Source organism: Camponotus vicinus, unplaced genomic scaffold (genome assembly GCF_025532165.1).
Source record: "Camponotus vicinus isolate PSW18456_S1 unplaced genomic scaffold, iyCamVici1.0 SCAF_4, whole genome shotgun sequence".
Lineage (NCBI taxonomy): Eukaryota > Metazoa > Arthropoda > Insecta > Hymenoptera > Formicidae > Camponotus > Camponotus vicinus.
Window position 1 is genome coordinate 2039436 of NW_028141976.1, and position 72089 is coordinate 2111524.

Here is a 72089-nt window from a genome sequence, read left to right on the forward strand (position 1 = left end):
ACATTGTTCATACGACGAATCTTTATCGGCGTACCATTCGCGTCGTAGCGCCGATTGTATAGCATGGTTCGCCGCAGACCTCAAAAATTTAGCGTTACGTGTAAAAAATATTTTAAAAACAAATGTCCCCATGGTAAATTTGACGTCCGAGGAGTGGGAGAAATTCCATAGCGCCACTCAATGTCATATATGCGAAAAACCGTTCGTGCAAGACGATACACGCGTTCGCGATCATTGCCATCTGACCGGGCGGTACAGAGGTCCAGCACACTCAAATTGCAATTTAAATTATAAAGAATCTTTTTGTATTCCCATAGTTTTTCACAATTTATCCGGTTATGATTCACATTTCATTATCGAGGAAATAGCCACATCGTTCGAAGGGAAAATCGAGTTACTTCCGATAACAAAAGAGAAATATATTTCGTTTACAAAAGATGTTTGTATGGATGAAGAATCAAAAAATCATGTAAAATTACGTTTCATCGATTCATTCAAATTTCTCGCATCGAGTCTCGACAAATTGGCATCGTTTTTGGACAAAGATAAACTCAAAATTTTAAAATCAGAATTTCAAAATTTATCAACAGAAAATTTCAATTTGTTAACGCGAAAAGGTGTATTTCCGTACGAATACATCGACTCTGTAGAGAGGTTGCAAGATACGTGTTTACCACCGCGCGAATCGTTTTCCTTGACCGGTGACACTGTATCCGAGAGCGATTACGCGCACGCCGAGAACATCTGGACGCGATTTTCCATTCGAACGCTAGGCGAATATAGCGATTTATATCTTAAAATTGATGTCTTGTTATTAGCCGATATTTTCGAAAACTTTCGAGATAAATGTATCGAAAGTTACGGACTCGACCCCGCGTATTACTATACTCTCCCCGGATACACGTGGGACGCCATGTTGAAACATACCAAGATCACGTTCGAGCTGCTTACTGACATCGACATGGTTATGTTCATCGAACGTGGTATACGCGGTGGTCTGAGTCAATGTTCGGGTAGATACGCTCGCGCTAATAACAAGTACATGGAGTCGTACGATCCATCGAAACCATCATCGTACTTGATGTACTTTGATGTAAATAATTTGTACGGATGGGCAATGTGTCAACCGTTGCCTTACGCCAATTTTCAATGGGTCGACGATGTGACCAATTTTGATGTATCATCCATCACGCTAGATTCACCTACAGGCTATGTCCTCGAAGTGGACCTCGAGTACCCGCAACATCTTCACGATGCGCACACTGACCTGCCGTTTTGCTCGACACGCGACAAACCACCTGGCAAGCGGGAATTCAAACTGCTTGCAACGCTATACGATAAGAAGCGTTACGTGATACACTATCGCAACCTGCAGCAGTGTACGCGTCACGGTCTTCGCGTAACAAAAATACATCGAATTTTACAGTTTTCACAATCTCCGTGGCTTCGAAATTACATAGAATTAAATACACATTTTAGAACATTGGCTAAAAATGATTTCGAAAAAAATTTATATAAATTAATGAACAATGCAGTGTTTGGTAAAACGATGGAAAATGTGCGCAATCGTGTCGATTAAATTATTAACAAAGTGGGATGGTCGGTATGGCGCAGAGGCAATGATCGCGAAACCAAATTTCCACAGCAGAAGCGTTTTTTCAGAAAACTTAATCGCTGTGGAATTGCGCAAACTCGAAGTGAAATTCTACAAACCGATTTACGTGGGTATGTGCATACTCGACATATCCAAGACATGTTTGTACGAGTTTCATCACGAGTATATGACGCCAATGTATCGCGACAAATGCCAGGTAATGTACACCGATAGTCTCATATATCACAATGAGTGCGCGGATGTGTATGAGAATATGAAGCGCGATATCATCAGATTCGACACGAGCGATTATGCAGTGGATAATGCGTACGGTATACCGCTTGTAAATAAAAAGGTACCGGGCCTGATGAAGGACGAAAACAACGGTACCATAATGACTGAATTCGTCGGGCTCAGAGCAAAGATGTACGCGTTACGAGTGAATGGAAAAAAGGACACGAAGAAAGTTAAAGGTGTCAAGAGTAACGTTGTTGCGAGAACGATAACGTTTGACGACTACACGCGGTGTTTGAAAGAAGAAATTGAAATGACGCGTCAGCAGTCGTGTATACGATCTAAACTGCACCAAGTATACACGATCTGCGAGACGAAAATTGCTCTGAGTCCGTACGACGATAAGCGGTATATCGTACCCGAAACCACCGATACGTTACCATGGGGACATTATAGAATACCATTGTAAATAAATGTATATTTTATTTATTATTAATTGTATATTTTGTACATAACCATGTATATATTTTTATATTTAATACATTTTATATATTTTTATATTATTAAATATTTATATATTAAATTATTTATATAGTTTATATGTATATTATTTTAATAAATATTTATAATACACTATTTTTATGTATCCAAGAGTTGTATGATTTATCCATTCCCAACCATTTCACGTATACGTCATCACCCTTATCCCGCAAAATTTTTTCCACGAGATATACGTCGGGATTAGCGACGCGTTGTAATTCGTATTCGTAGAATCCTCCAGCGACGGGATCTCCACGCGAATCTTCGAGTATGAATGTCGCGGGATTAGTTTTCTGCACCTCGACAATCTTAAAAACTTCGGTCGTCCAATTAGGTGTGAAACCTTTTTCAAAGATGGTCTTGTATTTGCTTACGCGTACCGAATCGCCTACTTTAAATTTTGTCGGAGTCGCAATTTTTACGTTGCTATACACCGTATTTAAAAGTTTTTCGGCGATCGCTGGAGTGACGTCGGCAGGTCTCATACCGATGGTGCGATGTTTTCGCGTATTGTACTCTGCAACGAGTCGAGATAGCTCGTCGATCCATTTGTAATTTCCGTTGAGCGTAAACATTTTCCACATATTGTTTTTCAAAGTACGGTTGAATCGTTCCACGACCGAGGCTTTCATAATGGAATACGTCGAGTAATGATTAATGTTGTGTTTCTTCATGAGTTTCTGCACACTCGCGTTGTAAAATTCTTTTCCTCTGTCGGTTTGAAAATTTTTCGGACACCTTTTATCGTCTCCAATAATCTTTGCAATCGTTTCGGACATTTCGTTTCCGCTCTTACTCTTGAGCGGTACGGCCCACGCATACTTGCTCAACACATCGATAACTGTGAGTATGTATTTATGACCCTTGTTGAGTCGAGAATACGAACGCATGTCGACCACGTCCGCCTGCCACAGATCGTCGTATCCGCGTACAATGACGCGTCTTCGTGGAAAATTTCTTCTCGCCGGAGCATGTAGTTCCTCGACAAGTTGTCGCTTTTCGGAGGTGTTTATCTTCTTTCGCACGTTTGATCGAGGCATAATTAATATTGCGATATTAGTATCTCTCGTTTACTGTGTCGAGTCAGATGTTGCATATCTCAGCACATTCTTTATCTCGTCCATCATTATTCGTAGCGCCTGCACGTGTGTTTCAAGCGTGATAATTTTTTGCTCAATTTCTCCTTGTCGATCTCTCAAAAGTTTATTCACGTATCGTTTGTTGGCGGCGTCAGTATCAGTTTCCGGTTGCGCTACACGTTGAATCTTGCGCGACCTTGCGTCAAAGCCGGTAGTAGTCTGGCAGAGAGCGTTATCGCGAACGTAATTTCTCAATAATCCATTCCATTGATAGTACAAATTATTCGACGTTCCAAGCGATAATCCAAATTTATTAATCGACATTTCGGTACCGAGAACTTTGACCGAATGACATGTATCGTTGACGCATAGTTTAATTTATAATAATGCCAGCCTCGCGAAGTTCTTCGATAATAATTGACAAGATTTCATTGTCGTGAGCACTGTTGCCGGCTCGACGCGAGGCGTCCAGCAATCGCAAACGATCTACCAATTCGTTGGGATCGTTCCAATGCACGTAATCGATCATGTTGTCGCTTAGCGTCATGGTGTGCGGCGCGTCTATACCTCTTCCCACCTTTCTATCGGGGAATAATGGTGCAATTATATATTTGTACTTGTATCCTTTGTTACTTTTAATAGGATTATTAACTTTGTTGTCACGTTTATGCGCATTTGTTGCTTTTAATATACTTTGATATTTATACAAATCGTCTTGAGTGTATTTTTTATGATTGGGAAATTTTCTAAAAATCAAATCGTAGATACCTTCGGATCCCGTATATTTTATTCCATCGATAATTATATTATCTTCCATGTCCACATCGAAACGTTTATCACCGAGCATCATTCCTTCGCTGGTAAATTTAACACCGTAGACGTAATCCATACTCTTATTTTTATCAACACTCATGATAGCTCCTATATATTTTTGCGCTAGTGGACCAAAATGATCTCTGAACGTTTTCTGACCTTCGGACGTTTCTAATTCATGTCGGACCGATGTTACAAACGAATCGGGCGTGGTCTCATAAATTTCTTCGACGGACGGGGATGGTATTGTTTGACGCGGTTGTACTTTTATCGGAGTAGAAACAGTAGCCATATTAGAAAATTGTTTCCTTCGTTTCGATCGATTCGGTGTCGAATATATCGGCGAATCGTTTATCGGCATATTTATCCGTGCTCGCTTTATTCCTTGCTTCGACTCTTTTATTTTTTCCTCGTGCTTCTCTCCAAACGTTAAACTCAATGGTTCAATTTTTGGCGCATCAGATTCCACAGTATTTTCGATAAGCTGTTTTAAAGGTTCGGTAATTGGCTTAAATTGTCTTTCCAATGCAACGTCTTCCTCCATTTTACCAGTTTTCAAAGCGCGATATTTTTTGCGAATTGATTCGCTCATTTTTGCAATCTCTATCGCAATCTTTTCACGATCGCCGTTCATGATGCTTGATCGATGTGTCGATGACGACTGATCGCTTTACGGTATCGCGAAATCATTAAATCCTCTTCTATATCGTCCATTGATCAACGTGCTGTCTTTATCAATGACTACGAAGCCATATTTGCGTTGCCAACATTTCTGACACAATGCGCGGAAATCGTCGTAAGACATGTCGGTATTTACATGATCGTTGTACACATGTTTCAAGTTTGTGCCGTCTTGTTTAAATAAAATCAAAAGATTCGCATTGTCGCGTATAAGATGCTTAGGTATCTTGGCATACGTTTGACAAAGATAGAAACAGTCGACGCTCGAGTGTCGACCCATTGCAAAGTATTCTCTTATCGTATCTTGCTTGTCACATGCCACGTCATCAAAGATAAAGATGGAATTCGGAAGCGCCTCGCTCGGGGGAATGACATCGCTGTTATTAGAGAATGTGAAATAACCAATTTTGTCTATAGGTGCTAATAAATTTTCCAAGTATCTATATTTCGGTTGTTGAAGCGATTTCGAGTATACGTACGCGTTCTCGAAACGTACACCGTACGGACTTTCTATCAAACTAATCAACACGTTTGTCTTACCGCAGTTTGAAGGGCCGCAAACGATACCGCGTATAGTAGTCGGTAGCATGTTTCCATGCTTGCGTACTTTTTTCTCCGATATTAGTCTATCGTCGAAATTTGATACTTCGATTATCCGCGCTTGTCGCACGAACCGCATGTTTTCTCTTTCGAATCAATTTTGCGAATGATCACGAGGGGGGAGACCTATTTATAGAGGTGTCTCAACTCGAAACCGTTCAGTATCAAAATGTTTCTCCTTCTGTCGGATGAAAGAGACATTTTCCGGCTTACCGCCGAACAACTGCAGTATATCCCAAAGATTGTTTTACTACAAAATTTTGGTGGTTACGTGGAACGATTGTGGGACAAGCTTCCAGAATATATAAAGGCTGATTCGGAGGTTCGACAATATCGTTCGTGCATGCGACATTACAATCAGCCGTGGCAGCGAACGCACATCGACGGTCCGCCACCGTTAATAAAAGATTGCTACGAATGTCAGCGAGAATCGTAAGAGGTAGCGGTCTCTTAAATCGTGCGATAAACGCGCTTCCCATCGAATTACATATTCCCGGTTATCAGTTTTGCGGCCCGGGAACTCGATTAGAGAAACGATTGGCTAGAGGCGATCGAGGCATCAATCCATTGGACGCCGCTTGTCGCGAGCACGACATTGCTTACTCGCGAAGCAACGACCTTGGTCAACGACACGTCGCGGATCGCATACTAGCTGCAAGAGCGCGAGAACGCATTACCGCGAGGGATTCGACTCTTGGCGAAAGAGCAGCCGCTACGACTGTTTGGGCGGCAATGAAGGCATAGACAAAACTCGGCATGGGGATGAAAAAGCCATCCTCGACAAAGAGAAGGAAAAAACGAATACTTCCAGTAGCGAAACGCGGTGGTATTTTACCACTTTTACCGTTGTTGGGAGTTGTCGGTTCTTTGGCCGGCGGTGCGGCGGGAATCGCAAAGGCGGTAAACGATAGCAAGGCGGCGCAACGTCAGCTGGAAGAGTTGCAGCGTCACAATCGCGCTATGGAAGGTCGCGGACTTTATCTCGCTCCGTACAAGCGTGGACAGGGATTCTCAACAAAGTCTAAGAGAAAAAAAAAACGTCGAAAAAACATTAAAAATGCCTACGGGTGCGACAACTAACGTGCAATTGGAACAATTGGCGAAACGTATGCACATACCGTTCTTTAGAGGTGTTTTCATGCGCAATAATTTACCAATAAGCGGTGTACGACGAAACGAGAGCGGTATCGTCAATTTGGATGACGTTGATGGTCCCGGTACTCATTGGGTAGCGTACGCAAAGAGGGGAGATCGTGTCGTATATTTCGACAGTTTTGGAAACCTTCGACCACCCAAGGAACTTGTGCGATATTTCGGACGAGTGAAAATTGAATACAATTATGCATCTTATCAAAGTTACAATCAGAGCATCTGTGGACAGTTGTGTTTAAAATTTCTTCAAACAGTCGACGATCAATTTAAAGCCTGACAATCCATCGTCACGACTCAGTATTCGTTCGACATGTCACTGACACTTACGTTGACTGGCAGAAGCAGCGTTCTCGCTGTAAGCTATTTTCCCGCTATAGATTTGACTGATGCCGATTACGAGCTTGGATTAACGGATTTTGAAACTTATACGATTCCAAACGTAAATTTTTCGAATAATAAATTTTACTTTGGCAACGACGACAAGGAAATTACGATTCCCGAAGGATCGTACGAATTGCACGCTATAAATGACTATCTCAAACGTGCAATTTTGCAAGATGAACACCTTTCCAGAGATGTTGAAAACGATTATGATGAGGAATATCCAATAGCGTTTCGCGCCAATCATAGCACGCTAAAGAGCGAAATCAAATGTGCCTACAGAATAAACTTTACCAAACCCGACAATGTAGGATCCTTGCTTGGATTCTCGTCGAATCGTATATTGCAACCTCGCGAGTGGTACGAATCGGACGAACCGGTTAATATTATAAACGTAAATATTATTCGTATAGAATGTAACGTGACTACTGGTGCGTACAGCAATGGCATGCGCGTACACACGATACATGAATTTTCACCGAGCGTACCGCCAGGATATAAGATATCGGAAACGCCGGCACAGATCATTTATCTGCCGATCATCATACGGAGCATTACGGATTTAACGATACGTATTGTGGATCAAAGAGGTCGATTGCTCGATTTTCGAGGAGAGGAAATTACCGTAAGATTGCATATACGGCGGCGACAAACATAGTATGCTCGTGCTGAACGAAACGGAGCACGCGAGATACAACACTTTTACGAGGGACAATACTATTGCGGTATCGGGTGACAATAATAAGATAGCCATTAAGAAGAAGCTGAGCGCGTTGAATCGTGAATTTTTAAAATCATTGGGATTCATCGTACGAAAAGAATGATTGATATTTTGAATATCGGAGGTGAGCCAGTCTTTGACTATCGCATCGTCAAGATTGAGACTCATACATACAATCCGTACGCCAATACGACGCTTGGATACAGCGACGAGATACGAATACCTATACAACATCAGGATTTGTACACGTTACCGTGCGAAAGCTTTCTTTACATCGAGGGAAGGTTTAATGTGCGTAAAGCGAATGACGAAATGAAGGTTGTATTGGGAAACAATTGCGTCGCATTCATGTTTGATGAGCTTCGATACGAACTCGACGGAGTAGAGATTGATCGCAACAGAAATGTTGGAATAACTTCGACGCTCAAAAATTATGTCTCTCTAACGCACCAGAAAAGTATAAACTTGAAGAACGCTGCGTGGGATTTGACGTACAATGGTGACAAAAATTATTTCAACTATTGCGTACCACTCAACATGCTGCTGGGATTTTGCGAAGATAAACGCGTTGTGATTAACGCTCGTCACGAATTGATTTTGATACGTTCGCGCAACGATAATAATTGTCTATTCGGACACCCATCGTCGGAAGCTGAGATTGAATTACTCAAGATACAGTGGCGTATGCCTCATGTAATATTGAACGAGATTAATAAATTGTCGATGTTGCGAATGTTGGAAAGCGGACGATACTTGAACATGAGTTTCAGATCTTGGGATCTATATGAATTTCCTCTGCTGCATAGCACGACTAAGCATTCATGGACCGTGAAAGCCGCCTCCCAGCTAGAGAAACCACGATATGTGATCTTTGCACTGCAAACTGGTAAAAAGAATTCAGTGTCACAAGATGTTACATTATTCGATGACTGCAAATTGACCAACGTTAAACTCTATTTAAACTCGGAATTTTATCCCTATGATGATTTAAATTTAGATTTTGAAAAAAATAGATTCGCCGTTCTATTCAACATGTACTCTCGTTTTCGCAAATCTTATTATGGATGCGATGATAATGCAACGCTATTAACCATTTCAAAGTTTCTACATTGCGGTCCTCTCGCGGTCATTGATTGCTCGCGACAAAACGAGTCTGTCAAAACTGCTACCGTGGACGTGAGAATAGAGTTTGAATGCAGGGAAAATATACCGGCGAATACTACCGCCTACTGTCTCATCTTGCACGATCGGGTTGTCGAATATAATCCATTGACCAATGTAGTCCGCAAAATTACATAAGTCAGCAAATATCCCCTCCATTGCATATGAAAAAATATAAAAGATTGAGATGTTTGACGATCGACATCAGTCTGCGATCGGATCTTGTCATTATGGCTGTGCCAACGTTTGTGGATCTACAAGGATTTATCGTTGGGAAAAATTTTGTCGTGAAGGAAGCTGCTGTTCTGAGAAAGGGATCCGTATTTTCTCATTATATTTTTACATGTCCCGAACCATGGCACATGCTCACAAAATCTGAGAGATGTCAGGTTTTGTGGTTGATGAAAAATCACCATGGATTATCGTGGAATGATGGACACGTTTCATATTGGAAATCGAAACGTTTAATTACGACAGCGGTGATGGGTGCAACGGGGGAGGATGATGATGCGTCACCTCTCGTGTACGTTAAAGGGCATGAAAAACGGCAATGGCTAGCCGATATACTGGACAATGATGCAAGAAACGATGTGATTATCGAAACTTTGGAAGCAGATTATGAGGATGTAGCTCCTTTAAATAAGTTAGATGTTAAGAATACTGTACGTTGTGAAAATCATGTAAAAAATTGTGCTTTAGAAAATGTATTTAAGATTTATAATTGGTGGTTGAAACATCATGATTCATCGAATCCATATTTATAATAAATTGATGATGCAATATATTTTTATCGTCTTTCTTATTCTCTCCTTTCTTTCCTCATCTCTATCTATGTACGTGTGCAGTATCGTGTTTCCGTACGCGACACAGCTGCCACAGATATTGTATTTCGATACTACATTGTGGTACATGATAAAACATTTTTTTAAATATTTGATAATTGAATATAGTTTTACGTTCGATGACCGTTCGACGAGCGTTCATTCCCGTTCGACGAGCGTTTGTTTCCGTTCGACGGGCGTTCGTTTCCGTTCGATTACCGTTCAATTACCGTTCGACGAGCGTTTGTTTCCGTTCGATTACCGTTCAATTACCGTTCGATGACCGTTCAACGGGCGTTCGTTTCCGTTCGATTACCGTTCAACGGGCATTCGTTTCCGTTCGACGGGCGTTCAATTACCGTTCAATTCCGTTCGATTACCGTTCGTTTCCGTTCGATTACCGTTCGACGGGCGTTCGTTTCCGTTCGACGGGTGTTCAATTACCGTTCAATTCCGTTCGATTACCGTTCAATTCCGTTCGATGACCGTTCAATTACCGTTCGACGACCGTTCAACGAGCGTTCGTTTCCGTTCGACGGGCGTTCGATGACCGTTCAATTCCGTTCGACGAGCGTTCGTTTGCGTTCGATAACCGTTCAATTACCGTTCGACGACCGTTCATTTCCGTTCGATGACCGTTCGTTTGCGTTCGACAGTCGTTCGTTTCCGTTCGATGACCGTTAAATTTTATATTTTATATGTTTTATATATTTTTTATTATATTTTTTAAATTTTATATTTTTATTATATTTTTTAAATTTTATATTTTATATTATTATATTATTATTTTATTAGACATACACACACAAACACACACACACACAAAATTGTATAATACACGCACACAATAAATGTTATATTTAGTATTGAAAAGAAATGTATTTATTTACGCGCCTCTCCTTGCGTTCCCATCCTTTGCGTCTCTCTTGCGCTAGTTGTAAGTATAGCGATATCGTTCTCTCTCTCTTTCGTACGCGCTATCGTTCCAACAATAAGTCTCGCGTTAGTTGTAAGTCTCGCGATATCTTCGTTCTCGCTCGCACGCGTTATCTTAGCTATTATCGTTCTCTCTCGCACACGTTGTTCTCGCGATATTATAGTTCTCTTTCGTATGCGTTCTCTTAGTGCTATTATCGTTCTCTCTCATTCACAAGCTCGCCGCTATCACTCACTCACTTACCTTTGCGTCGTCCTGCTCCCACCTATGTGGCATCTTACAATGCATCATCCTTGTCCCACGTTGACGCCATCCTTGTCGCACGTTGATGCCATCCTTGTCGCACTGTCCTCTTCACAAACACTTTACGCTATCTTTTTCCCACACGTAGCGCTATTCTTCTCACACCACCGTCTTCTTTTCGCGGATCCCCCCTACCCGCGCGGACCCCCTCGTCCATCGCTCGCGCCGCGGATCCCCCTACCCGCGCGGACCCCCTCGTCCACCGGTCGCGCCGCGATCCCCCCTTCCCCGCACGTGACGTCATCATCCCCCGCACGTGACGTCATCATCCCCGCGTGACGTCATCACCCCCCCGCGTGACGTCACCCCCGCGTGACGTCATCCCCCCGCGTGACGTCACCCCCCGCCCCTCATCCCCCCTCGGAGCCCCTGCGTTAGAACCGGCTTAGTCTTACTACTAATTGGTGTAAAGAAAACACATAGTTGTTTTTAAAAAAAAATATATAATTTGCAATTAACAATTCCATATTTTTTCTTAAAAACAACTATGTGTGTTCTTTACACCAATTGATTCCTCTCATTATTTTGTACATAAAAGTATTAAGGTAAGATAATCGAAAAATGAATATTTTACAAGATATTTTACGGTTTATGTAAAATTAAGAAATTATTTCAAGCCTCATAACTCAAAAAGTACTTAATAAAAAAGTACTAAATTATAGTGTTTTGGAAAGCTCTCGAGATAGGCTACAAGAATATGCAATGACAAATAGTAGGTTCCATTTAAGAAATTAAAGGTGACCTTCATGTGACCTTCAAATAACTCTTCAAGGTCAAACCAATGATACCATCTTATGGCCCCCTCGAAACCATAAAACTTTTGTCTGAATCATTTTTCCGTATCTGTCTTAGGTACAAAGAAATTTGGGTGCATAAATTAAAATGGCCCACCCTGTATATTAAAATAATTTATATATTTCTTTCACATATTTAAATGCAAAATATTTTGCATCTTATATTCTTATTAAAAATATATTAATATTACAGACATAAATTTGTAATAAATTTTAATTTGTTCTTACAAATAAGTACACACACACAAATATATATGTATGTGTGTGTGTATTGAATAATTTATACAATGCACTAAACTGTTCTTCAAAATTGCAGTTTAAATCAGATTATTAAAATTTATTAAGATAAAATTGTAATTATAAGATAAAATTAAGATTATTATATATACAATGTTCACATGTATACAATAAAACATTTAATTTCTCATAATTATTTTAATAAATTTTTATTTTAATAAGTTCTATTTTAATAAATTAATAGTCTAATTTAAACTATAATTTTGAAAATAAGACTATATGGTATAAATTATTATATTGTATAAATTGTTGCACTGTACATTACTTAATTTATCTTACTGAACATAACTTTAGAATTAATATGATTTTTACGATTGAAATCACATTAAACCCAACATTTTATTCAAATAATTTTCAATTAGAAACATTCTTTTACTTATATAACAATAAGTAAAAGTTATCCGAATTATATTGTGTTCGATGTCATTTTAAATGCAAGAATTTCATTAATCCCTTTTAATCAAAAAAGATCAAACAAAATATAAAAGCTTTAGTTTTTATTTTATAGCAATTTAAAGTCGTATATTATTATAAATAACGAAAAAATTCCCGATGCCGCAGATTCCGAAGTTTCTTACATGAGACTTCATTTATAATATTCACGAATATATGTCAAAAAATAAAATGCATTTTTTATTCATTTGAAAGTAATTTTAATAGAATAATGAGAATTTTGCGATTAAAAGAATACCAAACACGATATAAATCGCATAAATTTAATTAAATATATAATTATAATAAAATATTTATTATCAGATTAATTAAAAATTACTCGATTTACGTCGTGTTTGATATCATTTTAATCGCAAAAATCTCATTAATTCATTAAAATTACTTTCAAACCCGTAAAATTAAAAATAAAAGTTTCAATTTTTATTTTATAAGATGTTTACATTTTCGTGAATTGCGAATGGATAGAGGAAGCGAAGAAACCGATTGTAAGAGACTTCGGAACTCTTTGATGATAGGTCATCTTGCTCGCTCTCTACTCATGGTCTTACTTTCTTTGTCAATCGTGATAGACAGCTCGGAAAGATAAGCGGACCCAAGAATCGAGAGCGAGCGACAGTAATAGGAGCGAGCGAGACAGTGATAGGAGCGTGCGAGACAGTAATAGATGTGAGCGAGAGGAAAATAATAGCGCGCAAGAAAAATCCGATTCTCGAGCTCGAGTCCTCGTTGCTCGTGCTATTTTTGTCTCGTTCGCTCTTATTGTTATTTTATTCGTCCTTCTCGCTTCCTCACGTAACTCGCATTGCTTTTATACATACATACGTACATACATACGTACACACACACACACACACACACACACACACACACACAAAAGCGCGCGCGCGTGCGTGTATGTGTGTATACAGGGTGACCCATTTTAACTTAGGCAGCCAAATAACTCGAAAAATAAGCAAGATAGAGAAAAATGTTTTAGACAAAAGTTGTATGGTTTCGAGGGGGCCATAAGATGGTATCATTGGTTTGACCTTGAAGAGTCATTTGAAGGTCACGTGAAGGTCACTTCAATTTTTTTAAATGGAACATCCTATATATTTTTGTACATTCTTGTAGCTCATCTCGAGAGCTTTCCAAAACACTATAATTAAGTACCTTTCCGTTAAGTACTTTTTGAGTTATGATGCTTGAAATAATTTCTTAATTTTACATAAACCGTAAAATATCTTGTAAAATATTCATTTTTCGATTACCTTACCTTAATAGTTTTATGTACAAAATAATGAGAGGAATCAATTGGTGTAAAGAAAACACATAGTTGTTTCGAAGAAAAAATATGGAATTGTTAATTGCAAATTACATATTTTTTCTTCGAAACAACTATGTGTTTTCTTTACACCAATTGATTCCTCTCATTATTTTGTACATAAAACTATTAAGGTAAGGTAATCGAAAAATGAATATTTTACAAGATATTTTACGGTTTATGTAAAATTAAGAAATTATTTCAAGCATCATAACTCAAAAAGTACTTAACGAAAATGTACTTAATTATAGTGTTTTGGAAAGCTCTCGAGATGAGCTAAAAGAATGTATAAAAATATATAGGATGTTCCATTTAAAAAAATTGAAGTGACCTTCACGTGACCTTCAAATGACTCTTCAAGGTCAAACCAATGATACCATCTTATGGCCCCCTCGAAACCATACAACTTTTGTCTAAAACATTTTTCTCTATCTTGCTTATTTTTCGAGTTATTTGGCTGCCTAAGTTAAAATGGGTCACCCTGTATATACAGGGTGACCCATTTTAACTTAGGCAGCCAAATAACTCGAAAAATAAGCACACTACGAAAAAATGTTTAGAATCAAAATTTTGTCATTTCGAGGGGGACGTACAATGACGTTAAAATGAGCCCCCCCACCCCTCCCCCTGGGCGGTGAGGGGGGGCAAGTTTGAAATCTTAAATGGGAACCCCTATTTTTTATTGCATATTCGGAATCTTTGGCTAAAAACACATACAATTTGTCTGAAACATTTTTCTCGATTCATGATAGATGGCGCTGTAATCGACGAAATTCAATTTCTTCGATTTCTCTTACTGAGAACCCATGCTTACGATTCTGCAATAAATTAACAATAAAAATACCACGTTTTCATTGTTAATACTCGAAATTAGTCTTAAAACAAACTTCTCATTATTTTTTATTACTCATTAATTACTTCTCAAGAAACTGCTTTTAGCGTAACCTGCCCTTTAGGCAACTTGAATGGTCCAAAGTACCGAGACATTTTGGACTTTCCATCTGATGGAGTTCCTCTAAGTATCCCTCCAAAATTTTGTCCATTTAGTGCCAAAGTCACAAGTGTTTATGTATTTTTTTAACATTTGTACTCTGATAAAATTCTAGTAAAATGGCAAATTATACGCCTACAGAAGTAGTCGATATTCTTATAACCTTTGGCGAATGTGGTAGAAATTACAGACTTACTGCCCGTACTTATGCGGAGCGATTCCCAAATCGCCGCCATCCTACTGATCAACAAATTATAAACATTGAAAGGAGATCTCGTAATAATCCACTTCATCGCGAAAGGCGAAGGAATAGACTTCATAATAATAATGACCCTAGATTGCTCGCAGTTTTGGCTATGGTTCATCAAAATCCCCATATTAGTACCCGTCAAATAGAACGAGAACTGGGAATCCCTCAAACTACGGCACATAGATTGTTACGATCAGTCAATTACCATCCGTATCATATTACTCTGGTACAGGAATTAAGTGAGGCCGACTACGTACTCAGAGTACAATTTTGTAGATGGGCTCTTGAGATGTTAGATCAGAATCCAGATTTTTTTAGTAATGTTTGTTTCAGTGATGAAGCAACATTCATCAGCAATGGTAGTCTCAATAGGCATAATTGCCACTATTGGTCACCAGAAAATCCACATTGGTATCGTGAGGTGCTTAATCAACATCGTTGGAGTTTATATGTATGGGTAGGCATTTGCAATGGCCAAGTCATTGGACCTCATTTTTTTGAACGTCCAATTAATAGTCCAATGTATTTAGAATTCCTCGAAAATGATTTGCCAGCATACCTAGAGAATGTTCCCCTTGCAGTTAGACTAAATTTATGGTATCAACAAGATGGTGCTCCTGCTCATTATGCTCGTATTGTACGGATGTTTTTGAATCAAAGGTTCCCAAATCGGTGGATAGGGCGGGGTGGACCAGTTCTGTGGCCTCCGAGATCACCGGATTTGAACCCCCTTGATTTCTTTTTATGGGGATACGTTAAAGATGCAGTGTATAGTAAAGCTCCAACGACAAGATTGAATATGATGGAAAGAATAAGAAGAGCTTGTGAAGCTATAACTCCTTTAATGCTAGAAAATGTACAACGTAACTTTCGCTGTCGATTACTGTTATCCTTAGAAAATAATGGTGCACACTTTGAGCATCTCCTCCATGCGGAGAGAGCTGATAACAATGCAATCTTGCCTTAACTGGTTGGGTCACCACACGACCTTGCCTTCCCTGGCTGGGTCACTACTTGACCTTGCCTTAACTGGTTGGGTCACCACACGACCTTGCCTTCACTGGCTGGATCACCACACGACCTTGCCTTCACTGGCTGGGTTACCACACGTTCAAGCACCCCGAATTGTGAGAGGCGAGGGGACTCACGTTAATCAAGCACCCCGAAGGGAACAGAAAACTGCTACGTCCACGACGTTGTTCCTGGGTTACGCTAAAAGCAGTTTCTTGAGAAATAATTAATGAGTAATAAAAAATAATGAGAAGTTTGTTTTAAGACTAATTTCGAGTATTAACAATGAAAACGTGGTATTTTTATTGTTAATTTATTGCAGAATCGTAAGCATGGGTTCTCAGTAAGAGAAATCGAAGAAATTGAATTTCGTCGATTACAGCGCCATCTATCATGAATCGAGAAAAATGTTTCAGACAAATTGTATGTGTTTTTAGCCAAAGATTCCGAATATGCAATAAAAAATAGGGGTTCCCATTTAAGATTTCAAACTTGCCCCCCCTCACCGCCCAGGGGGAGGGGTGGGGGGGCTCATTTTAACGTCATTGTACGTCCCCCTCGAAATGACAAAATTTTGATTCTAAACATTTTTTCGTAGTGTGCTTATTTTTCGAGTTATTTGGCTGCCTAAGTTAAAATGGGTCACCCTGTATATATATATATATACATATACATATACATATACATGTATATTTACTGTATAGTTTATTATTACACAGATAATACAACAGCACATGTATGCATTAAATGCACAGAATACCAACATTAAATATGAAACAACTCGTAAGTTTTTATCTATATTTTATTTGTATGTTTTTTATTGTTCTATTATGATTCAAGATTCTTAAATTGTGAAAATAACTTTTTTTCATAAACACAATATTAATAAAATGTTTGTTTCAATTGTTAAAACACTATTAAAATGCCTAATTTTGATCATTGCTAAAGATATTTTTCTTTTTCTAAATTTATTTTCAATATTAATTCTCAAAGTGACACATTTAATTCTACTATTATAAGATTTAGACACTAATTAACATATATACACACACACAAAATTTTACATTTTATTTTCTATACGATATAGATAAGACACTTCTACATATTTTATTAGAAATATCTCATAAAGATAAGTACCCGCAAGAGATGATACATGATAATCTAATTACAATGATATTAGCGGTATGTAAAATATTTCTATATAATTTCTACGTTAATTATATTTGTTTATAAATAAACATAATTTATTATATTAAATATAAAAAGGCGAAGAAGAATAAGACTAATAAGAATCGAGCTTATCAAAATAAACGTACTTATTTGTGTTGAAATTCTCTTTAATAATAATGTTTCGGTTATTTGTGAATTATCTTCAGCATACAAAAATAAATAATATATTGTTACAATATAATTAATATTATTTAACTTTACTCCAACTAATTTTGTCATATGGCCTACCAGCAATTCCAAGGCATTTTTGTGATATCTTTAGTGAACATTAAGAAATGTTATTCTATCAAATAAAAAAATTCTACCTAACTATCGTCACTACTGTTCTCAGTATTATAAATAATTTTCATTATAATCGACTGAAAAATAAATATCATAAATAATTTCATTATAAAATGTATGTCGTCGTAACGGCGCTTATGGCGTGTAAAAGATTAATATAAATAAGAAACAGAAAGTGAATTGATTACAGTGTTGATAACATGAATCGCCTTATATCTCTTTTAACATATCATATATATGTTCTATACCATATATATGTTCTATGTGTCTTTTTTCGGACATTTTAAAGATATAATGTGATCAGAATATAATTTTATTTTATACATACGAACAAATTGCGTTCCTTCAAATACTTAAATTAAATATGGTGTGTAGAATTTCAGATATAGATTGTGTTGTATTAACCAGCAATCGGGCAGATTACTAAAAACACGCAATTAATAGCATCATAATAATAATAATAAAAGTAATTTGCAATTCTGTCGAATTATGAATATCATACATTAATGAATCACGAGTTTTAATAGAATAATGAGATTGAAGTCATTCGAATGTTTTTTTTTAAATAAGAGATTAATAATATAAATGTTATTTACGAAACGTCAGAAAAATAGTTTCAACAGACACAAGATATCAAATGTCTTCGTCATGAATATGTAACGATTATTGAAAATTTGCCGAAAGTTTAAATTGAAAATTCAAATGTTTTGCATTCTATGTCCACACATATTTATTTTTCCCTCCTCTTCGTATGCAATTTAGTGGTTCATCTTGGTTTGTTTATATCTAATTCTTTGTCAACATGTTATTTACCTCTATATGCTGAAGATGGCCCAAAGAAAGAATCGAAACTATTATTAAACCAAAATTATTATTAAAGAAAATTTTTATATAATATAAGTGCATTTATTTACTGTGTTCGGATCTTGTTAGCGTTTTTTCTTGCCGATTTTTTATACTTTTCTATTCAGTATATTAAAGCCTTTTTTGTTTTAACTTGTTTATTATATTAATCAACAAATGAAATTTTTATCTTTTAGGCTTTCGACACAACAGCTGTTACGATAGATTTTGCAATCTTTATGTTAGCAAATTTTCCACCGATACAAGTACATATTTATTAAATTTATTCACAGCAATTTACTCATAATAAAACGAAATGTGCAAATGATAGTCTGGTAAGCAGCTCGGCAAGAAAACAGAAATTGATTATAATGTAATTGTAATCTGTACGAGCAACCTCAAAGTTCATGAACATGCATTGTTACATGTAGGAGAGAAGTAGTGGCCAAATTTTATACTCTGATTCATGCCAGCTCTTGCAAAAATTCGCCAACTATATGCATTGCGGATTTCGAATAATTGTCACATCAGTTTTTTATTGCTGAAACGCCGACCAGTAGATGAAAATCAAACGCTTACTTCTCTTCTCCATGTAACAATACATACTTATGATTTCGAGGTTTTACGTATAGATCAAATAATTATAATTATTATCTTTATTATCGAACTGCTCTCGTACGATTCTCTAGGGTGAATATATTTTTAAACAATAATCAAGAAAACTCTTTTTTAATAAATTTAATTATATTCACTCAAATCATAACGTATTCAAAATCTTTTTTTAATATATTATTATATGCATTATGAAGTAATTTCTACTACTGAGGTTAGTAGAATCATATATATTATTGCAAATATTTATTATGAATAAATATGTAGCTGTAGCGTTGTTCAAATTGTAACTTAAATTTAGTTTGTATAAACATTTTTTCTTTTTTTCAAAATAACTACACTTATAACAAACGAGCAAACAAAAAAGTATGTCATATACGAAACTTATTACAAATTGGTTTAAATAAGAATTTTGTGTGTAATGTTTTAATTAAATTAAGAACTTTAACGAAGATATACATGAATGTGTACATTGATCTTTATCATTATTATAATATCAGAATACGAATCCGTAAATGTAATTAATAAAATTAAATTGTCTCTTATAATTTATACATATTGCATATACTTATAATTTATATAATTTATACATATTGCATATATTTATATAATTAAATGTATATCTTATTAATTTTATATATTAGGAAAAAGTATATAAAGAATTATGGCAAATTTACGAGACGAAAACTCCAAAATCTGCCCCAATTAAATACGAAGATTTACAACATATGGATTACTTAGATCGTGTCATTAAAGAAACTATGAGATTATTTCCTGCTGTTCCTTTAATTGGGCGATATCTAACAGAGGATTTAAAAATGGGTTTATTTCTAAATATAATTATCTTCTTATTTTGTGTGTGTGTATGTGTGTGTATGTGTGTGTGTGTGTGTGTTGTTATGATATGCACAATTATTATTATATATTACTTAAACGCGAAAAATAGTTTTTAAAGGATAACTACGAATATATATATTTGTAATAACATATACAGGGTGAGTTTTAATGGTTGTGTCAATCTTTTTATCATGCGGGAGATTACCGATCGCAATTTTAATAAATTGATCGATACATAGATGTCAGTTAATTGGATCGACCGTATCGAAGGCCGAAATATAATGTATACAATTAAAGCAAGTTAAAAGCTGAAATTATGTAGTATGGATTTATTATTATTGTTAAAGCTACGCACTTATTATTATTATTATTATTATTGCTATTATTATTAAATATATATATTATTATATTTATTATTATTATTACTATTATTATTATTATCATTATTATTATTATTATTATTATTATTATTATTAAAGCTACGTATACATATTTAATATATTAAAGCAGTAAGAATACATATTTAAAAATTCAGTTCAAATTTAACACTTTAACGTTTTATGTAAAACTTTATTTCAAATTCCGCATTTATTTTTATGATAAAAATTTTTATTATTGTTATACGCTAAAACTATGTAGTATTTCTGCCTTCTTGAAATAAAATCACGCAATTGTTCCACAAGAAATACATTCTTATGAAACAATTGCGTAATTTTATTTTAAAAAGGAAGAAAATTTTTTGCTGCATATTTTTAGCATATAAAACAATAAAAATTTATTATAAAAATAAATGCGGAATTTGAAATAAAGTTTTACATAAAACGTTGAAGTGTTAAATCTGAATTGAATTTTTAAATATGTATTTCTTCCGCTTTAATATATCGAATATGTATAATAATAAATCCCTAATTTGATCACAGTAAAATAATAATAATAATAATGATAATAATAATAGTAATAATAATAATAAATATAATAATATATATATTTAATAATAATAGCAATAATAATAATAATAATAATAAGTGCGTAGCTTTAACAATAATAATAAATCCACACTACATAATTTCAGCTTTTAACTTGCTTTAATTGTACACATTATATTTCGGCCTTCGATACGGTCGATTCAATTAACTGACATCTATGTATCAATCAATTTATTAAAATTGCGATCGGTAATCTCCCGTATGATAAAAAGATTGACACAACCATTAAAACTCACCCTGTATGTATATACAGGGTGTCCCAGACCACCCGTACACCTCTTTTAAAATGAAAATAAATGGCTTTTATCAAAAATCGCGAACAATTTTTAGGTAAATCGGTTACGCTCTATCAAATGTTGATATTTTCAACTTTTAATTCCGACTGGAAATACGCCATCGGGATTGGAAGTTGAATTTTTTTAGGGGAACGTGGTACTTTTTATTACAGATTCGAATTGTACGTGAAAAAATAAGAAACTTTTGTATCAAACATTTTTTCTGAAAGTACCTCTGTCAATCTTAAAATTGACCTTAAAAGTAACTGTGATGAAATAATGAACTTCAAGTGTTTCTGTGGCGCAACTAATGACAAGGATGTGTGTGTGCTTGAATGTATGGTATCTTATGAACGTTCGCACACACGTTTTTAAGTGAGTGAGGTGTATGTTCAAACAAAATATTCAAAGTGAGCACAGGAACATTTTTAAGAAAAAATATGTAATTTGCAATTAACAATTCCATATTTTTTTTTAAAAACAACTATGTGTTTTCTTTACACCAACTGATTCCTCTCATTATTTTGTACATAAAAGTATTAAGGTAAGATAATCGAAAAATGAATATTTTACAAGATATTTTACGGTTTATGTAAAATTAAGAAATTATTTCAAGCCTCATAACTCGAAAAGTACTCAATGAAGAAATACTTTATTATAGTGTTTTGGAATTTGGTAATTAGCAATTAATAATTACATTTTTTTTTTCGAAACAATTATGTGTTTTCTTTACACCAATCGATTCCTCTCATTATTTTATACATAAAAGTATTAAGGTAAGATAATCGAAAAATGAATATTTTACTAGATATTTTATGGTTTATGTAAAATTAAGAAATTATTTCAAGCCTTATAACTCGAAAAGTACTTGATGAAAAAATACTTTATTATAGTGTTTTGAAAAGCTCTCGACATAAGCTATAAGAATATGCAATAAAAATAGGTGGTTCCATTTAAGAAATTAAAGGTGTCCTTGACCTCACCTTAACGATGCCATCCAAGGTCAAACCAATGACACCATCTTATGTTCCCCTCAAAACCATACAATTTTTGTTGAAAACGTTTTTCTCTAAAATGCTTAGTTTTTGAAAGAAAAGGGGTGTACGGGTGGTCTAGGACACCCTGTATATATATATATTGTATAATACACAAAAATCAATAAAAATAAGAAAATATAATATAATACATAAAAATAATTTTAAAAAGCATTAATACTAAAAATATTGATAGAAATTTAATTAATAATAATTTTAAATTTATCATCATTGCTGTCAAGGTGTAATAAAAATAAAAATATATAAAAACATATTATATAAGAACGCAAAGTAATAAGTATATATAAGTATGTTACAAAATATTGTTTAAAATTATGTTATTATTATGTTAAATTATGTAAATTGTAGTTATAGAAGTAATTTTATCATATGTAAATTATAATTATATAAATAACTTTAAATTTTATTTTACTAAAAATATCTTACCAGGAACTGTGGCTAATCCTTTCCCTAATACTGGTTCAAAAAGTTTATACATTATACTTTTATCCATACTGTTATGCAAGATTACCTACAAAAGTTGTGTTATGTCAAGTACTTTTAAATGTATATCTGTTTGTGTTTAGATATTTAACATATTATATTGAGATAAAATTAACTGTAGAAAATTATTTTGATTAGATCAGTGATGAGTTATTATAAAGATATATAAAAGTATTATTTATTTGAAATAGACAACAGATTCCCTATATATAGATTTAAATTATTCATGAATATATAATGAAATAAACAAACGCTACCCAGACAGCACAAAAAGGCCAAAAGATGTCTTAAAGGCGTCTAGACGTCTTTAAGTCGTTTTATAGATGTCTTTTGGACATGTGTGCTGTCTGGGTATCTTTTTACCTGCATTTGGTCTGGTTCATATATACCAATTATTAATTTGTTGCCTAGCCAAAATTTGAATGGAGATGAGTAATATTCCGTCCATTTAATAAAAACATTCAAAAATTCTAAAAAATATTTTATGATTTATTATGTAAGATAATTTATTATCAACGTCTTATTACTTTGAATTAATGCAATGTTGGTGATAATTAATTTTTGAATAAATATCTCTTTATTATTACCTTCAGAATTCTGACGAGGAAAATAATGGGCACTTCCAATAAATGGAATTATCTTGGTTAAAACCAAGTAAAATTTATAATCTCAATTCGAGATTCTTATAATACCCCTCTTACCCCCCAAAGAAGTTATAGGCGAGAAAAATAACAGGCCGAAAGTCGCTGAATCGGGAATCGAACCCAAATCTTTCGCTTGCCGGGCGACTGCTCTTACCACTGAGCTATTCAGATAATTCCGTGCCCTGTGCACAAATATTAGTTTCACAGAAAAATTAATTTTCTGTGAAACTGTCGCACGATTATCCGCGTTTGGCTCTTATACGCTTTTGATATCTTAATATTTATATAATTGAATATCTGTCATATTATTTTACTACAAGATTTATTTCTTTCTATTAAAAATCATTCTTCCGTCATCTAGAGATCTTTATATCGACAAAGCGTTCGTGAGCTTTCAATTTTCCCGATTTTCTGACATCAAAATTACTTCATACTTTTATTTCACCGTGTCCGACTCTTTGCATTTTTATTGTTTCGCAAAAGTTGGAAATTTCGCATCGCAAGCAATATTTTATATTGGCCTAAGAGTCAAACCGAAAAAAAAAACTTTAAAATATTGTTTTGTGTAATGAGGAGCATGCATTTTTAATGGCTTGTCCACTTATTTTTCAAATACATTAAATATTGCGAAAAATGGAAGGAACGAAATAAATGGAAATAGAACCACGAATAGGCTGATTTAATCGAAATTTTAAAGAATGGAAATTAGATTGAGAGGTCATCGGGTTTTTTATTTTCTTATAATTTATATGATTTAAAAACTGCAAAATATTATTAAATATAATTAATTATTAATTGAAGAATTACATTTCTTGCATTGTCAAAATTATCATGTATTATATATAAAACGTAGTTTCATACATTGATCTTGATAACGTAATGAAAACTTTCTCATATCCTTCCTTGAGGAATAATTCATAATTCAAATGTTCAAATAAAACATAAAGTATGAGACTTTTATAAAACAACAATCTATCTATGGTTTATATTTTAGTTGAATGTATTGAATCATGTTTCAAGTTTCATCATATGTTTCAGTCGAAGAGCACATACTTTCGAATAATTAATCTTTTATTCTCTTATCAGAATACATAATTTATTAAAAACTTTTAATTTTTATAAAAAACTCATAATTTACTGAAAAGTTATGAAGATGTTGGATTTTTTGCATGCTACAACATTTTATTCATCATCTTATGACTTTGTCACAACAAAATTTTTTATTTTCTCAAAAATACGTAGGGTTTTTGATGTCGCTGATTCTAATTCTGAACATAGATTTATGAAATTTCAAGCCTAAGAGCAGTAATGATAACATGAATAAATATAAACGTATAGACTTATGCAGAGAACTTTCTTTTAACATTATCGAGAACTAATCCACTTACGTGGATGTAGAAAGCTCCTTTTTTACTTTTGAATCTTTTTCGTTGGTTTTCTAATTTTTTACTTCTATTGTATTAATTTAATATTTATGAAATACCACTAACTTATCAACTCAAGAGTCGCAAAAGTGGCTTTCCCAGCTTTGTAGCTGCATAAGTGCATCTATTTGTATTTGTAGCACTAATAATAAATTATCATCTATTACCATTTAATGTCATCAAAAAGAATTTTTCTTGTTCGTTTAGTTCCAGTTTTTGTGAAACGTTTTGAATAATTTAAGTGTATTACATATATATTGCGTGTCTCTCTCTTCTGTAATCGCGAGTCGTAGCAAGTGTAACGGTAACAACAAATATCCATACTTTTCGATAAGGTAAGTAATATCTCTATTTAGTGTATCTCTATTTACTTTCTAATCTGAAAAAAGCTATTTCATAAATTGTATTTATGTATTTTTCTTTGTTATAGTCTGAAGGACTATAACTCTATTTTAATATTAATATAGATTTTATTTAAACAAAAAAATGCAATGGAATGTTTGCGAACCGCGTAAAATCGTCACCTCAGTGAACTACGCGTGAGTTCGCCAGAAACACGAAAATGCAAAGGGTTTCGATTTTGAAACGCTTTCGCTTGCACCAAGATTTGACCGTCACGAAAAGTTCACCATGATCTTATATGATAACGTCACTAGGCGGTCCCCTCCCAAATTTTAGCCAAAACGAGGAGTTAAAAACCGCCCATCGCGAGCGCGCAGCGGACAGTCGTTAACAAATATTGAACAATTGTAAGTGCGGGCTAGTCGCTAATTAATTTCACGTGTCAATTACTAAAGAAATTGTTAACTTATTACTTAAAAGAATAAAGGAAGAGGTTATAGAAATAATCCGAGTCTTATATCAAATCAAGAAAATATATTTTTAGCACTGATAATAAATTATCATCTATTACTCTCTAATCAAAAAGAATTTTCCTTGCTCGTCTATTTCCAGTTTTAGTGAATGAACATTTTGAATATTTCAGTATATCGCACGTATATATTGCGTCCGACTTTTATAACCGTGAGTCGCGACAATTCAAGTGTAGCAGCAAATACCCATATTCTTCGATAAAGTAAGTAGTATTTCTATTTGTTCCTTAAAGTTTTTTATATTAATTATTGTTGTTTTATTAGCGGAGTTTTTTTTTATTAAGTATTTTAGATTAATAAAATTTTTAAATAAAGCAAATTGAAGATTTTTGTTACATATAAAATTATTTATCTTTTATCTTTTAAAATTATCTATTATCTATTATCTATTATCTTTTAAAATTTTATAAAAACATTGATTATTTTAAATAACTACGAAACTTATTTAACTTTTATTTTTCCTTAAACATAGAAATTCTCGAAATAATAGCTTCTATGTTATTTGATACTTGACACTTCAAAAATAATTAATGAATTTACTTCTTAATCTGAAAGAAGCATCTCCGTTATTTCATAAATTGTATTTATGTATTTATCTATATGTTTAGGAGGGGAAGACATAAAATAAAAAAAAATTTGGAAAATACATTAATACAAATTTGTATTATCAATTTAATGATAATGATATTTATTTCATTAATACTATTGGGTCTTACTGCTCTATATATATATTATTTTATTTTAAATGATCATCGCCGACATATAATTAAAAAGATAAACGGTCCAAAGAGTTTTCCATTTATTGGAAGCAGTTATTATTTCCTTCGTCAGAATTATGAAGGTAATATAAATATTAATAATATAATATTAATATTAATAATTAAAATAAATTTTAATAAGTTAATAATCTTATATGATAAATCATAAAACATTTTTTAGAACTTTTGGATATTATTATTAAACTGACACAAGATTATTCATCTCCAATCAAGTTTTGGCTGGGCAACAAATTAGTAATTGGTATATATGAACCAGACCAAATGCAGGTAAACAGATACCCAGACAGCACACATCTAACGACTTAAATACGTCTTAAAATCCTCTAGACGTCTTTAAGACATCTTTTGACCTTTTTGTGCTGTCTGGGTAGCGTTTATATGTTTCATTATTATTTGTTTGTATATTCATGAATTATTTAAATCTATATACAGGGCGATCCTGAAAAACGATCCGTCTATAAAATGACATATTCCTGACACCATTCTAAGACAATTTTTCCTTTACCAAAATTTGATTTGAAGCGTAGTTTTTGAATTATGAGCAAAAATAGTTAGTAAATCACGCGTCGGGTACAGAAGGCAGGCAGGAGCGGCGCGGCGTGCCGCGAGCGCGGGCGCAGCTGACCGCCCGACGGGTGATTATCACCGCATGAGTCGCTAACTATTTTATCTTATAACAAAATTATGCTTTAAATAAAATTTTGGTAAAGAAGAAAATGTCTTAGAATTACGTCAGAAATACGTGTTCCTTAAAATAACGTTATTTTAATAATGAAAAGTTGTTCCGGATCGCCGGCCGTCCGACGTTGCAATCAGCTGATTGCTACACGCGATGTGTGTATGGCGGAGTGTGTGCGTAAGAGAGAGAGAGAGAGAGAGAGAGAGAGAGAGAGAGAGAGAGAGAAAGAGAGAGAGAGAGGGAGGGTAGGAGGGACAGACATTCATACACACGCACGCACTTTTTTTCTCGCTCTCTTTCTCTCTTTTACGCAACACTCATACACTCTCTCATTCAGTCTCTCACTCACACTCTCTCGGTCACTCACTCACTCACTCACCTGCTTACTCACTTGCTCACTCACCTTGTAGCAGCGTAGCGAATCTTCATGCTATGTATTGTTGTATCTGCTGCACGGTTATGATTGCTAGAGATGCGCGACACATCGAAATTTTTTCGATTATTAGTCTCACACTCGATTGACACAATACAGATTACGCGATAACGAGTTTACTGTTTATTCACTCACTATTGATTTATCGATACCAAAAATTACTTTCAAAGAAACGCGAATGCAAACAGCACATGACTCGACGCGAAGCGACGGACCGCGGAGACTGCGCGACCACAAGAGTTATGTTGCCAGAAACGCGACACGCGACATCTAACAAACGACTTGCGCGTGGCGCGTGATTGACGCGAGATAAGACGAACGATCGACTAAAACCTTCGCATTGCGAATGCGGTAGAAAACATGAAACGTATAATGACATACTTAAAAAATTAATTATTTATTATAAATAATAACTATTAATAATTTCTAATTATAATAAATAAATATTATTTTAAAAAGCATGTGTTATGCGTTATTACGTTTTCGAAATTATTGCATTCACGATGCGAAGATTTAAGTCAATCGCAAGAAAAATCGCAATTAAAATTACATTTGGAAAAATTTATTTTTATTCTGCTCACAATGAAATGTTCCAACGTGAAAATGTATTGGTCGCTCTGAAAAGAGCGGAAGATCTCCGGATCTCAATCCTCTAGATTTTTTCTTATGGGGATACTGCAAGGAAGTAATTTATAAAACACTTCCCGAAGATATTGAAGATCTGGAGACAAGATTACGATTCGCTATTTGGAATATTGACGAAGAAATAATGGAAAACGTCGAAAGAAACTTATTAAAACGCATGAGAGCTTGCATTAGGATGGATGGCGGGCATTTTGAGCATCTGCTTTAAAATTTTTTTTAGTCAATCCGCTCTTTTCAGAGCGACCAATACATTTTCACGTTGGAACATTTCATTGTGAGCAGAATAAAAATAAATTTTTCCAAATGTAATTTTAATTGCGATTTTTCTTGCGATTGACTTAAATCTTCGCATCGTGAATGCAATAATTTCGAAAACGTAATAACGTATAACACATGCTTTTTAAAATAATATTTATTTATTATAATTAGAAATTATTAATAGTTATTATTTATAATAAATAATTAATTTTTTAAGTATGTCATTATACGTTTCATGTTTTCTACCGCATTCGCAATGCGAAGGTTTTAGTCGATCGTTCGTCTTATCTCGCGTCAATCACGCGCCACGCGCAAGTCGTTTGTTAGATGTCGCGTGTCGCGTTTCTGGCAACATAACTCTTGTGGTCGCGCAGTCTCCGCGGTCCGTCGCTTCGCGTCGAGTCATGTGCTGTTTGCATTCGCGTTTCTTTGAAAGTAATTTTTGGTATCGATAAATCAATAGTGAGTGAATAAACAGTAAACTCGTTATCGCGTAATCTGTATTGTGTCAATCGAGTGTGAGACTAATAATCGAAAAAATTTCGATGTGTCGCGCATCTCTAGCAATCATAACCGTGCAGCAGATACAACAATACATAGCATGAAGATTCGCTACGCTGCTACAAGGTGAGTGAGCAAGTGAGTAAGCAGGTGAGTGAGTGAGTGAGTGACCGAGAGAGTGTGAGTGAGAGACTGAATGAGAGAGTGTATGAGTGTTGCGTAAAAGAGAGAAAGAGAGCGAGAAAAAAAGTGCGTGCGTGTGTATGAATGTCTGTCCCTCCTACCCTCCCTCTCTCTCTCTTTCTCTCTCTCTCTCTCTCTTACGCACACACTCCGCCATACACACATCGCGTGTAGCAATCAGCTGATTGCAACGTCGGACGGCCGGCGATCCGGAACAACTTTTCATTATTAAAATAACGTTATTTTAAGGAACACGTATTTCTGACGTAATTCTAAGACATTTTCTTCTTTACCAAAATTTTATTTAAAGCATAATTTTGTTATAAGATAAAATAGTTAGCGACTCATGCGGTGATAATCACCCGTCGGGCGGTCAGCTGCGCCCGCGCTCGCGGCACGCCGCGCCGCTCCTGCCTGCCTTCTGTACCCGACGCGTGATTTACTAACTATTTTTGCTCATAATTCAAAAACTACGCTTCAAATCAAATTTTGGTAAAGGAAAAATTGTCTTAGAATGGTGTCAGGAATACGTCATTTTATAGACGGATCGTTTTTCAGGATCGCCCTGTATAGAGAATCTGTTGTCTATTTCAAATAAATAATACTTTTATATATCTTTATAATAACTCATCACTGATCTAATCAAAATAATTTTCTACAGTTAACTTTATCTAAATATAATATATTGTTAAATATCTAAATGACAGATATACAGATATACAGATAAACAGATATACATTTGAAATATTTAAAAGTACTTCACATAATACAACTTTTATAGGTAATCTTGCGTAACAGTGTGGATAAAAGTGTGATATATAAACTTTTGGAACCCATTATTGGCAAAGGATTAGTCACAGCTCCTGGTAAGATATTTTTAGTAACATAAAATTTAAAATTATTCCTATAACTATAGTTTACACATAATAAAATTATGTAGTTCTATAACTACAATTTACATAATAACATTATATAATTTTAAAAAATCCTTTATAACATACTTATAATATAATTAACAAATAGTTTACGTGAAATTTTAACGAGATGGAGGAAGTCGAATTTCATCTCAGCTTCCCCTTACAAGTCACTTTATTACAGTGATGGTATTTCACCGAGAGCTTACGGTTTACCCAAAATCCACAAACCGAACTGTCCATTTAGAATAATTGTTTCATCCATAAACAGTCCTTTGTACTTTTTAGCCACATATTTACATAAGATCATGATTAAGAGTTTTCCGGTTTCTCACAGCCATGTCTCCAACAGTTGTGATGTGGTTAAAAAACTGTCTAATACATACCTCGACAACAAATTCAGATTAGTTTCGCTGGATGTAATTTCTCTTTTTACCAACGTGCCAACAGATCTGATTATTGACAGCGTTTCTTCCAGATGGAGTAATATCTCGCCAAACTGTGACATACCATGCAATGAATTCCTTTTAGCAGTTAAGTTTGTGTTGGATTCATCCTTTTTCACCTTTAACGACATCACTTACAAGCAATCCTTTGGCACGCCGATGGGCTCCCCCTTGTCTCCTATTGTAGCTGACATAGTGTTGCAGGATTTGGAAAACAAAGCACTTCTTTCCTTAAAATTTACTCCCCCCTTTTATTTAAGGTATGTTGATGATGTTCTGTTAGCCATTCCTCCTTCTTTTTTTAAAGATACTCTGGACACTTTCAATTCTTTCCATCCTCGTCTACAATTCACAATGGAAATTGCTGTAGACAATAAAATTAACTTTTTAGATGTGACTTTAATTTCCGACAATAATTTTATAATTTTTGACTGGTACCGTAAAGATACCTTTTCCGGTAGATACCTACACTTCTTATCTCAACATCCTCTCTGCCAAAAAAGAGGCACAGTAATTGGTTTAATAGACAAGGTTTTCCGCTTGTCTCACCCTGTTTTCCATTATAAGAATATTAAATTGGCTATCAACATCCTTTTAAGCAATGGATACCCTTTAAATTTTATTTTCCACACATGTGTTGACCGCCTTAAGAAACACCTTTTCAAACCAAATTCCTTATTGAATAATACCCAGGTCATAAACACAAATGATCATATTACTTATTTCACGATACCATACGTTCCTTCAATCTCCGGGCGTTTTAAACATATCGTTAAGGATTTGGATGTTCGACTCTCATATTACAGTATCAATAAAATGAAAAACTTCATCAGGGCTCATAAGGATCCTCTTCCTACCTCCAATTCTTTGAACGTCATATACAAATTGAACTGCATGGATTGCGATGCGTCCTACGTTGAACAAACTTGCAGACAACTGCATACCAGAATCAACGAACATCGCAGCCACATTAGACATAACACTAATTCTCAATCAGTCATCACAAATCACAGGGTTGGTTTTGATCATACTTTTGATTGGGATGGCGTTCAGGTTTTGGATCGAGAACCATATTTGAGTAAAAGATTGATCTCCGAAATGCTATATATCAAGAGGCAAAAAAATGGTCTCAATTTGCAAACGGATACTAAACGTTTACCAGAAATTTATTTAAATATTGTCAACAACTTGCCAAAAATTTAACACAGTTTCTATCATAACAAATAGGTCTGCGACTTTGCGTATGTGTACATTTATACATTATTTGACTCTCTTTACCGTTTATATATAAGTCACATTTATCCGTTAAGGACGAGTCGATCTTTGTCTTCGGAGATGTTAAGTTGTCTCTATTCATCTCCTCGGCGCGTCATTATCTTCGATGCCTGGAAGTAAGTCTTATTTCCGTAGTTTTAACTTCTTATCTTTTTAACCTTTTAATTTTTATTTCTTGACTATATGTTCAGTTTATTTAGATCATTTTTAATAAATTGACATTAAAATAATTTCAATCTCGTAATTTTCATGTTTAATTCTTAGTACTTTTTTCTTTCTATGTTCATATTAGTCATATTATTTATTTAACTTATTTATAACTTATTTATTTTATTTCTTTGACTTTATGTTCAGTTTATATTTAGATCATTTTTAATAAATTAACATTTCAATCTCGTAATTTCATGTTTAATTTAGTACTTTTTCTTTCTTTGTTCATATTAATTACATTAATTATTTAACTTATTTTACTTTTGTCCTTTGTTTTTACGTAGGCATCGTCAAGATAATGAGATACCGAGACATTTATTATCGCTTTAGACAGCACCCTTTGTAACAGACTCCGATATAAAACACTTTGTTATTATATTTTTTCATTATATTATCTTTTATTATATACTTTCGCGCTGAAGATGACCCAAAAATAGGGTCGAAACGTTCGCTATCCTCTCTTTGTTTGCTTTAATATCAATATTTATTTGATTGTATTATAAATAAATGTGTTATAACATCGACACTCGACTCGTATTGCCATTATAACTGTTTTGTTTAATTTTATATTTCGAGTCTTATATTTATTAATTTTTATAATATAATTATTACTTGCATTCTGATATAATATATTCTTATATTTTTATTTTTGTTACTTTGACTGAAATGTGACAAATTTAAAATTATTATTAATTAAATTTGTTTTCAAAGTTTTTTAATATCAATGCTTTTTAATATTATTTTTATGTATTATATGAACATATATATATACATGTTTTCTTCATTTATCTTTTTTAATATATCTTTCCTGTAATATTTGTTTCAGTACCTATATGGAGGAAACATCGAAAAGCTATTGCATTAAATTTTAATACTCTAATATTACGAAACTTTTCGGATACATTTGTCGATCAATCTATAAGTTTAATAAAGGAACTTAAAAAAATCGGATTAAATGGAAAAGAAATAAATCTTTCCCATTATATCTTCAAATATACGCTTAACATTATATGTGGTAAGGCCAAGTATTTTTATTTAATATAAAACATCTGTATATTATATTTTTAAAATCTGATAATCGATGATACTTCTAAATGAGCAACTCACATATAAGTTGCTGCGAGTGACTTTATTAATGTGTTTCATGATTTTTCAGTTCTTATGTTTGTTACTTTTGAAAACATTTTAATGACAGTATGTGTAAAATATGCTGCAAAATATTGTTCGACATAGTATTAGATTGGCCAATAAGTCCGTGCGGTTTTTTTACATGTAAATGATGAATATGATATTTGGAATGATATTTGGAGAACATCTGCAATCTCTCGCGTCGTATAGCGTTTATTGGTATCGATTAACGTCTTTACTTTGTCTTGATCAATCTCAACTGGCCGGCCCGAGCGTGGTGCGTCTTGGATAGAAAAATTTCCGGAACGAAATTTTGCAAACCATTTCTGGCACACATGTTCTTTCACGGCATCCTTACCATATACCGCACATATCTTCATAATTCCTCGCTCGTAGAACTTCTTGTCTTTTTTGCCGAAAAACTGTTTTAAGTGCCGTTTGATGTCTTCTTCGAAAGTAAAGCGCCGTCCATTCAAGGAATTTTGTAGGGAGCGAAACATGTGATAGTCCGAAGGAGCAAGGTCTGGAAAATATGGAGGATGCGGTAGGATATCCCAGCCCAGCTCCAATAATTTTTGCCGTGTTTGTAAAGACGTGTCGGAAAAAACCGCACGGACTTATTGGCCAACCCAATAAATTAATATCGAGAATATTGAAACAATAAAAATAATGAAATGCATATAATTTTACTAAGTTGATTATTATTTTTAAAAATATTTGGATAACAAAACATTTATTTTTTATTTTATAATTTCATATCATATTTGTTTAGGGAATGCATTGCATAAAATGTACAAATCAAAATTATTACTCAATTATTATAATAGTTAATATTAATTAACTAAATAATAATATAATAGTTAATATCAATTTATATTAGTTAATATCAATTACTATAATAGTTAATATCTTGAGTAATGAATTTCTTTTCATGTGTCATTATAAAGCCACAATGACGAACGTCAAACCAGAACTTCTCTCAAATCAGATCAATCAATGTCTCGAAATAATTGCGAGGTAATATAATATTTTATATTATTGTTTCTCTTTTTTATGTTATTGTTTTTTAAAGTAATTTTTTTTAACCTTGACTTTTTACAATATTACTTTTTACAATATTAAAGTATATGCACAAATCGTAAAAATGAGTCTACCTGAAAATAATTTATAAAATTCTTTAAAAATTGCACTTTCAAAAGAATTTTTTACAAATGTATTTGTAGAAATTACATTTTAATTTAATCTTTACTATAAAAACTTTTGTCGACATATAACTAAATATAGATACTGTTGATATGTAACTAAAAAAAGAATATTTTTTTCGTGTCCTATTTGTCGAATTTAATAATCACAATTCGTTATATATATTTTTATATTTTATGAAAAAATTATAGAAGACTATAGAATATTATTTTAATAGAAAGATGTGTGTTTTAGCACGAGGAAAATTTTCACATTAAGATTACGGAATGTGTTCTTGTATCCTGATTTCATATTTAATTTGACAGCTGCAGGACGAAAACAAAAAGAAAATATAAACTTTTTACACTCTTTTATGGATAAGGTAAATGTTATGAATATTAATAACAAATTAGTTTTAACTTATACTTTATACTTACTCAAAATTTATTATTTCACAGTTAATACAACAGCACCTAATAAATGCACAGAATAGCAACATTAATAATGATAAGACTCGTAAGTTTTGTCTATGGACGTACTATATGGACGTAGTATATAGACTCCGCATGTCCTTTTTGTCTATCTAATTGAGTGAAGCCAACATCTAGAAAGAGAGCGAGAATAGAGGGCTCTTTCCTCTATTCTCCAACATCTAGAAAGAGAGCGAGAATAGAGAGCTCTTTCCTCCCTCTCTTTCTTTTTGTTTTTTTTTGCAATTCGTCTGCGCAGAAAGAGACAAAGTCTGAACAGAAAGGTTAGATCATCTGTTTCTTTCTATATGTTGGCTTTACTTTTTTGGCCATATGCGGAGTCCTTGTATACTACGTCCATGGTTTTGTCTATATTTTATTTGTATGTTTTCATTGTTGTTACGATGCAAGATTTGTAAATGATTTTTTTCAGCAAAATAATATTTTTCAAAACCTTAAAACTTTGTTAAAGTACTTGCTTTCATTGTTAAAATACTATTATAATGTCTAATTTTAATCAATGCTAAAGATATTTTTCTTTTTCTACGATTATTTTTAATATTAACTTTCAAAATATCTAATTTTTCTTTTATATATACATGGCGTCCCAGAACACTACATACAAGCGCTTGTGAGGAGGTAGAGACTAGTAAATTGAACAGAAAAGTCTTGTACCATTTTACAATTTTCGCAATAATAACAGAAATATTAAATATTAAAATCGGACTAAAATCGGAGCGCTTCTTTCGTTCGTCCGATTTTAATATTTAATATTTCTGTTATTATTGCGAAAATTGTAAAATGGTACAAGACTTTTCTGTTCAATTTACTAGTGTTCTGGGACGCTATGTATATATAAAAAAAAATTAGATATTTTGAAAATTAATATTAAAAATAAACGTAGAAAAAGAAAAATATCTTTAGCATTGATTAATTAGACATTATAATAGTGTTTTAACAATGAAAGCAAGCACTTTAATAAAGTTTTAAGGTTTTGAAAAATATTATTTTGCTGAAAAAAATCATTTATAGTAGTATAAGTTATAATAGTATATAATATATATATATATATATATATATATATATTATATACTATTATTATATATACTTATGCTATGAGAAAATAATTAACATATATACACACATGCACAATATTTTATATTTTTTCTTTCATTTTATTTAGATAAAACACTTCTCGATACATTAATAAAAATGTTTGATAACGAGAAATGCCCGCAAGAAGTAATACGGGAGAATTTACTTACTATAATACTAGCGGTATGTAAAATATCTTTATATATTTTTTACATAATTATGTTTGTATATAAACAAGTATTTATTATATTATATATAAAAAGTTAAAAAAGAATTAGCCTAATAAGAGCTAAGCATAATAAATATGTGCATTTATATTATGTAAATATTCTCTTTGATAATAACATTTCGATGCTTTTATATCGTATTTCTCTTCAGCATATAAAAATAAATAATACACTGCTACAATATAGCTAATATTATCTAATAAGCATAAGGAAGAGATAAAAATCGATTACAAATAGTAATAATTGATAACACGGATTGCTTTACATTTTTTAACATACCATTTCGTTACATTTTTTTCGGTACAACTTAGACACGTGGTCCATGATTGGAAAATATTTTTATTTTACACTGATATGAACAAGTTACATACCATCATTAAACTACATAAAAACTCTTTCTCTCAGCAAAAAATAAATCAAATAAAAATATGGTATATAAAATTTCATGTAAAGATTGTGATGCATCATATGTTGGTCAGATAAATAGATAAAATATTAAAATTACGCATTTATGAACATTGTATTCATATTAATAACGACACTTTGCAATATTCTGTGATAGTCAAAGAGCATTGAATTATTTCTTTTTTTTAATTACAGTTTGAATAGGATAACGTTGAAGGATATAAAATAGTTATATATTATTGGATAGTTTTTGGATATAAAAATTTATTTTAAGTAAAAGATTATTATGAGATCTGTTGTTTATTAAGCATCAGAAAAATAGAATCAATCGACATATAATACCGAATGTCTTTACCATATATGCTGGATTATTGGAAAATTAATATTAAACGAAAATTTAAGTGTCCCTATATGTTTATTTTTCTCCCATCGGAAGAATTGAATTATTATTAAAGTGAAATTTTGCATAATTTAAGTGCATTTATTTACTACGCTTTCTTCTTATTAGTTTTATTCTCCTTTCCGATTTTTTTATATTCAATATATATAGGTATATATATATATATTAATATATATATATATTAATATATATGTTTTTAGTTGTTTATTATCAACGAATCATTTTAATCAACATATAAAAAATTGTTATCTATTAGGGATCGGATACAACGGCGATAACATTAGATTTTGCTATCTTTATGCTGGCCTTGCATCCACATATACAAGTAAGTATTTATTAAATTTATTCGAAATAATACAATTAATTATACAATTAATACAATTAATTCGGAATAATAAACGAAGTAAATTCAAATAATACAATTTTCAATGAATATAACAAAATATTTTTCTAGTAATAATCAAAGAAAGTTCTTTCTCAATAAATTCTATTATTTACACAAATAATAATTCACTCAGAATCTCTTTTGGCATATTATACATATAAATTATAAAATAATTTCTAATGATGTTAATAAGATTAAATTACTATATTAAATTACCATACTTTGTTCAAATTGTAACTTAAATTTAGTTAGTATAAACATTTTCTTCAAAGTAGGTTTATAACAGTTCAGCAAACAAGAAATATGTATAATATATGTTATAAACTCATTACAAAATTCGCTTAAATAAAAATGTTGTGTGTAATGTTTCAATTAAATGAAGAATTTTAATGCAGCATAAAATGCTATCATCTGCATTTCAATACCAAACTGATAAAAATTCGTAAATGTAATCAATAAAACTACATCAATCTTATATATTGTACATGTTTATATTTATATAATTAAATATCTTATTTAATTTTATAATAGAATAAAGTATATAAAGAAATTAAAGAAATTTGTGGAACTGATCCTGTTAAATATGAAGATTTACATTACATGGAATACTTAGATTGTGTAATAAAAGAAACAATGAGGCTATTTCCAGCTATTCCATTAATTGGACGGTTTTTAACTAAGGATGTAAAAATAGGTATGTTTTCAAATATTATACTTTTATTATTTTATATGTGTGTTAAAATACATATAATCATTATATAGCTTAAACACGAAAAACCATAATTTTTAAAGAATAATTTTATTGTTTAACAATTATGTGTGCTTATTTTGTTCTTGTATATAAACTACTCCTATTTATATTGCCTTATATATCATATATATGTATATAAAATATTATTTTTTATATCTTTTTATAAAAACATTTAAATATATATATGTTTTAGGAGACACTATCTTGCCAAAAGGCGCGGAAGTTATATTGATGATAATAGCTCTCCATCGAAATGAAAAGTTCTGGCAAAATGCACTAACATTTGATCCAGATAGATTTTTATCAGACAAAATAGAAATATCACAGAAACATTACATGCCATTTAGTTATGGCGTAAGAAATTGTATAGGTGAGCAATAAATCGCAAGATATTACGATAAAAATTTTTAATTAACTAACAAATTTTTGCAGGTGCAGGATTTGCTTTCTTATCGATGAAAATTCTATTAGCAACATTAATACGCAATTTCATATTTGAGACGGATTCTAATATTAAAATAAATGAAATACAATTGAACATGGATGTTGCTTTATCTAGCGTGAAACCTTTAAGCGTTAAATTAAAAACACGAGGTCCACACTAGTAAAATAGTATAAGAAGAAATATATTATGTAATAATTACGTAACAATATACATTTAATTATTGTATACACACACACACACACACACACACACACACATATTTTAATATAGTACATAAAATAAAAATTATATTAATTATATTAGATTGTAGTATTTGAATTTTCTGCGCATTATAAAAAGTTTTGTAATAGTATTCAATAAATTATAATTAAAATTTTGATTCTAGTAATTAATATTTTTTTGTCATATTTAAAAAAGATGTACATATATATATATATATATATATATATATATATATATATACAGGGCGATCCTGAAAAACGATCCGTCTATAAAATGACATATTCCTGACACCATTCTAAGACAATTTTTCCTTTACCAAAATTTGATTTGAAGCGTAGTTTTTGAATTATGAGCAAAAATAGTTAGTAAATCACGCGTCGGGTACAGAAGGCAGGCAGGAGCGGCGCGGCGTGCCGCGAGCGCGGGCGCAGCTGACCGCCCGACGGGTGATTATCACCGCATGAGTCGCTAACTATTTTATCTTATAACATAAAATTATGCTTTAAATAAAATTTTGGTAAAGAAGAAAATGTCTTAGAATTACGTCAGAAATACGTGTTGCTTAAAATAACATTATTTTAATAATGAAAAGTTGTTCCGGATCGCCGGCCGTCCGATGTTGCAATCAGCTGATTGCTACACGCGATGTGTGTATGGCGGAGTGTGTGCGTAAGAGAGAGAGAGAAAGAGAGAGAAAGAGGGAGAGAGGGAGGGTAGGAGGGACAGACATTCATACACACGCACGCACTTTTTTTCTCGCTCTCTTTCTCTCTTTTACGCAACACTCATACACTCTCTCATTCAGTCTCTCACTCACACTCTCTCGATCACTCACTCACTCACTCACCTGCTTACTCACTTGCTCATTCACCTTGTAGCAGCGTAGCGAATCTTCATGCTATGTATTGTTGTATCTGCTGCACGGTTATGATTGCTAGAGATGCGCGACACATTGAAATTTTTTCGATTATTAGTCTCACACTCGATTGACACAATACAGATTACGCGATAACGAGTTTACTGTTTATTCACTCACTATTGATTTATCGATACCAAAAATTACTTTCAAAGAAACGCGAATGCAAACAGCGCATGACTCGACGCGAAGCGACGGACCGCGGAGACTGCGCGACCACAAGACAGAGCTGCCAGATCCGAGACGCAAGCAACCGGCAACCGTGAGTGGAGGGGGTAACGGGCATGTGAGCGTGAGCGTACGTGTGAGCTCGGCGCTTCGGCGAGCTCACACGTACGCTCACGCTCACATGCCCGTTACCCCCTCCACTCACGGTTGCCGGTTGCTTGCGTCTCGGATCTGGCAGCTCTGCCACAAGAGTTATGTTGCCAGAGACGCGACACGCGACATCTAACAAACGACTTGCGCGTGGCGCGTGATTGACGCGAGATAAGACGAACGATCGGCTAAAACCTTCGCATTGCGAATGCGGTAGAAAACATGAAACGTATAATGACATACTTAAAAAATTAATTATTTATTATAAATATTATTATATAATAATATTTATAATAAATAATTAATTTTTTAAGTATGTCATTATACGTTTCATGTTTCATGTTTCATTATTATATAATAATATTTATAATAAATAATTAATTTTTTAAGTATGTCATTATACGTTTCATGTTTTCTACCGCATTCGCAATGCGAAGGTTTTAGCCGATCGTTCGTCTTATCTCGCGTCAATCACGCGCCACGCGCAAGTCGTTTGTTAGATGTCGCGTGTCGCGTTTCTGGCAACATAACTCTTGTGGTCGCGCAGTCTCCGCGGTCCGTCGCTTCGCGTCGAGTCATGCGCTGTTTGCATTCGCGTTTCTTTGAAAGTAATTTTTGGTATCGATAAATCAATAATGAGTGAATAAACAGTAAACTCGTTATCGCGTAATCTGTATTGTGTCAATCGAGTGTGAGACTAATAATCGAAAAAATTTCAATGTGTCGCGCATCTCTAGCAATCATAACCGTGCAGCAGATACAACAATACATAGCATGAAGATTCGCTACGCTGCTACAAGGTGAATGAGCAAGTGAGTAAGTAGGTGAGTGAGTGAGTGAGTGATCGAGAGAGTGTGAGTGAGAGACTGAATGAGAGAGTGTATGAGTGTTGCGTAAAAGAGAGAAAGAGAGCGAGAAAAAAAGTGCGTGCGTGTGTATGAATGTCTGTCCCTCCTACCCTCCCTCTCTCCCTCTTTCTCTCTCTTTCTCTCTCTCTCTTACGCACACACTCCACCATACACACATCGCGTGTAGCAATCAGCTGATTGCAACGTCGGACGGCCGGCGATCCGGAACAACTTTTCATTATTAAAATAATGTTATTTTAAGCAACACGTATTTCTGACGTAATTCTAAGACATTTTCTTCTTTACCAAAATTTTATTTAAAGCATAATTTTATGTTATAAGATAAAATAGTTAGCGACTCATGCGGTGATAATCACCCGTCGGGCGGTCAGCTGCGCCCGCGCTCGCGGCACGCCGCGCCGCTCCTGCCTGCCTTCTGTACCCGACGCGTGATTTACTAACTATTTTTGCTCATAATTCAAAAACTACGCTTCAAATCAAATTTTGGTAAAGGAAAAATTGTCTTAGAATGGTGTCAGGAATATGTCATTTTATAGACGGATCGTTTTTCAGGATCGCCCTGTATATACAGGGTGAGCCATTTTAATTAACGCACGCAATTATTTCGGAAACAAAGCATTTTAGAGAAAAATGTTTCAGACAAAAGTTGTTTGGTTTCGAGGGGGCCATAAGATGGTATCATTGGTTTGACCTTGAAGAGTTATTTGAAGGTCACATGAAGGTCACCTTCAATTTCTTAAATGGAACCTACTATTTGTCATTGCATATTCTTGTAGCTTATCTCGATAGCTTTCCAAAACACTATAATTAAGTACCTTTTCGTTAAGTACTTTTTGAGTTATGAGGCTTGAAATAATTTCTTAATTTTACATACACCGTAAAATATCTTGTAAAATATTCATTTTTCGATTATCTTACCTTAATACTTTTACGTACAAAATAATGAGAGGAATCAACTGGTGTAAAAAAAACACATAGTTTTGAAGAAAAAATATGTAATTTGCAATTAACAATTCCATATTTTTTCTTAAAAACAACTATGTGTTTTCTTTACACCAATTGATTCCTCTCATTATTTTGTACATAAAAGTATTAAGGTAAGATAATCGAAAAATGAATATTTTACAAGATATTTTACGGTTTATGTAAAATTAAGAAATTATTTCAAGCCTCATAACTCAAAAAGTACTTAACAAAAAAGTACTTAATTATAGTGTTTTGGAAAGCTCTCGAGATAAGCTACAAGAATATGCAATGACAAGTAGTAGGTTCCATTTAAGAAATTGAAGGTGACCTTCATGTGACCTTCAAATAACTCTTCAAGGTCAAACCAATGATACCGTCTTATGGCCCCCTCGAAACCATAAAACTTTTGTCTGAAACATTTTTCTCTAAAATGCTTTGTTTCCGAAATAATTGCGTGCGTTAATTAAAATGGCTCACCCTGTATATGTGTGTGTGTGTGTGTGTGTGTGTGTGTGTGTGTGTGTGTAATTTATATTTATTTATTGAATTAAATCGAAATAATTAAATATAAATATGGTAAGATTTCTTTTATTCATCTGATTATAATCGTTATCTAAAACTCTTCTACGATTATATAACTTTTCTTCGAGTCTGGTGAATATTAACCGAAATCTTCTGATTCTGCCTACATAAGTTGCTGAGCTTCAGTTTATATTCCACTTTGCATTTGCATTACGCATGCGCATGCCTTGGTTGGTGTATGCATGGTGTAAGTAGACAAGATGAACCATTCCGATAAATGCGCAGTAGGTTAAAATAAGTGGGGGACAGTCAGCCAATTACGCTTTGAGCTTTTATGCAAAATTCAATATGGCTGCTTATATACTTTCACTGTCACATTGAATGAGTTGAACATGAGTTGAACTGATCGTTATTAATTATCGGTTGAATGTTGTTCTCATCGTGATTAAAATATGCTGAAAATGCCAGTGTGCTGCGTTAAAAATTGCAAAATATAGTACAAAACTGTACTAAAAAAGAAAAAAGAAAAATCAAACATATGTGCAATAAACAATCTGTATAGTCATACTTCGCTTCTGTAATATTTATATTAAATACAACATATTTTTATCCAAATTGCGTTAGATACAATCTCATTTCATTTTTGAAACTTTCAAACAGCGCGCTGCCTAAAAGCTCAAGTTCTGATTGGTCAAGATCTCAGACCTCTGCCATTATGCGCAATGGTTCACCTTGTCTACTTACACCATGGGTATATGTTTAATTTGTAAATTGGTTGACGTGCAGTTTTGCATGACATGCAGTTTTACTTGATGTGCAGTTTTCTTATTTTAATTTTACTCAATTCATTATGCAATAATAAAAAATGAATAATAAAAAACAATGCTGAAAGGGGCCAAAATTTACCTGTAAGGGGATTGTATGAAATCGATATATCTTTATGTTTTTGAACCTGCTGAACTCGAAAATGAAGCTTAAAATTGTCCAAACACCGGGGAAAATTGTGAAAATGCAATTTTTTTATAGAAAAGCCGCGTTTGCAGCAAATGTTTTTTAATGAACAAATGGCAATTGTAAACAAAAATAGTCTTTTTTTTTTAAATAGTATGCAGAATGTGTTATTTGAACGTAATCAATTTTCTAATGCAATAGCTCTTTTTTTATTTTTAATCTCTAAGCTGGTATATTGTTATTTTTTTTTATTTTTTTAATTTTTAATTTTTTTATTTATTTATTTATAATATACAAAAAAGATAAAAGAGATTTTTTTAGTACAAAATGTTTACGTATTCTTGAAAATGTGCGAGGAGCGCTCAGACATTGACTTACGTCTTACGATATAAATCACAAATCACAGTCAGTATCAGTATTAGTTTTTTTTAATTAAATTAAAATGAGTAATCACAACCTTCCTCTCTCTCCCTTTTTTCTCAAAAACATTAATAAAATAGGACATTTTTCGTTTATAATTGCCACTTGTTCATTAAAAAACATTTGCTGCAAAACGTGGCTTTTCTGTAAAAAAAATTGCATTTTCACAATTTTCCCCGGTGTTTGGACAATTTTAAAACATAAAGATATACCGATTTCATACAATCCCCTTACAGGCAAATTTTGGCCCTTTTTCAGCATTGTTCTTTTATCAATCCAGAATCATAATACTTCAATCTTGTTCTTGAAGCCAATTGTGTTCTTCGATACTGACATCTCTGAGAGTGTTTCTAAGTGTGAGTAATAATCGAATATATGGTGATGAATATTCGTAATTAATAAATTTATTTTTTACTTCGATGGTAAAAAAGGCATAAAAGTCTGCATAAAGTCACAGAATCGTCTTCAATGAATATTTTAAATTGTTGTTTTCATTGTTATACGAATACGCCGGAATTTCACAATATTAGAGTATTAGAGTGCATTTATATGCACACAACATAATATTACTCCAATTAAACTTGTAACAAAGTGTACCTTTAGAATAAGATGCAAAATTGTTACAAAAATATATATAAAAATTAGATATGTTTTTTTTAAGGTTTACATTATATTTAATATAACTGGAAAAAAAGAATTATTCTGAATCTAGCTGATTCATTATTATAAATTTATTATAAATTTTGTAATTTTTTCTTAACACGATTGATAGTTTCAAGTCAGTAGAATTTAAAAAAAGGTATAAAAAGGGCGCAAAGTTCATGTACAAATTGTATCTAACTGTTGTTTTATCTACAAAAATAGTGATATATAAAAATTACGCCAATTAAGAATAAAAATTTGTACAAGATAAATAAAAGTACAAGGAAAAAAACTTGTACAAGTTAACTTGTATAAATTAAAATAAAACAAAAACGTAAAAAAAATTTAATTAAAAAATCACAAATTTAAATACGTTTAAAAGTAATTAAAAAACTTGGCGCTACCAATGAAATTGGCACATATTCTAATTAAATATATATTTAAAAAATTGGAACATATTCTGATTATTAATTTTAATTATTATAGCCTAACATTTAAATTTAATAACTTAATTTTTTTAATTAATTTATATTAATTTATATTTGGAAATTTAGACTTTTAAGCTGAACAATATACTATATAATATAATAAAATTGGCAGCGCCAAGTTTTTTAAATTAAATTTTTTTTACTTTTTTGTTTTATATTAATTTATACAAGTTAACTTGTACAAGTTTTCTTCCTTGTACTTTTATTTATCTTGTACAAATTTTTATCCTTAATTGGCGCAATTTTTATATATCACTATTTTTGTAGATAAGACAACAGTTAGATACAATTTGTACATGAACTTGGCGGCTTTTTTTTACCTTTTTTTTTAAAAAGGTAAATTTTTGAGGATTATGTAATATTACGTTAAACTATGGAATGGTAACTGGAACAAGGTTTATTGGACATGTATAGCTTCATTGATTCATGTATAGGAATAAAAAAACGATCTGCGATTTAGTTTGAAACTTATGTCAAAAGAATCATATTCTGAAAGTATTTCCCTCAGCTGTTCTGCGCATAAAATTATCTTTTATATTCATGTCTAACTTAATAAAATCTTCTGATAATATTACAGCTGTCATGTGACGCAAAGCAAACTGGAAGCAGAATTCCTCGAGTTCCTGTAATTCACATGTTATTCGATGATATATTGTATACACATAAATAAATACATTGCAATTAATAAGTTCCAACATTAATAGTAATTAACTCCAAATTGTGATACTTACCTTAGCATTGCATTCGATCGCCTTATTGTAGAAGAAGGCTACATTTGACACAGTGATGACTTTCTTTATTATCTGACTGCAATCTTTTATAAGATTGGTTTCACAATACATGTCGGCCAATTCCATAAGTTCTGTAATAAAGTGTTGTTTTAGTTTCTGAATTGTAAGTTTGTGATAATTTACGTTTACAGCTTCAATTACCTAATGCGTTCTCCGAAAGTAAATCGATTATTCCGGTATATAAATATTTCAAAAAGGCTTTATAAACGACGTAAGAAAATTTCTCTGATACCGTGTACACTGAATCTGATATGCTGTCAAAAAGCAATGTTTGTCATTACGTAACCAAAGTTGAGAAATTCTGAATAAGAGTACCAGTTTTTTTTCTAAGTTTACCTTTAAATATTTTCAGTCCAATCATGTTAAAACATGTTTTCAAAATACTGACAACGAATCTTAAGGATAGCCTTGTGAACATAAATAGGTCGTCCTTCGACTCGTATGGTAAGATCATTCGTCAACTAAAGAACAAATTATTAAATAATAATATTAGATTAATATAAAAATTGTCATAAAAACAGGTATTTTTTCACTGTTAATATTATAATTCAATATAGGACTGGATTGAGACCAGAAGTTTTAATCAAAATAATCATTAACGATTGCAATTTATATTTTCTAGTAGAAAAAAGTTCTAATTCTTTTTTACAAAATCTACAAATTTCTTACAAATCTCTATTCTTTTATATCAACCGAATTAAAATAAAAATATGTATTACATATAGTTTTATGCTACATAATAAGAAAATGCATACAGAATAATAATGAGACATACCGGGTCATCGAATACTGTTCTTAGGGATTCCAATATATTCAATACTTCTTCAATATACTTCAAATTATTCGGAAACACAATCAATGAATTGCATCTCCACTTACTGTACGCAAACGCGTCACAAATGTTCGAAAACTTCGTGGGAAACGGGATAGGAATATGAAATTCTTGAAAAAATTCACCCCATACATAGATAATCCTATCATAGCCAACGGCAACGCTTAAGGCATGATAAGCAGCGATATCCAAAACCTTTCCCATCTCGGGAACGTTCACCTGTCGATCATATCTTTCCTTATTATTCTGTTCCTTATTTCATTCATCATGGCAATTATTAAAAAGTTTTTTATCAATAATCCATGAATTACCACGATCGGACCGGAGGGTTTCCAGTTGTTATTTACGCCCAATTGTCCAAAACTGTTGTCGCCCCAGGCATAGCTCTCTCCTTTATTTGTGAGCACCAATGTATGCTGGGATCCACAGACCAGTTTAACTGAAACGCGATTATGAGGATGTTCGATACTGTAACTTTCTTAGAGATGAAATGTCAGACATAAATTTTAAAAAAATTTACCTATTTTATCCGAGATTGTGATAATTTCGCGTGGGTATTTGTAATAGTTTTGCGGCCGGACGATTGAAATCTGGCCGCTCCTGTTTTCGCCCCAACCGTATAGTTTATTTTCGTCAGTTACAACTATGTTGAAATTTAAACCGCACATGATACGAACAACTTTCTTTTTCTTCAATTCATGTTTCACCTGTTTCAGCGCATCAAAATGAGCTGTGTTTTCGTTACCAACCTGATCATCATTTTCTTCACAATCACTTTCTTCGGAATCATTTTCCTCTCAAATATTATTTCCCCAAGTATACACCTAAATAACAAACAATTGTTTAGTTTATGAGAATGATTATTGACGTTATCATTGTGATAGTTCAATCTTTTACTTACCTTTCCATTGCTAGTCAGAGCGAGACCATGACACAGTCCGCATCCGATGTCCACGATATGCTTGTCGCTTAAGACTCGAATAAACGTGGATATGCCAGAAAGCGCAGTGAAATTTGACTTTCTCTCAATTTCGCAGCAATAAACCTTTCAAAAATAGTATAGCTGTAATACATTTTTTGATCTGATTTACTGAATCACATTTAGAATATTTAAGTATGAAAGCACTACTTGAAAAGACTTGACAAAAAATTCATGATAAAAAAAATTTGATATTATTTCATCCTAAGTACTTTTCAACATGATAAATTTACATAAATTCATTGGTCATGTTGATACATGTAAAAGAATTGAAAGTTTTCTCACATTTTTAAAATATTACGTAACTAAGTGTGTGTGTGTGTGTGTATGTGTTGCTTTAATTTTTACAACCAGATTGAATGTAAAGAATTAAAAATTAGGTGCTGCAATATCTGCTTTTCTATATCTATTAGAGGTATTTTCAAAATTATTTTTGTAATTTTTATCTTATTAAGAAAATAAAAATTACATCGTTACAATCTTTCATATAATAATTTTAAAAATATTTGCATATTGAAATAAATATTATGGCCAAATATCTGTTCTTCTAATCAAAGCAATTTATAATATTTATTTAATGTTTTCTTAATTATAATTTATCTACTTATATTTTATTATGATTTCACACACATGCGTACATATATAATAATTTTCATTTTCACTTATTCCCTAAGAAAAATTCATGCTTTAGGAATGATATAAAACCTCCTAATATCAATTTTATTCATTCAAGAAATATATAAAGCTCTGATATACCTCTCCCTCTTCTGTAAGTGCCAGAGTGAAATACCAGCTGTGTGCAAAGGTCTTTATATTTTTTCCACACAATTCTTCTATCTTTTTTGAATAGAGAGGAGTATGTATGTCAATCGTTGAATGATCATCTCCATAATAATTTAAGCTGTAAACATTCTTGTCCTTCGTCACAATTATACCTCTACTATTACTTATACAGTTATCTTCAAAATATTATAATATATAACATATATAAAAATATATAAGTAACAATATTACATAACCAAAAAGACAATATAATGAAAAATGGTAAATTTTACCATATAGCTTAACCATGTGAATTTGTGGGATAAATTCCGACTTTAGCAGATGAAAGACCGGCCAATTTTTAAGATCTATTGAATTTGTCTTCTCTTCTAGAATTCTGCATTGCAAGATTCTCTTCTCATATTTTTGTATTTCACTACAAATAGTTTGATAACTTTACGTTTAGTTACCTGCTCATTCACATTAATTTGAATTAATTGTATTTATTGATTTAATTTGCTTTATGTCATCGTACGGTTCTTGTTTTCACCTATTATCTTGCCATCTGCGATTATTTCAACATTACTATCACCCAGCAGCGACTTGTATAGAAAGGAAGAGAAAAACAAGACCGCCGAACTTACTTTTTTTTAATTGTTGTTTCTGAATTTCTCTCCTCTACATTTTTATTCCGAGAATAGAATGTCGACGACGTGATAGTAACGTGATTTTGTATCAATGCTCTGTGTATAATCTTAGCCTTCGTACTCATATCTAATTTAATGTAATCTTCCGATAATGTGTTAGCTGTCGTGTGACGCAAAGCAAACTGGAAGCAAAACTCCTCGAGTTCCTAAAATTCATATGATATTCACCGATATATTATATATATAAATAAATACATTGCAATTAATGAATTCCAACATTAATAGCGATTAACTCTGAATTGTAGTACTTACCTTAGCATTGTACTCGACCGCTTTATTGTAGAAGAATGCTACATTTGACACAGTAATGGTTTGCTTTATTATCTGACTACAATCTTTTTTAAGATTAGTTTCACAATACATCTCGGCCAATTCCATAAGCTCTGTAATGAAGTGTTGCTTCAGTTTCTGAACTATAATTTATGATAGCTAATGTTTACAATTATCTAATGCGTTTTCCAAAGGTAAATCGATTGTGCCGGTATACAAGTATTTCAAGAAGGCTCTATAAACGATGTAAGAAAATTTATCCGATATACTGTATACTGGTGATGAATCCGATGTACTGTCAAAAAGCAACATGTGATATTATGTAATAACCAAAGTTGGAAAATTCTCAATAAAAATACCAGTCTCTTTTTCTAAATGTTTACCTTTGAACATCTTCAGCCCAATCATGGTGAAACTTGTTTTTGAAATACTGGCAACGAATATTAAGAATAGCCTTGTGAACGTAAATAGGTTGTCCTTCGACTTGTATGGTAAAATCGCTCGTCAACTGAAAGAGAATAATTTAATAATGTTAGATTAATATAAAATTGAATAATTTAATAATATTAGATTAATATAAAAATTATCATAAAAAATACATAACTTTTTACTTTTCACTTTTAATTCAATATATATATATATATATATATATATATATATATATATATATATATATATACATACGCTTATAATTCAATATATGACTGGAATGAGACCTGAAGTTTTAATCAAAACAATCATTAATGATTGCAATTTATTTTTTTCTATATAGAAAAAAATTTTCCAATTCTTTCTTACAAAAATCTACAAATCTCTTACAAATCCCTATATTTTTTATACCAACCAACCAAGCTAATATGGCAATATGTATTATATACATATACTTAATTTTACTAAATATAATGCAAAAAAGTACATACAAAGCAATAATATGAAACATACCGGATCATCAAATGCTGCTCCTAGGCATTCCAATATATTTAATACTTCTTCAATATACTTGTAATTGTAATTATTCGTAATTCGCACAGTGTGTAAAGAATCATGCACAATCAATGGCTTGCACATAGTTATGCACTCACTGTTCACAATCACATCAAAAATCCTTGAAAATTTCGTGCGAAAAGGTTGGGTAATATTTTTACCGAAGTAGTGACCCCATATATAGATAGTCCTATCATAGCCGACGGCAAGGCTCATGTGACCATAGACGTCAACATCCAAAACCTTTCCCATCTGATGCACGTTCACCTGTTGATTGTATCATTTTTTATTATATCATTTCTCGTTCCACCCAGCGCGAGGCGATTTTAATAATTATTAAAAAGTTTTTTCAATTTTTATTCATGAATTACCATGATCGGATTGGAGGATTTCAAGTTGTTATTTACGCCCACTTGTCCACTACTATTATTGCCCCAGGCATAGATCTCTCCTTTATTTGTGAGCGCCAACGTATGCATGTATCCGCAGACCATCTTAACTAAAACATCAATCTCTCATGAAGATGACCGATACTGTAATATTCTTAGAGACCAAATCTCAGACATAAATTTTTAAAAAATTTACCTATTTTATCCAAGAATGTGGTAATTTCGCGTGGGTATACGTATTGTTCTTGCGAGTGTATGTTTGAAATCTGGCCTTTCTCGTTTCTGCCCCAACTATATAATTTGTTTTCATCAGTTATAACCATATTGAATTTAGAACCACACGCGATATGAACAACATTCTTTTTCTTCAATCCATGTTTTACTTGTCTCACACTACCATTAAAAATAGCTGTGTTTTCACTACCATCCTGCGCATAATAACTGTCTCCCCAAGCATACACCTAAATTACAAAAAATTGTTTAGTTTATGAGAATGATTATTATCGTTATCATTGTGATAGTTTAATCTTTTGCTTACCTCTCCATCGCTGGTCAAAACGAGAAAATTATGATAGCTGCATGCAATGTCTACGATACGTTTCTTGCTAAAGCCGGAGACTCGAATAGGTGTGGATTTGAGGCCATCTCTCACTGAATTCGGAGTTATCGAATTTCCAGAAGTAAACCTTTTAAAAGTAGTAAAGTTGTAATACATTTTTTGATTTTTTGAATGTCATTTTATATTTAGAATGTTACATTTATGTATGAAAGCACTGCTAAAAAAGACTTAACAGAAGATTAATAATGTAGTTTGATATTATTTTTCCCTAAATGCTTTTCTATTTGATAAATTTATATTATTGGCCATTTTTATACTTATGAAAAAACTGGATGTTTTCTCATATTTTTAATATATTATGATACTAAGTGTGCGTGCGTGCGTGCGTGTGTGTGCATGTGTGTGTGTGTGTGTGTGTATTGCTTTAATTTTTACAATCACTTTGAATATAAAATATTAAAAATGTGCTGCCATCTCTGTTTTTCTTTGTTAATAAGATATTTTCAAATTTTTATTTTCATATTATTTTCTCTTATAAAGAAAATAAAAGTTACATCATTACAATCTTTCACATTCTATGATTTAATTTTAAATATCTTAATTTTAAAAATATTTGTATGTTGAAATAACTATTATGGCCAAATATCTATACTTCTAATCAAAGCAATTTATTTATTTAATATAAATTTTAATTTATCTACTTATTTTTATGTAATATATTTTATTATAATTTCACACACATGTATATATGTATAAATTTTCATTTTCACTTCTTTCACCTACGAAACACTTTACAATTCAGAAGGCTATAAATCCTCCTCTTATAATATATAATACCTCATTCTATATCAATCTTATCTTTTAAGCAAACTAAAATTTATTCCCAGAAATATGCCATCAAGGCACTTTCAAAGAATATGAATACTTTGATATACCTCTCCCTCTTCTGTAAGTGCCAGGATGAAATACAAGCAGCAAGCAAAAGTCTTTATGTTTTTTCCACAAAATTCTTCTATTTCTGTTAAGTCGGGAGCAATATCTATGTCACTAGTCTCCGAATAATCATCTTCATTCCTGAAGATTACTTTATTATAACCTAAACTGTACACATTCTTGTCCTTCATCAAGATTATAGCTCTATTACGACAGTCATCTTCAAAATATTATAATATATAATATATATAAAAATATATAAGTAACAATATTACATAGCCAAAAAGACAATATAATGAAAAATGGTAAATTTTACCATATACCATAATCATGCGAATTCGTCGGATAAATTCCGGCTTTAGCGCATGAAAGAACGGCCAATGTTTAAGATCCATTGGAATTAGCATCTTTTCTGCTAGAACGAATTGCAAGATTCTCTTCTCATATTTCTGCATTTCACTACAAATAATTTAATAATTTTGAGTTTAGTTACCTCATTCACTTTGATTTAAATTAATTGTACTTCATGTCATCGCTCGGTTCTTGTTTTCATCTATTATCTTGCCTTTCGACATCGCTATCGCTCATCAGTAACTTGTGAAAAGGAAGAGAAAAACAAAGCTATACTTACTCTTTTTTGTTAGTTGTTGTTTCTGAATTTCTGTTCTCTATATCTTCCGGGAAACAGAATTTTTTTGATGAAATCGACATGATAGAAACAGGACTTTGTGTCGGCAGGAGTTGAAAAATGCTTTTTCTTCTTCTTTTTCTCTTAAACAGAACTCATTTGAAACGCTCTTATTATTTCCTTCGCAGAAAGATCAAGTCGAAACGCACTTATATGATAATAAAAATAATTGAAAATGGATGAAAAACTACTCTTCTGCGCCACGTGTTCTTCACAGTTCCTCTCTTGTCGTATGTTGCCACTTTAGGGCTAGGGAGACCACGATGCAACCATGTGATACAAAAAATGCTAAGGCCCTTGCACAAGGCTAGGCAACGGGTAATAGGAATAGGGAATAGAAACCATTCACAATAAATACACGGAATAGAAAATATTCGCCAATAGGAGCAGAGAATAGATACTATTTCTTATTGCCTGTTATCTAGCATTGTGCAAAGGCCTTTATTCTTCTTTATCTTGTAAGAGTGGAAGGGGATGTATACACTTTCCAGGCAAGCACACGTCATTCTGACGTTTCAAATTGGTCATTCACTGACTATTCTTGATGTCACGAGTTGACGTTTTTATGACGTAAAAGTGACGGTCTAATGTCACAGATTCTTGACGTCATGAGATGTACCGCATTTTGACGTCATAAAATGTACCATATTTTGACGTCTTTTTCTTAGCATAATAATGTATTTAATAACGTTGTTGAATAAAGTAGATTAACTCGATTCGAGAGCATCATTAAACAATTACAACCATTCTACTCTTCAGAAGAATCTCGGATCGATTAAACTGCTTTATTCGAAAACATTGGAAAACGCAAATATGATTAAGAAAATAGGTCAAAAGTTTTATATTTGTTATTATTATTTTATTTAAATGTAAATAAAAACTTACATCTAATATCATATAAAATTTTAACAAATAATGTCTTTCGTTGCCTGCGTTTTATAAAAATATATTTTGCTAATCAACTGTATTATAAAAAAAATATTTTTTGGCACTTTAATTACTCAATTGATATAGCTAATATTTTCACTATGCATTAATTTAATGAACACTTGAGTGGTTAAGCAACATGAATCGTGTACAGATAAACGCATGCGTCGAAAGAAAAATTGTTAAAGGTGCCTATACATGGCAGCATCAAGCGTCGAGCGTCTGCGCAGAAAATGATGATCGAATACCAATTCTTAATGTAATCATGATTAAAATTTTATTTTCATATATACTTGACATACAAAATTTCACAAGTATCAAATTTGTTGCCTATAAAAACAATGTTACAAGATATTTCTAACGTGGAGATATATAATAAGAGATATATAAAATAAGACTGTGTATATTACAAAAAGCATGCAAGAAAAGTTCATGAAAATTAATTATTTAATGTTTGATTAGATTTTAAAACATGATGCATTGATGTAGTAATGTTCTACTCTCTAAATTTCTTAGAGTGAAAATGCACTCGAAAAATTGAGTGACTGGTCAAGTCACTCTAGTTAGAGTGATTTTTCACTCATAGGAGTGAATTCTTCTCACTTTTTGTTGTAGAGTAAAAAATTCACTCTGCAAAATAGAGTAAATATGTATACTCTATTTTGTAGAGTGAATATTTTCACTCTATGTAGCATTTTCACTCTATATAGAGTGAAAATTTTCACTCATGAAGAGTGAATAAAGCGCATGTGAAACGCGCATGAGTCCGCCATTAGCAACACTGTCGTATCGTTGTCTCGCGACGTTACCAACTCGTCGCACGTGTACTTGGTATACAAGACATATTAAAGTAACTTCTTAGGGATATATCTTTTTATTTTAACATATTTCGAAATGTAAACATATTTTTGTGTGTGTAACGTTAAATATATTTATATAGCTGTGACAAGAAAAAAGGAGGTTAATCGGCTTTTACACCGACAATGAGATAACATGCTGTGTGCGATGTTCAGCTTCGATTAATTCAAGTAAAAAGCAATGATTGCTTCTCATTTCAACTAATCGAAGCTTCACGTCATATACGTAACGTGTTATCTTATTATTAGTAAAAGACGGCTTAGAATCTCACTTCCTAAGAGTGAATCTGTTCACTTGTAATTGAGTGAAAAATAACTTGACGAAAGTGATGACTCCACTCTGATTGAGTGAATTATTCACTTCAAACCGAGTGACACATTCACTTTACGTTCAGAGTTAAACAGTTCACTTTTGTGAAAAGTGAATGTTCACTAATTACGAGTGGCAGTATTTTCACTATCACTTGGAGTGAATATTCACTCGTTTGGAGTTAGATTTCACTCTAAGAAATTTAGAGAGTATAATATATTTAATTTATTAATAATAGTAGTATTATGTCTAATGTTAATAAATATTAATTTTAATAAGTATTATATATTAGAATATCTAATTCTTTCTATCTCGTGTGATTTACATGTTTGTTATTCGTTGTAGAAGCTGGAATCTAACTCATTCAGAATCCTGCGCAATGGTACTGGTAATGGTTTTCTGCGCAGACGCTCGACGCTTGATGCTGCCATGTATAGGCACTAGGCACTTTATTAAAGTCTGATCGCGAAAGTCACGTTATATGAAAAATTTTAAAAGATTTTTTTATGGGATCGATGTACTAACTAATCACATTAATAATAAAATAATCGTCAGTTTATGATTAAAATATGACGTCAAAATAATGTTATATCAAGACGTCAATATAAAGTCATGTAACAAATCAGTCATTTTGACGACATATGACCAAAAATGACTAGTTTGAAACGTCAAAATGACGTGTACTTGCTACCTGGGTTATAATCGAGGAGTTTCGCTTACTCCTTCGTAAAGATTAAGAATTTCGTATAAGTGAATATTTTTATACGAATAACAAATAAAAATACACGTACATGTAAAAATATATGCAGGAATCAACAGAGAAATATTTTTTCAAGGAACGCGCGGGAAGAAACGTGCGACGTACTTTGCATGTGATTTGTTGCACACTGAACTGAAAAAATATATGTAATATATATGTATATGTTCCTATTAGTATTTATTTATGAATTAAATCTTCTAATTTATTTTCTTAATTGCATATACATATAAATTGACAGATTTAAGTATATAAAGCTTATAATCAAGATCAGAGTATCCAAGTTCTATCGCGGTTATTTAATTACACCTATATAATTTTGCCTACTCACGCGAAAATTTTCTTTGTCGCCATCGATTAAATGAATTACATTAAATTAAAAATATGCTAATTAAGGCGACACTGAGAGGAACTAGAATGGATCTATAATTTCTTCTTTCCATTACAACTAATCAATTCTTTAATTATAATTACATATTGCATGTATATGTAAGATCTATATTACAATAAAATTATCTACACTGTAAATGATTTTCTTATTGAAATTTTTAACATTATTTTTCCCTGTCTTTTATAATCTCGATGGATTTTAATATTTTTAGTGATTCTTCTCCTTTTCACTTTTTGATACACTAGTGAGAGAAAAAATATTTTTTATGAAAAATAAAATTTCTTATTTCTTTTTATCAAATTTATTATTAAAGAATTGAATTAATTTTGTCAATACCTCAATTGATAAATAAAATTGCTAGATAAAATTATATATTGTATATTTATATTACGTAATATTATGTTAAACTATGGAATGGTAACTGGAACAAGATTTATTAAACATGTATAACTTCATGATGCATGAACAGGAATAAAAAAACGATCTGCGATTTAGTTCGAAACTTATGTCAAAAGAATCATATTTTGAAAGTATTTCCTTTAGCTGCTCTGCGTATAAAATTATCCTTTGTACTCGTGTCTAACTTAATATGTCTATAAAAATAGTGATATAAAAAATTGCGCCAACTAAGAATAAAAATTTGTACAAGATAAATAGAAGTACAAAGAAGAAAACTTGTACAAGATAAATAGAAATATTTTAATTGAAAACATTGTTATACAAAATAGTTGTTTTAATTTTCAAAAATAATAATATTAAAAAATTAAAAATTTAAACGATTGATTTGAGAAGTATATTAAGAAATAATTTGATATGATTATTACTTAATTTTATATATGCTAAATATAATACGCAAAATTATGTCGCGACGATAGATCTTAAAATGCATATTTAGCGATGTGTACAATTTAATCAAAAATCAAAGTGATAGAAATCTAAGATAATAAATAATCATTTCGTTGCAATCTTTATGGACAATAATTATTATTTTAATGCTTAGAGTCACAAATATATTTCATCCGTGTTACTTTATCGTTCTACTTGACAATATAAATATAATTTGGATTATGAGAGAACACAAAGTAAAACAATCGAATTATAGATGCAAATAATTAGCATAACGAAAGGCTCCGTAATAAATTGTTTAATAAATAATCAATTTTACTCAATAAATTAAAATACTTGTATAATTTAATATTCCGCGTTAATGCATATTTTATTATATATAAAATATTTCGACAACGAATTATCGATAACACGGTGTTCGACTTTGGCAATATAAAATATAAACAGTAGCGCGCTACATTACGGCTTTGTCATCATTCGCACAGTGATTCTCGAGTAATAAAGTAGTGATGAGAAACGCTTCGTATATTGTAATTTTTGTACTAAACACGATTACGATTAGTATCGAAACATAATTTGCTATAAATAAATATTAATAATTATTAATTAATTAAAAATTAATTAACGACATAAAACTGTGTAACGATGCATCCCGATGCATCGTTCCTAATTCCCGGCAGAACACCAGCCGGAAGCTGCCGCCCGGCAGAACACCCGCCGGGCAGAGGCAGGGGCGCGGTGCGCCCATCTTTTAATCGTTCTCATTACGGCCCAGAGCCGTTAAGGGCTCGAAACGGCCGAACACCGCCGATCAGAGCCGAGGTGGCCCGAACCGCCGACCGGCGAAAACCCGCGTTCGGCGCTCAACCCGAACCCCTCCGAACGGGCCCGACCGTATCGTTTCCGAAAAACCGTTCGGAAGGGGTTATACCGCCGCGCGCCGACGCGGGCAATTAGTCGGTATAAAAAGGGCACATCTCGGCGTCTAATCACCATATTTCTGATCCGCTCTAAGCAGTACGCTTCAGCAGCAATCCAGAAATCCTACCAAGCACTCATTACAGAGGACGAAAGGTGGAGCGCGCTCCGTCTTAGCCGAGAGATCTCGATTCCAAAGTACAAGTGCAATCCACCTAATCCGCAGCTGGGCCATCACGGAAGGTGGAGCTCAGAGCCGCCCCGAGTCGAGTGTTCTCGACCTAGCTGCAACGCGAGTACCATCCTTCGCGACGCGATCCTATCTCGCGCACTTTGACATCGAACGCATACGCGCATTTGATTATCGCGGCTTCCGCCGCCGCACGTATCAACCGCACCGAGCGCAGAAGCGCATCCGTTTATCGCGGCCTCCGCCGCCGCGTATTTTGTTACCGAGCGCATAAGCGCATCCGTTTATCGCGGCCCCGCCGCCGCGTATTTTGTTACCGAGCGCATAAGCGCATTCATTTATCACGACATCCACCGCTGGGATTAAAGCGCACCGAGTTTAATAGACCAAACGCGGCCCTTTAAAGTGTAGCGCCGGGGAAATAATAATTCTCGTGAAAGCGCCCGTCGATTCCGAGAACCCGAGGATTCCAAGAACATCGGGATTCCCCGCGGAAAAAGTGCCGCAAAAACACGCGCTGTCTCGCACGTTGTAAACATCGAACAGGTGTTCGCGGTCAAAGACCGGAATTAAATTCGAAACTGCATTTGTCGCGTCATTAATCGGCCAGCTGAATTACCACACACACACGCACACACGCACACACACACACACACACACGCACATTCGCATACACATACTCTGTATATTGCAATAAATACGTTCATTTAACACACATCGCGTATTTTCTTTCCAACGAACCTCGCACCGACGATCTATCCGCGCAGCGAAAGAACGTCCGAAAATACGACCGTTACAACTGTATCGTAACGATAAATCTTTATCGAATCGCATTCATTCATTACTGCGAATAAAAATTGAAACAGGGGATACATAAAAGAGCATAAGAGAATTAATTATGTTATGACCTTTCAATCATATTGATGCTTATTATAATGATATATCCTTAACAATATTAGAATTAAATATATTTCGACCAATACTTTAAATATTCTCAATCCTTGTTAATTAAACAATATACAATTTAATCAAGAATCGATAAACTGATAGGAATACAAAATATTAAATAATCTCTTCGATCATTGTGATCTTTACGGACAATAATTATTATTTTAATACTTAGAGTCAAATATATTTCACCCATGTTACTTTATCGTACTACTTGACAATCTAAATGTAATTTGCATTATGAGAGAACACGAAGTAAAACAATTGAATTACAGATGCAAATAATTAACGTAACAAAATGCTCCGTGATAAATTGTTTAATTAATAATCAATAAATTAAAGTATTTCTGTTATTTAATATTTCGCGTTAGTGTATATTTTATAATATATAAAATATTTCAACGAATTGCCGATAACATGGTGTTCGACTTTGGCAATATAAAATATAAACAGTAGCACACTATACGTTACGGCTTTGTCATCATTCGCACGATGACTCTCGAGTAATAAAGTAGTGGTGAGAAACGCTTTGTATATTGTAATTTTTGTACTAAACACGATTACAATTAGTATCGAAACATAATTTGCTATAAATATTAATAATTAAAAATTAATTAACTTTTGATAAACGACATGAAACTGTATCGCAACGATAAATATTTATCGAATCGTAATCATTTATTACTGCGAATAAAAATTGAAACAGGGGATACATGAAAGGGAACAAGAGAATTAAATATATTATGATCTTTTGATCATCGATGCTTATTATAATATTTCTTTAACAATATTAGAATTAAATATATTTCGACCAATGCTTTCAATTTTCTCAATCCTGGTTAATTAACCAGGATTGTATATTGTTTAATTAAACAATATACAATTTAATCGAGAATCGATTTAATGTGATAGGAATCCAACATATTAAATAATCACATCGATGTTTGCAATCTTTACGCACAATAATTATTATTTTAATACTTAGAGTCACAAATATATTCTATCCGTTTTACTTTATCATTTCACTTGACAATCTAAATATAATTGGGGGGGAGGGGATTGTAAGAGAATACGAAGTAAAGCAATCGAATTATAGATGCAAATAATTAGCATAACGAAAGACTTCATGATGAATAGTTTAATAAATTAACAATTAATCTTAATCAATAATATAATATACTTCTATAATTTAATATTCCTCGCGCTAATATTTTATATTACAGAAAATATTTCAGCAACGAGAGAATTATCAATAACACCGTGTTCGACCTTGATAAACAGAATCGCGCTATTGTTAATATGTTATATGGCTTTATTATCATTCGCACAGTGATCTTGAGTAGTGACGTGAGAGACGTTTCACATATTATCAAATTCTTTCTTTACATAGTCAGCCTTGGCGATATAAACAGTACCGCGGTAATGTTCCTGATTTACGATCATTCGCTCAGTGGCTCTTGAGCAGTGAAGTAGTGATGTGAGACGTTTCATATATTATCAAATTCTTTCTCTGAACACAATTGCAAGTGCAACGAGGAATTCAAATGAGTGCAACGAGGAAAAAACGAAGAAAGCAAAAAAAAAGAGGAGGTTTTGGAAATAAATGGACCAATGAGATATGATGTAAGTCATTAATATAAATTATTTATCGCATTCGTTATTTATTATTGTTGCGTCCCCGCGTCCCGTCCTGCTGAATGTATTCGTCATCCGTTGAATTCTTTCGAAGAAGATCGTTTCCGCGCGCGTTGTCAAGATGTTGTTATAAACAATGACTGTCAGAGAGTCTAAGCCCAGCTGTCAAGCTGTGCGGACGCGCGTCTATTTGTGATCCGTTTTACGATTATTCTGAATTCTTGTATGTTATTCGCAGTTTATTAAAATTCTTGCGCACCTTAAATCGCGTTATTAGTTACAAGTGCACGAGCGTCAGCGTATGCCGATTGTGTCGCGTGCGTTCGATATATATCGTTCTGCGGACGCAACAATATATAAATTATTTATCATTAGTTTATATTCAAAATATACATATTTCACGTTTCGTTTTATTTCTTTGATAGTGATTTAATAGTGATTTTAAATTATAACATATATAATACATATACTTATAAAAAAATATTCTATTTTATTTTAAAATAATTAAAACATTTATAAAATTTTTTATTAATTAATATTTTCAGATAGTTCTTAGATTTTATAAAACATTTCATATTAATATATTTATTTAAATATTTCATGTATAAAAAAAATAGAATTTTTTTTATTTATCATATTTTTAAAAGTTTATATCTAAGAAATATAAATTATTTTGTAATTACGCGATTTATAACATTAAAATATATCTATTTAAAAATAAAAATTAATTGCGCGCAATAATTAGTTTTAAAATCAATTATTTTGAACATTGCTTTATATAATAGATTTTCTTTTATCTTTTATATTTTTATTTATCGTTTATATTTGCGAATTTAAATTTATGTACTATATTACAAAATAAATTTTAAATAATGTATTATATTATATATAAAATTATATATAATATAACCCTCTTATAGGGTACACCTTGTCGCGGTGGGAGGGCTTAGTACTTGGATGGGGGGGGGTTCCTTGAGGTTTATCTTAAATTTTTCTATTTATGATCTTAAGATGCCTGAATGGGAAGCTAAGTACTCTTTCGCGTCGTCGGTGCCGTCAACGTGCCGCGGACGGCAAGCGCTTCGTTACCGCGTTTTCGCGTTGTAGTATTCTCGCATCGTCGCGTTTTCGCGGAACTTTTGAACTTTTTCATATAAAATCCCAATTTCATTTATTGTCACGAGTCTCTACTTCCGATGCCAACTAACTGGGATGTTTCGAGTTTGCACACGTTGCTATGCAACGTACACTCGTGCTTCGTGCTACGTCAAGTGATTCGGCCCGAATTAGTTAGAACTCGATCGATTGCTCGGAATGGTCGTCAATGGGTCCCTTCTCTTTGCTCGTCTACAGCCACACACACTGCGTGTGTTAACCCTGTCGAGGAGTCGAGTGGATTCCCCTAGGCACGATTTTCGCTCGGTAAAAGGGGTTGCCCTCCCCATTTTCTGAATTGCTGAATGTTAACATTTAAAAAATGTGGGTATCCTCTTCTTTTGCCGTCTACCAGCCTGGTGTAGCATATGGCAACCGCGGGAGGCATAATATGTCCGGGCAGAGCACCTGAAATCGTGCTTAGCGGGTCCAGATTCGATACGAGATAGGATAATTATGCGCGAAAAAGAGTTGGTGAACTTCATTTTCCTCTATTTCCGTCAATCATTTCGTCTTCTTTCCAGTTTGGGCTTAATCTTTGCTCGTTGTATCGTTGCATTCCCGACCTATTGACTCGAAGCTGATTCTCGTAAGTGAAATGGGATTTTCGCTCGTACCGAAACCGCGAGTGCCGTCTAAAGTATAGGTATACATATTAAGTATATACATCGCGCGATCAAATATAAAATTTTTAATAGAAGTTCTTATACAAGATTACCGTTTTAACAAAAAAATTTTATCGCTGTCCCTCTCGTCAGATAATATTTCTAAATATTGCTAACTAATATAAAGAATTATCGAATAAAAGTGTGAAGATTCAATGTGATAAGTCAACGATTAAATATTAGCTTCACAAAATTTAACGATCACCTTCGATATTATAGAATCGCGAGTTAATTATTATGAATTTAATAATTTGTTTTTTCAGTTATATTTGTATTTACGAATTTTGTATCGGAAAATACTCATAAATAAATTAATAAATTATGGTTGCAAAATCACCGTGTTTTTCCCACGTTCTTTTCGCGTTCTTAGACGAAATTGTCGTTTTAATAAAAGAGTTATCATTGTTCCTTCCGTTAAATAAATGTTAATGAAAGTTGCGTGGTTCGTACCGCCGAGGAGTCGAAACGATTTTCATCGGAGAATTATTTCTCACCGATTCTTGTGAGATCCATTCGCGACGTCTAGTTCAATGCCCTGTTGAAAATTGGGAATTTTTATTGTAAGATTGAAGGAACTAATCCCAGGTTTTCCTGGCAATTTTCGAAAGCAATGATTTCGGTAGTAATTCAACGACGATAAGCTTCTTTAACGTCGAATTAATTTAAATAATATATATTTAGATGAGAAAAATGTATCTTTTCTTTTCTTCGTTAAAAATGTTTTATCATTATTAGGATTGGTATTATTATTGTCTATATATATAATGCCAGAAAGATTTAATAGTAGATTAAATATGGATATAGTGTTGTGTATAAATTTTAATTTTTCAAGAAATTTCATATTGTAATTAATTTTTATTAATTTTTTCATAAAAATGATTACAAACGAATATATTTTATTAATTATTAATGAATTATCTCATTTGAAAAATTATTTCTAAGTACTGAGGATATTAATATTAGTTTTTAGTTTCTTTTAAGAAACTATTTGCAGGTATTGGACATCCATCGCCATTTTAGAATATTAGTTTTTAAATATATATACCATTTTATATGTATATATGTATAATAAAATACATGCACAAATTAACGTATCCAAAATATTTTTATAATTTTTATTAATATGATATATTATATATACGCGAAATTATATATGAATGTTACATAAAATGTGCGAATACTTAAAAATTTTGAGACGAATCGAATGGGTACCCCTATATCAGTAAGATATTGATTAAAAGAAAAAAAAATTATTAATTTAAACGTTATAAGAATAAGAATCTAGAGAATTAATCTAGAATTAATTATATATTTAAAATTATTTTATTCATTTTATTTTACATACTATTTGAATTGAAATTTTTTTAAATCTAAAAGTATTAAGGTAAGATAATCGAAAAAAGAATATTTTACAAGATATTTTACGATATATGTAAAATTAAGAAATGATTTCAAGCCTCATAACTCGGAAAGTACTTAATGAAAACTAACTTAATTACAGTGTTTTGGAAAGCTTTCGAGATGAGCTACAAGAATATGTAAAAAATAGGGAGTTCCGTTTAAAAAATCCAAAGTGACTTTGCCCTGACCTTGACAACGCCATCCAAGGTCAAACCAATGGTACCATCTTATGTCCCCCTTCAAGCCATATAACTTATGTCTGAAACATTTTTCGATTTAATGCAGTGTTTCTGAGATATAGGGTGTTGAAAAAAAGGGTAAAATATTTTAAGGGGATTTAGTATACCTTGAAACAAGTCGAAAAGTCTTAATAAACATGGGTCCGCAAATAAACCGTTTTTGAGATATTTTTAATTTTATTTTTTTTAATATTTTTTTTATAATTTTTATTTTTGTTTTAAATTTTTATTTTTCTTATAATTTATGCAAGAAAATAACAGCTGGTATTTTACTTTATCTTAAAGAAGATGCTCAAAATGACCTCCTTCCATTTCTATGCAGATCCTGCATCTTCGCAAAAAAGAATCTCGTGCTCTTTCAAACACACCTGGTTTCATTCTGATTGTAACGCAGGCTTCTTGTATACGATTTTCTAATTGTTCTAAATTATTGATTGGCTCTGCATACACTAAACTCTTTAAATAGCCCCAAATAAAAAAGTCAAGCGGGTTTAGGTCGGGAGATCTAGGAGGCCATGCAACCGGACCTCCACGTTCTATCCATCTTTCTTGATACATTTGATTTAGATAGTCTCTAACAGCCAAAAGAAACGGCGGAGCGGATTATTACAAACAAACGTTTATCTTGAGACATGTTTACTATTGCCAGGTCAACTCGTTGCTATGATTATCGGGATCATTGCTTCATGAAGAAATATTCACGTGAATATAGGTAAATTAAATTAAGTTATAGGTAAGTTAAGTTATATGAGATATTGCAAATATTTCAAAAATGACTTATTTGCGGACCCATGTTTATTAAGACTTTTTAACTTATTTTGAGTCATACTAAATCCTCTTAAAATATTTTACACTTTTTTTCAACACCCCGTATATCAGTTTCAATATAAAGGATCTTTTCAATTAAAAAGACTAAGGAAGATATGTTAAATTTTAAATATGTAGATAGACAGTAGACAAAGAAAAAGAGATAAATTTTTTTCGAATAATTAAAGGAAAGTTATATTTTTTAATGGAAAATCTAATTTGTAACTATTACATTTAACATTATTTTCAAAAAATAATAATATATATATTTTAATAATATTGTAGTTAAAACAACATTATACTTTAAGGTTAAAAATATGCAATTATTTGAACGTAACTGCTGTAATATATTATTAGAATAATGTTTAACATATGGCTATGTGTGTCGCGCGCGACGCTTCCACTATAAAATTATAAAGATTTCCAAAAATTTTTAAAAGAACAACAATATCGAATATACTAATAATAATGATTTATTATTCTAATAATGATTTAAATTATACTTTATTTTGTCATTTTCATATTATACAAATCGATTGCTGAGAAATTCGCTTGAACTATATTAAAATATATATTTATGCGAGGAAAATCATTATTGATTGTTTTTGTTAAGTTAATTAAAGGAAATCAAGTGTGTTTTGTACGGCGTGACACATAATGTCATAACTTGCTAATTATTAATTAAACATTGTGTAAATTGATCTAGAATACCTAAGCAGCTTAACAGTCGGATTTACGGACTCTATGCAATGCTTACATAACGTAAATATTTGTTGCAAACGATTCATATAAATGCACCGCTTATTTCATTATTTTTATTATATTCACAACATTATTATAAAAAATATAGAAACAATTTTACATTTGTTGACTCCTTCTTTTATTCCACAGATTACTGAATATCTTTGTTGCATGCTGGCTTGCATGTCTCTACTGAAGATGGTAAATACTGAAATTTCGAAAGAAAAGGTAAGACAGATTTGAACGAATTTGTATTTGTTCAGTGCATTTTATAAAAATATATTTCCTCTTTTAACCAATTACCAGAAAAATTTTTTAAATTTTGTAAAATATGACAGAAATATCACCAGATTGTAAAATATGACAAAATTATTATTAATTTATATAATTATTTTGTAAAATATGACAGAATTAGAGAGTGCTAGAGTGTATTCTTGTTTATATCTTCAAGATGTAAAATCTCTTGGACACATAAATTATTTAATAGAATCTATCTATATTTGAGGATTACTCGAATTTCACATTTTGAAAAAAAAAACATCTCTACGAATGCAATTGATACAATTCATTTTAGTTCGAACGACAGCTTCTAGACGCCCTTATGATGGAGAATACAATCAAGCCAAAGAGACCGTTTTGCAATGCTTTTACGGGCAAGACGTAATTTCAATTTTTTAGCAATTAATATTAATTTACAAATATTATAAAAAAATTTTTGTGTATGTAGCATAACACAAATATACCGTAATATTAAATATCTTCCAACAATTGAAACTTTTTTGCTAGTTTTTATATGAAAATAGTTGTATTGAAAATATAATAAATTATAAAACAGCATATGCTTTTAAACTATAATAAATAAAATTTTAGTAATTGATTTTAGTAATTGAGTATTTTCGATCTCTCGTAGGATGTGGCAGATTTGTTTCGGAAGAAAAAAGAGAAGAAAAGAAAGAACCACGTATTTCTACGTTGCTTCATTTACTCAGAACGCTCCTGAATACCTCTAAGCAAAACACTTGGAATACGATTGATCGTGAGAATTATCAATTGCAACAGATGCCACAAGTTTATGTCTCGAATCGGATGCTTCTACGTGACAGACAGGAAAGTTAATTTTGACGAATACAACTTGACGTTCGAGTGTCGCCAATATTTCTCTAACACAAATGGGACTATATAGATATTTTTATTTTTAAGTGTATATTATTTGTTAATATTCACTTACAATATCAATATCAAATATATTCGATAAAAATTATGTTAAAATAATATCATTTAATTTTATATAACTAAAATTAGGAAAATTATCTGTATTTAAACTCTCGTAAACACGAATGTGATTATATTTCTTTGCATATCCCTTTGTTTTGCTTTTATTCACTTACGACATCTATATTTCGATATGTGTGTGTGTGTGTGTGTGTGACTTAATACTTATTATATTTATTTTTATTTATGGTTTCTAGTCATTAAACAAATGTAAATGAAAGAATTATTATAATTATGTGACTACATTTTTTTAATTTTTCCTACAACTTTTAGGAGAATTTCATTGCTACAAACGTAATGTCCATGAAAATATATAAACGTAAATATATAAACCAAAATATTAATGCTAATTAGAATAGAATTAGAAATCTTTATTAAATATTTATTTATTTATAGGAGTCTTTGTAAATGATTATACATTTATTTGTATGTACCTTATCTCTTTAAATAGCAGAATCTTAATTAATTTATTGTTAGTAAATCAGATATTTCTTAAATAATTGTTAAATTGGATCTGATTTGTATTCAATAAATCCTATAAAACCTGTTACCTAGGTAATTAATATTTAAAATAACGATTAATTTATTTTTTCTTTCTAGTTTTTTAAAATAAATCATAAGACATAATTTTTTAATAATAACAAAGCATATATTTATCGCATAACAAATGTTCTGACAATTAGCTTTACCTCAAATAATCTGTAGATAAATATTAAGTTTTATTAGCACACTTCCATTCCACATGTATCTTGTATTTCTTAAATATCGTTGAGATATGAATGATTTTGATCGAATAACATGTCTGGAGATACTCAGTCCGACACATTCTGGATTATCTGCCTTTCTCGCAGGCCTACCCCAGAAATTTTCAGTGCAAAGTGTAGCCGGATCCCAAATTCGAGATCGTCGATCTTCGCGTATGTCTTCCAGAGAATGATTCAAAACCTACCGAGCGTTACATATATCAGTAATCGCATTTAATTAATTAATTTTATTATATTATTATTATATATTATAATTAATTTTATTATATATTATTATTATATTTCCAGAGAATTATTATTGATTTCATATTTATTTCTTCAATAGTATGATTATTATTGAAGAAATAAAATTCTCATTATTTTAAATGAGAAAAATATTAAAAAATTATATATATACATATATATATATATATATATATATATATATATATTTCTTTATATTCAAAAGTTAAGTATATGTAATCTGTATATGTAATATTTATAAATCTACTCTCTAAAAGTGAATCAGTAAAAATATCACTAATTTAAACAGTAAAATAAGATTTCACTGAGAATCAGTAAGTATTTTACTGATCTTCAGTGGAAACGCTTATTTTTTTGTTATTTTATCTTATATCTCACTGATTATGGTCAGTTAAAATAAAATTCACTGTAAAATCAGTAATCGCTAGTTCGTTCGTTTACCGCTACGATCGCTATCTCTCTCGTATTTAATTTTAGTCATAAGAATTATATAAAGTTTGCAAAGAGCGATATTTAAAATTAGAAGTATTATTTCGATTTAATTTCTGATACAATCTCAATAGAGAGGCTTCAGATATTAAATCGATCTTTATAAATCGGACAAATAAATGTCTGGCAACTTAATGAAAATTATTCGTTTGTTATCTATTTAAAATAACAAGTTCAATATGCATGTAATATATAAATAAAATAAAATTTTTAATATAATAAATATTTAGTAAATATAAATAAAATTTTTAATTTTATATGAAATAGATAGAGATAAATTGTAGTTTAATATTACTGACAATAACGAAAGAAATATTTCTGATATTGAGAAATATTACTGATTGAACAGTCAAAATTATTAACTGACTCTTTCAATAAAATATCATTGATTTACAGTGCTGTATTTATAACTGCTGTAATCAGTGACTATTTACTGTTTTTCAGTGATAATACGAGTACACTGATTCATTTTTAGAGAGTAATATAATAAAGAAACATCATACGAAGTTATAACTTCTTTAACTTATTTTAAATTCGATTACATTAAAAAATTTTGTCTGAGTTCGTCTCTCGATAGTCTTTCGTATGCAACCGTGATGAGGATTCAGTACGACATCTCAACGCAATTCTTCTTGTTTTTTTCTCTATTGAGAGACTATCTGTCCGCAAACTCTTTCTCCTTTGTGCTTCGCGCAATTGCATTACCCATAATCCCTTGTGAAATTTTATTTTACTCGGGCACGTTAGATTTTTTTCCGAGCCCAACTTGGCACTTTCATTGTTATGCCTTTACATACCTCGAGGCGAATCCTGTGTGGAAAGGGCCATGCGAGAACGGCATCATAACGGCCGTGTGTCAATCCGACTTCCACAAAAATCGTACCATCGGGAAAATATTTCGGCGTGATTTTCAGATACATGGTATAACTGTTTCGACCTACGTAAAAAGTAGGGCTATGCATCGAGCGGCCAGTTTGCCAGTTTATTAGCATTTCGTCAAAGTTTTTTACTTGCCAATAATAGACGAATGTACTTGCCGGACCTGTAGATAAGAGTTATTAATTTTAAATTTTTACTTTTGATAACCTTATATTAATGTAATATATTACTATAACATTTGACAGTCTTCTCTTTAACTTTTATATAAAGATTTTTATGATATGTATTATCAAATAATATATTTTTTAATGTATCTCTAAAGTCATTTTTTCTACATCAAGAATTTTAATTGTGGAAATTTTAATTGTAAAGTTAACTAAAAAATCCAAAATTGCTAAATTAAGACGAAAAAAACTAACTAAAGAAATTAACTAAGCTTCAAATAACAAAATCTTTTTTTTTGTTAGTAAATTTGAAGTAAATTTTGCTTAATAATATAATTTGAGAAGTTTGACTATGGCAAATCATTAAGATTACAGACTAATTAAAAATTAAATATCTTAAATATTAAACAACGACAATTGTTCGCAAGCGGTATCCGACAGTGGACAGTAGGAGCGGAAGGTCTTTCAGTGAAAAAAGTCCGCCACGTTAACACAAAAAAGACTGACGTTTATTAGAGTCAAGATTAAAACGAGTGTTTAGTGCAGCGATTGTGATTCGCGAAACAGCGGCGTAACAGAATAAGAGCGGTTTTCGCGAGCGGAATCGCGAGCGGTGTAGCGAAGTAAGAGCGTTTTCCGAATTCGTAGGCGGTCGTATAAAGCGGTTCAATTAGCGTATTATCAAAACGAAGAGAAATTGGTCGTCCATAGGAGAAATCGGTTGTCCATATGAATAAACGGTTGTTATAAGCGATTAATCAGCGGTTTTTACAAAGCGGTTTTACAAAGCGGTACTACGATCGAAAGAACAGCAGACTGCGCGGATTTTTCGGCGGTCGGCCCTTTTATCGTGGGGCCCCATCGTCGCGAAGGTCAATTAATTCGAACATTAGCGGTGACCTCAGGGCGCCGTGTGTGATAGGCGGCCGCTGAGGTCTGACGTGCCGTATTTTGCGGTGGGCATGCGCGAGACAATTTTTGATCAGCTGATTCGCTCACAGCTGATCACGTCGCGCGGTTGCGCATGCTCAGGCGACGCGAGCGTTGAAATGGCGGTTGGCATTGTTTTGCCAAAATGTTTATGACCAGCACGGTCTTACATACAGGTCTGGAAACTCAGGCCTTTTTTAGTGGTGGGGGAGGTCTCACTTAGTGTGTCCGTTTTTCGTTCACGGCTTGCCTGCTAGGTTCGCTGCGATCTAGAAGTCGCAATGCGAGCGAGAGAGACAGAGATAGACGGCAGTAGTCGTTCTCTCTCTAACATACGTCTAAAATGCGGCTGAGCCAGCTGTAATAAGAGTGTTTATGTACATTTAACGAAATCCCGAAATCGCGGTCGTATCAAAGATAAATTTTTTTTGCAAGATGCCGAATTCGTGCGTAGTTATAAATTGTCGGAAAACAAGACAAAATGTCAAGTGTTCGCTCTTCAGAGTTCCTCAGTCCGAAGTTTTGCGCGAGATGTGGGAGGCCGCAATTCCCGGTATCGCGAGGTTACAACCGAACCAGCACGTATGTGAGAAACATTTCGAAGAAGAATGTATCGTGCGAAGTCTGGTGAAACGAGATTCTGATGGAAAAATCCTTATCAATGTAAGTATTTGCATTCTCGTACAGTAAGCTTTGTTTTTCGTGAAAGAAATTTTTAAACGATTTTTATGGAAATGTGCTTCGAATGTTTTAAAACATTGAAAAACAACATTTAGAAAAAATTTCCAGAATCCTAGAGTATCCCCCTATTCTAAATTTAACCGTAAGAACTCTTATATACGCCAATATGGGCTTTTCGTGAATATTCTAATTTTTTAATTTTACTATAGATTCCATATAAACGTCCTCGACTGACGGAGACTGCCATCCCATCAATTTTCAATGAGGATCCTGTGGAACTAGTTATAGGTAGCGATAGTCAACAACAGGTCACCGTAGTTTCATGTAACGAAGGAACTTTTACTCCAGAAATCGGTAAGTACAAATATTTGCAAACGTATTCAAAGACTATTTTATTTAAAATCTTTATTTTCTTCAAAATGAAAAAAAATATTAATACTACAAATAAAATAAAAGACCTGTTCTATGGTCATAACTACGTATAGAAGGACTGAAAACGTACCATTTCAAATTTCAGTTGTGAACGAGGAAGAGATTCGACCTGACACTCCGCAGGAAGTTCATACGATGACCGTTTCAAAGCCGTGCGCTGAAGATGTACAATTTACCATATCCGTTGTGAACGAGGAAGAGATTCGACCTGACACTCCGCAGGAAGTTCATACGATGACCGTTTCAAAGCCGTGCGCTGAAGATGTACAATTTACCATATCCGTTGTGAACGAGGAAGAGATTCGACCTGACACTCCGCAGGAAGTTCATACGATGACCGTTTCAAAGCCGTGCGCTGAAGATGTACAATTTACCATATCCGTTGTGAACGAGGAAGAGATTCGACCTGACACTCCGCAGGAAGTTCATACGATGACCGTTTCAAAACCGTGCGCTGAAGATGTACAATTTACCATATCCGTTGTGAACGAGGTGCAGCTCAAAATTGAGACAGTACATGAGACGAGTATAGTGACTGTTCCAAAGCCGTGGATTATCGTTCAGTCAAAACCAAAAGAAAAAAAATGGTTTTTGTCCGAAATAGTAGCTAACAATTCCAATAACGATGCGCCTGTCATTAGAAAAAGTATAGCTATCAATAACAAGGGATTTGTCCAATACTACGTGCATGGAAAACTCGTCAAAGATCACATTGAACAACTTCCGTCGCTAGTCAACGATCCGCAAACGCTGGTGACTATTGCTACGCA

General features: G+C 32.4%; 3 protein-coding genes, 1 long non-coding RNA gene and 1 pseudogene across 5 annotated transcripts in view; 3 read left to right on the forward strand and 2 right to left on the reverse strand.

Moving 5' to 3' along the window:
• Positions 1-26340: 26340 nt before the first annotated feature.
• On the forward strand, positions 26341-38630 carry LOC145969854 (cytochrome P450 4C1-like). The gene is made up of 12 exons (XM_083096150.1): positions 26341-26500; positions 26599-26705; positions 29919-30003; positions 32809-32997; positions 34058-34127; positions 34548-34674; positions 34751-34808; positions 35946-36040; positions 37146-37214; positions 37806-37968; positions 38219-38395; positions 38458-38630. The coding sequence occupies exons 1-12, from the start codon at positions 26341-26343 to the stop codon at positions 38628-38630; spliced, it is 1473 nt and encodes a 490-aa protein (XP_082952276.1).
• A 6441-nt stretch (positions 38631-45071) lies between these two features.
• LOC145970320 (uncharacterized) lies at positions 45072-52911 on the reverse strand (annotated as a pseudogene). Its single transcript, XR_014438392.1, has 22 exons — positions 52870-52911; positions 52622-52772; positions 52307-52449; positions 51993-52210; positions 51037-51184; positions 50695-50959; positions 50481-50608; positions 50068-50376; positions 49509-49633; positions 49296-49420; positions 49108-49238; positions 48793-49001; positions 48442-48584; positions 48143-48345; positions 47309-47452; positions 46928-47231; positions 46719-46846; positions 46351-46626; positions 45912-46036; positions 45717-45829; positions 45516-45646; positions 45072-45407 (listed from the first exon to the last, which is right to left on the reverse strand). The product of XR_014438392.1 is annotated as an uncharacterized LOC145970320 (transcript).
• A 7380-nt stretch (positions 52912-60291) lies between these two features.
• LOC145970318 (uncharacterized) lies at positions 60292-66747 on the forward strand. The gene is made up of 4 exons (XR_014438391.1): positions 60292-60445; positions 65616-65693; positions 66040-66125; positions 66376-66747. It is a non-coding gene; the product is annotated as an uncharacterized LOC145970318 (long non-coding RNA).
• Positions 65556-69282, reverse strand: LOC145970319 (TNF receptor-associated factor 6-like; the record flags this gene model as incomplete). The annotated part of the gene is made up of 3 exons (XM_083096936.1): positions 65556-65673; positions 67427-67682; positions 69031-69282. Coding segments are annotated over 2 exons (507 nt in total), but the record flags the coding sequence as incomplete, so codon positions are not given.
• Positions 69283-70413: 1131 nt separating this feature from the next.
• Positions 70414-72089, forward strand: part of LOC145970317 (uncharacterized) — a 3441-nt gene continuing 1765 nt past the window's right edge. The window contains exons 1-3 of the mRNA XM_083096934.1: positions 70414-70869; positions 71097-71241; positions 71405-72089. The exon at positions 71405-72089 is cut by the window's right edge and continues 1158 nt beyond it. Of these exons, the coding sequence (XP_082953060.1) occupies positions 70642-70869; positions 71097-71241; positions 71405-72089 (1058 nt within the window). The 5' untranslated portion in view covers positions 70414-70641. The remainder of the gene's footprint in view (positions 70870-71096; positions 71242-71404) is intronic.

Coding starts and splice junctions, on each gene's coding strand:
- LOC145969854 (XM_083096150.1), top strand. CDS start 26,341: ATGATATTTATTTCATTAATACTATTGGGTCTTACTGCTCTATATATA. Junction 37,969..38,218: donor AACTAAGGATGTAAAAATAG/GTATGTTTTCAA, acceptor TATATGTTTTAG/GAGACACTATCTTGCCAAAA. Junction 38,396..38,457: donor TGGCGTAAGAAATTGTATAG/GTGAGCAATAAA, acceptor AAATTTTTGCAG/GTGCAGGATTTGCTTTCTTA.